Source organism: Carlito syrichta, unplaced genomic scaffold (assembly GCF_000164805.1).
Source record: "Carlito syrichta isolate Samal-C Ts95f unplaced genomic scaffold, Tarsius_syrichta-2.0.1 Scaffold314765, whole genome shotgun sequence".
Taxonomy (NCBI): Eukaryota; Metazoa; Chordata; class Mammalia; order Primates; family Tarsiidae; genus Carlito; species Carlito syrichta.
In genome coordinates, this window is record NW_007258861.1 from 166,083 (window position 1) to 218,980 (window position 52,898).

General features: G+C 42.5%; 2 protein-coding genes and 2 pseudogenes across 2 annotated transcripts; all 4 read left to right on the forward strand.

Moving 5' to 3' along the window:
- The first annotated feature begins 6,278 nt into the window (after window positions 1-6,278).
- LOC103274394 (olfactory receptor 4D11) lies at window positions 6,279-7,214 on the forward strand. Its single transcript, XM_008071850.1, has one exon. It carries the CDS (start codon window positions 6,279-6,281, stop codon window positions 7,212-7,214), a length of 936 nt encoding a protein of 311 aa, XP_008070041.1.
- An 11,255-nt stretch (window positions 7,215-18,469) lies between these two features.
- LOC103274400 (olfactory receptor 4D9-like) lies at window positions 18,470-19,385 on the forward strand. The gene is given in 3 exon segments (XM_008071854.1): window positions 18,470-19,187; window positions 19,190-19,302; window positions 19,305-19,385. Coding segments are annotated over 3 exon segments (912 nt in total).
- Window positions 19,386-41,167: 21,782 nt separating this feature from the next.
- Window positions 41,168-42,075, forward strand: LOC103274401 (annotated as a pseudogene).
- Window positions 42,076-49,330: 7,255 nt separating this feature from the next.
- LOC103274402 overlaps window positions 49,331-52,898 on the forward strand; it is a 4,947-nt pseudogene continuing 1,379 nt past the window's right edge.

A 52,898-nucleotide genomic window follows, 5' to 3' on the forward strand; every position in this document is an offset into this window, starting at 1 on the left:
GTATTACGGTGGATGTTCAAGGTCCGCTATATGAGTGAGAACATGTGATACTCAGATCTTTATTTCTGTGAGAGGTCACTCAGTATTATTGACTCTGGTTCCATCCAAGTTGCTGCAAAGTTCATGATTTTTTTTTAAAGTTCATGGTTCTTTTTTATGGCTGCGTAGTATTCCATCATGTATGTACCACATTTTTTTAATCCAGTCCTCTTTGAATGGACAGTATGGTTGAGCCTTTATGGTTTTATATCAGCATTCTACAAACAAAATTTTATTCAGTCAAGTGTTACATACTCAGATTAAGAAGGAAAAGGAAGATATACTTGGGAACCCTCTGTTATCTCAGGTACCATCTTCTAGCGCTCATTGGGGCACCATGGACTGAGGAGGAGAATCAGCCACAGGACCCTAAATATATGAAAATACAAAATCCATATGTTTTTCCTTCTTTATGGCTACATAATATTCCATTGTGTATATGTACCACTTTTTTTATCCAGTCCAATGTCAATGGGCAGCAAAGTTGCTTCCATGTTTTGCTATTGTGAATAGAGCTGCAATAAACATGCATGTGCAGGCACATTTGATTGATGGAAGCCTTCCATCATATTAAGGCAGTAGGATGTACCATTTGAATGATACCTGGTCATATTTTTTTTTTAATTTTGATTATAAAGACATTTCAGGGTTAGGTATATAAACATTGATCATGCAGATACCCTTGTTGATGAGGTATGCCCCTCCCTCCCCTAGCAGTTTCCCTCAACTGCCAATCCCCAACAGGTAGACGCTGCGGTGGCTGTGAGTGTACCACTGTCCTCCAGCCTGGGTGACAGAGTGAGAACTCCAACTCAAAAAAACAAAAAAGAAAGAAAGGGATTGGCAGTAGTGGGAAATTTCCAGGGGAGTGGGTTCAGGTGTGTCAGTTGATTGAAACTGCTGGAGGGTGGGAGGGACAAACCTCATCAAGGGTACCTTCATATGAACATTTGTATACCTAACCCTGAATCGTACCCCACATCTTTAAAAAATAAAAGAATTTAAACATTTTTTAAAAATACATGAAAATAAAGATTTTTAAAATTAAGCATTGAGATCTAGAGAAGGGATAGGCCCTTCCCAAACTTTCATGCTGACATTGCCAGGTCTCTGTATAAGTTATTAGGCTTGGAAACAGAATAGGATAAAAGAACTGGGCAGTGGGTCCAGTCCCCTTGTCAGCTGCAAGTCTATCCACACCACATGCACTCATAGGCAAGGTGTCCTCTGATCACTGAGAACAGTTCTTTCTAAGGAATACAACTTGACATGTTTCAACACAACCTCTCTCCCTATTGAAGCCAGAGGGTGAGAGGGTTCACTGTTTCAGTAGGCCCTAGAAAAAAATGTTAAGCCCTAGACTAATTGTGTATTCCAAAGCATATGTGCCTGAGTGACTTAATTACTCCCACTGAAACAACACCACCATCAGCAGAATTTTTCCACAGCCACCTCTAACTATAATCCCTCTGATAATTCTCACACTAGTTCTGGGATCAAGGAAGTGGTAAATGTGATGGGCCACTGTGAATCAGTGTGGAAGGGTCGAGAAAATATTATTTCCTGAGTCCTTTCCACATCATAAGAGACGCCACTTAAATTACTGGTCATCACAGGGATGTTTAACAGAATTTTCTGAAGCTGTGTGATTCCCAAGGTTCATGTGAACATTATTTAAGATGTTGGAGTTCTTGAAAACAAGTTGGAGATCTTAGGTAAGAGTATGTGTGCTGGGGTTGTCTGGGTGTCTTAAGTACAGGAGAAAATAAGAATGAGAAAAATTAAAATCTAGATGGTATAAGATTCTCAAACACATCCTGACTACACATAATGTAATATGCATACAAAATGCTGCACTCCAGGGATAATCTTCAGTAACAGACAACAGAAGTTAGAAATATTAACAAAGAGGACATTGTGAAGTGAAATGAGGTCAGTTGAGAATGCAGGAAAAGGCAGCTTTTGTTTCCTGGGACCTCTTGAATTGTAGAGATGAGATTTTTCTCAGATTTCCTTCCTCTAGATGGATCTACTCAGAATGAAATCATCAGTGGTCATTCTGTTACTGGCATTGGGATCTTGACCCTTAGTAAATAGAAATAAACTGAAAGTCTGCTAAACTTGAGCACAGTTGTTTACTGGAACTTTTAGCTTGGGCAGAAAGGGAGACCACAACCGAAAGAAGTCTGTTGCACCTTCTCTGAAAAGCAAGTAACTTTTGGCTTTCATCTTCCCCTGGCTCTTTTCCAGATGTCATCATGGCATGCTCAGGGTGGTCCGAGGGTTGTGTTTGCTTCATGCCATACTTTTACGTGCATCGCATGTTTCATTAGCATTTTAAATCTCCACCCAGGAGTGCAATTTTATTCTATTATAATGAAGAAGTGTTTACTTTTGCACAAGCTAAAATAGTTTCACTCTCATAAAAGTTTAAAAACTAGTGCAATAAACACCTACATTCTCTTCTTTAGATTCACCAAAAAATAAAATGTTTACACTGTAGGAGCCAAGGAAAAATTTCCCCTTTATCCTCTGGATGTTTGCTGAAAATCAATGGAGAAAGGCAGTTTAATAGGAGAAAAGCAAACAAATGTCTCTTATCACAATTTTATGTGACATGGGAGTCTTCAAACTGAAGATCCAAAGATTCAGAGGAAACTTTATTTTTATGCTCATGCTCAACAAAACATAAACAGCCGTGTATAAATATGACTGAACAAAAAGGCTATGAACTGGCTGGGCATGGTAGCTCATGCCTGTAACCTCAGCACTTTGGGAAGTGGAGAGGTGGGGAGGTGGAGGGAGATTTCTTGAGTCCAGCCTGGAGTTTGAGTTTGAGACTAACATAGCGAGACCTCATCTCTACAAAAATTTTTTAAAAATTAGCCAGTCATGGTGGCACGCACCTATAGTCCCAGCTACTCTGGAGGCTGAGACAGGATCACCTGAGCCCAGGAGATTGAGGCTGTGGTGAGCCATGATCATGCCACTGCACTCCAGCCTAGGCAACACAGTGAGACTCTGACAAAAAAAAAAAAGGATATGATCTAATGCTAGTAGACTGAGTGGGGAAACTCAGTTAGGCCTATCTGTTTAGATTCTTTTTTACCTCTCTGTGCAGCAGAGTTCCTGGGTATGGAACAGGATCCTCTCTGAAAGGGCATCTCATGACATACAATCAAATAAAGAAGGTCAGCTAATGTCTTATGGCCAGCTCTTACACAGAAAGGGAGACAGGAGTTAAAGTAATATTTGTAGACTTTGTGACTGGATTTAGGGGAGAGGGATTCTGGTTTCTGTAATCCATCTTGGGAAATAAGGAACCTAAGGAAAAATGAAGGGTCAGAGACAGGGCAGAAGATCAAGCTCCTGGTAGTTTCCATACCCAGGAGGCCTTCATTTTGGGCTGTCATTTTCCTCAGTTATGTTGTAGTGAAGTCGTGTGAGGATTCATGTTGAGAGAAACATACAGCTCCTCTAAAAGATTGTATATTGGAAGAAGCTGTGTGTCTATGAGGGTTATTAACCCAGAGATTTTCCTTTACAGTTAACACACATATAATTATACTAATTATGGATTAAGCAATGTTCTAAGTAATGATGCTCTACACCGATTAATTCATTTAATCTTCACCAAAAAAACTGTATAAGGGATGCTATTGTCTCCAAATTACCCATGAGGTCAAGGGAGAATTACAGTCATGTTAAAGTACTCAGGAAGTGTTCAGCTGAAGTTTGAATGAGCTATGTGGTGCCAGAATTCACCAGGCATCTGCCTCTAACCTAGGATACCTTGTTTATTAGTTTTCCACAAAATTTCATAGAGAAGAAAGAAAACTTGAAGGGAATCTGAGCTAGGTTAGAAAAAATATCTTCAGCCAGGCTTGGTGGCACAGCCTGTAATCCTGCGCCTTTGGGAGGCTGAGGTGAGTGTATTGCCTGAGCCCGCGGGTTCGAGACCCGCCTGGGCAGGCGAGACCTCATCTCTACAATAAATCAAAAAATTAGCCAGGTGTGGTAGCGCGCCTGTAGTTCCAGCTACTTGGAAAGCTGAGGCGGAAGGATCGCCGGAACCCAGCAGGTCAAGGCTGCGCCAGTCTGGGCAACAGTGAGACTCCAACTCAACAAAAAAAAAGAAAAAAATATCTTCATTTGAACTGGAAAACATACCCAAAAAATGAGAGGAAAGGAAATTTTGTCCCTCTTTTGTTTCTGATTATGGAAAGAAAATGGAGATAAACTGGGAAGAAAGAAATTAAGTCCCATTTCAAGGATTTACACACACATTAAAATAAGAGAAAAGAATTCAAAGGCAAATGATTATATAGCAAAAATATGTGTAGCATTTTAAGAAATTGCCAAAACGCTTTTTCACTCCAACCAGAGTGTCAGTTCCTCAATGTCTTTGAACACTCTTAATATGTCTATCAGTCTTTTTTATTTAAGTCATTCTAATGTATACTGTTTTTTAATTTACAATGTGATTTCAATTTATATTTTCCCAGTGCTAAATGATGTTGAGCATCTTTTCATATATTTATTTGCACTCTCTATTTCTTCTTGTTAAAGCATTTGTTCAAATCATCAGAACTTTTTTTAAAATGAGTCGTTTGTTCTCTTATTATTGAATTTTAAGAGTCACAGCTGGCCAGGTTCAGTGGCTCAGCCTGTAATCCCAGCACTTTATGAGGCCAAGGCAAGTGAATTGCCTGATTCACAGGTTTGCAACCACCTCGGGCAACTTGGTGAGACCTCATCTCTACAATAAATTTTAAAAATTAGCCAGACATGGTAGTATGCACCTGTAGTTCTGGCTACCTGGAAAGCTGAGGAGAAGGATCGCTGGAGAGCAGGTCAACACTGGGGTGGCTGTGAGCGTGCTACTTCACTCCAGCCTGGGTGACAGAGTGAGACTCCAACTCAAAAAAAAAGAGTTGCATCCATTCCATGCCTAGCTACTTATCCAAAAGAAATGAAAACATATGCCCACACAAAGACCTGACACAAAATGCTCACAGCTGATTTCTGTATAATAGTTGAAAACCAGAAACAATGAAAATATTCATTAACAAGTGAATGAATAAACAAACTGTGTTATATCCATACAATAAAAAAGAACAAAATAGTAGTATACAAAAAACCATGGGTGAATTTTATGACTGACTGAAGCCAGACAAAAAGAAAATACATTGTGATAAGGTTCCATTTTTTTTAATTCTAGAAAACACAAACTAATGTATCATGACAGAAAGCAGATCAGGGTTTCCTGAAGAAGAAAGGAAGGAAGGGACAGATTACAAAGTGTCAAAGAGACTTTTTCTGGGTGATAGATATGTTTACTGTCTTAACCATAATGGCAGTGTCATGGGTATATACTTATATCAAAACTTATCAAACTGTACACTTCAAATATGTGCAGTTTATTGTACATCAATAATAGCTCAATAAAGTATAATTTTAAGAAATAAATTAAAACATGAACAGAAGAGAAGCTCTAAGAAATATTTTCATTTCCATCGATTAGGGTCTATCTGCCACCCAGGAATTTTGGTACCTAAAGTCAGTTAAAGTAAAGGTAGAAACTAAGAAATCTCTGTAAAGAGGAATAGAGCAACAGAGAAGAATTTTGTGGCTTTAAATTTTTCTAATTTTTTATGGAACTAAATTTGTGATTTTTGTAAGAAGAATGCTTCTGTGAAATTTACTTCAAAGGGGACAATTTTGCAGATGGACTCTTGGAACCATTTAAGTAGAGTATCCAGTCTGGGGAAAAAAATTAAAAAGCAAACACACACACACACACACACACACACATACACACACACACAGCCAAAGTGTTCTAGCCACACAAAGTAGTAACTATCTTATTCATACACCTAAACTACTCCACTTTTATATTTCCTATGCTATAATAGTCCCTTTCTAAATATTTAATATCCACTTCTGTTTATCTTGAATACTTAGAATTTACACACATTAGAACATTATTTTGATACATTTTCTAAAATATTTGTATTTACAAAAGAAAGATTAACTGAATGCATGCTTGTGTCATAAGATGTCATTTTGGACACATTAGCAATAACTCCAAATAGTAATTCAGGTGGTGATAAGACCTCATGAGTTTTCAAATGTAATACCTGAATCTACGAACTGAATCTGTCGAGAGAGAGCAAACATTTTCTGAAATAACACTATTTTTTTTTCCAAGATATACAAGGGAAAGAAAATATGATTCAATGGAGCTGGGAAATGGCACCAGAATGAAAAAATTTGTATTTCTGGGACTTACTCAGTCCCAAGAACTAAGCTTCGTCTTGTTTATGTTTCTGTGTTTTGTGTATGTGACTACCTTGATAGGAAATCTCCTCATCATGATCACTGTGACCTGTGAGTCCCGCCTCCACACCCCCATGTACTTCCTGCTCCGCAATCTAGCCATCCTTGACATCTGTTTCTCCTCCATCACTTCTCCTAAAGTCTTGGTGGATCTCCTATCAAAGAAAAAGACCATATCTTATACAAACTGCATGGCACAGATATTTTTCTTCCACCTCCTCGGCGGGGCAGACATTTTTTCTCTCTCTGTGATGGCGTTCGACCGTTACATAGCCATCTCCAAGCCCCTGCACTATGTGACCATCATGAGTAGGGAGCGATGCACTGCCCTCATTTCAGCCTCCTGGGTGGGGGGCTTTGTCCATTCCATCGTGCAGATTTCTATGTTGCTCCCTCTCCCTTTCTGTGGACCCAATGTACTTGACACTTTCTACTGTGACGTTCCCCAGGTCCTCAAACTCGCCTGCACTGACACCTTCACTCTGGAGCTGTTGATGATTTCCAACAATGGCCTGGTCACTACCCTGTGGTTTATCTTCCTGCTTGTGTCTTATATACTCATCTTAAAGATGCTGCAATCTCAAGCAAGGGAGGGCAGGAGTAAAGCTATCTCCACCTGCACCTCCCACATCACTGTGGTAACCCTGCATTTTGTGCCCTGCATCTATGTCTATGCTCGGCCCTTCACTGCTCTCCCCACAGATAAGGCCATCGCTGTCACCTTCACTGTCATCTCCCCTCTGCTGAACCCCTTGATCTACACTCTGAGGAACCATGAGATGAAGTCAGCCATGAGGAGACTGAAGAGAAGATTTCTGCCTTCTGAAAGGGAATAGAAAATGAATCCCCAGCTCTTTATCACCAAGGACACCTTGTGTTGTTTTTTTCATAGATTCATATTTACATTTTCATACATTGCCAACTACACTTACCATGTAACAACTTATTTTCCTATTTAAGTTGATAGGTAACTGATAAGTCAAGCTTCTGTTCAGTATGAGCAATGATTGTTATAGGATTGAGCTAATTGATATTTTTCCACTCAAAGACCAAAGTAGCAACATGTCAATCAAGACACCTATATGGCAGGCAGGATAATTAACCATTTTTTTCAGAAGATAAGGAAATAAGACCCCAGAGGATAAAGTGATTTGTTCAAGGTCTTAAGTTAATTACAGAGACATCTTCAAATAACCAACTCATTGTTCTTCCATGTGAATATAACTTACTACATTGTTGAACTTGTATATACCAAACTGTAATCCTGTTCTGGAAGGATCTCATGATGAACTACACATATATGGGTATGACATGTATGATCTATCGCAGATTGAGAAATTTGCCTCTGCTTAGTTAAACTCCATGTAGACTCATGAGCTACCAAGAACTTCATAGGTACATAATGGTTGTCTTCCTGGATTTCTACCAGGAAAGCAGCAGCCTAGGAAGATTGCTAATGATGGCTTAAAGGTATTTATCTTTTTTTTTTTTTTTTAGTTGGGGTCTCACTCTGTCACCTAGACTGGAGTGTAGTGGCCGCTGCCAGCCACCGCAGCCTCCCCTGCTGGGCTCCGGCAATCCTTCCGCCTCAGCCTTCCAAGTAGCTGGAACTACAGGCGCACTACCATGCGCAGCTAATTTTTTGATTTATTGTAGAGATGAGGTCTCGCTGCCCAGGTGGGTCTCGAACCCGCGGGCTCAGGCAATCCACTCACCTCAGACTCCCAAAGGTACGGGATTACAGGCTGAGCCACCGAGCCCGGCTGGTATTTATCTTAATGCATAGCCAGACATGCGAGATTCACATTCTCATGATGAGTTTAGACAAAAGCCTCAGGGACCCCACACAGGAAGCATCCACTCATACAATGCAAGGACTGATTTTCCAGTTGCAGCCTTATTAAAGGTCAATCTCTGCTTGACTTCACCATTGTGAATTCACATTTTTTTCCATTGGAGAGAGATAAGGAGGAAGTGTTAAAGAAGTTAAAACTCTTACTGGTCTGATTTTCAAACTGCTGGTATTTGTGAAGAGGCAGTATAGACCAGAGATATTGCCTGGAAAGGCAATAAAGCATCATGGACGAAAGTTCTAACTTCAGAGTCATGCAGAACTGTGTCCAAATCCTATCTCTGCCACCTGCCACTTGAGAAAGTTATTTCATCTCTCCAAAGGTCACAGTTCACCTATACAAAGATATTTAGTAAGCCGGGCTCGGTGGCTCAGCCTGTAATCCCGCACCTTTGGGAGGCTGAGGTGAGTGGATTGCCTGAGCCCACGGGTTCGAGACCCACCTGGGCAGCGAGACCTCATCTCTACAATAAATCAAAAAATCAGCCGGGCGTGGTAGCGCATGCCTGTAATTCCGGCTACCCGGAAGGCTGAGGCGGAAGGATCGCCAGAGCCCAGCAGGCGAGGTTGCAGTGACCGGGAACGGCCACTGAACTCCAGTCTGGGCGACAGAGTGAGACTCCAACTCAAAAAAAAAAAAAAAAAGATATTTAGTATAACGTTCATCTCACGGAGTCATCATGAAGGTTAAAATGAGATGGTATATGTGGAACATATGGTACTCTGTAGATAATCAATGTTCAGTGAATTAAAAAATCATTTTTAATATTACCTTTATTGTTCTGCCTAACACACTTTCTGTCTCCTATCAGTCTGTTACAGTCTTCTCCTATATGGCCCATACTCCTCATTATTAGAAAAAAAATTGATGGAGTAGAAAACATGGAAATGTACATTGAATTCAAAACATCCATTATTTTATAGCTTTCTGTCACTTAAGCATGGTAACAGATTTGCTTGTTAATATAAAGCTTAAAGAGTTACCCTGAAGTTTATGAGAGATACAGCACAAAGGAGCTGTGTGTATGTATGTATGCATGTATGTATTTGTTTTTTTATTTTTTTTATTTTTTATTTTTTTGAGTTGGAGTCTCACTCGGTCATCCAGACTGGAGTGCAGTGGCTGCTCCCGGCCACCGCAGCCTCGCCTGCTGGGTTTCAGTGATCCTTCCCCCTCAGCCTTCCCAGTAGCCGGAATTACAGGCCTGCGCTACCACGCCCAGCTGATTTTTTGATTTATGGTAGAGATGAGGTCTCGCTGCCCAGGCGGGTCTCGAACCCGCGGGCTCAGGCCATCCACTCACCTCAGCCTCCCAAAGGCGCGGGATGACAGGCTGAGCCACCGAGCCCGGCTTGTATTTGTTTATTAGTTTATTTATTTGTTGTGGGGTATGAGTGAGGATTTGCCATATAAGTAGGCTGCACACAGGTGAAGTTTGGACTTCTAGGCGGCCCTCTTTCCTCTTGGTAGTGGACCAAGTACGCCTGGTGTTGCCATGTACCCCTATCTTTTCTACCTCCTTCCCTCCCCTAGCGGTGCCCAGCATCTGCCAATCCCACTCCACAACCCAAGAGAATTTTTCATCAAAAGAAGATAATGGGTCAAAGAGAAAGTCAGGCTTTGAGAGTATCTCTAAGGGATTAGACCAGGAAGAAAGTCCAGTGGGCTAGATCAGAGAGCCCAAGGAGAGCCAGCCAAAAGACAGTGGGTGTTGAAGACAAACTTCATTTATGTCCCTCATTGGATCTGGTCAGGCCGCATAAGCATTCATCAACTACCTTGCCATTTTATGCCACCTGATCAACCAATTCTAACTTTTTACAATACTAACTTACTTTCCCAATCATGCAAATTCTAAGAACAATTCACACTTGACTGCTCACAGGACCCTGCCCAAGTAGCTGTGGTCTCAAGAATCCTACGGCTTTTCTTTACGAAATTGCCCATAAAAAATGTATACCACAGGCTGGGTATGGTGGTTCACACCTATAATCCCAGCACTTTGGGAGGCTGAGGAGAGAGGATTGCCTAAGCCCACAGGTTCAAGACCAGCCTGGGAAACTTGGTGAGACCTCATCTCTACAATAAATCAAAAAATTAGCCAGGCATAGTGGCACGTGACTATAATTCCAGTTACATGGAAGGCTAAGGCTGAAGGATCACCTGAGTCCAGCAGGTTGAGGCTGCGGTGGCCATGAGCATACCACTGCACTCCAACCTGGGTGACAAAGTGAGACTCCAACTCAAAAAAAAATACACACACATACACAAACACACACACACCACACACCATATAATAGCCCATTTAATATAAATATGTCCTTTTCCTTTTTTTCTATCTTTTGTGACTCAAATTGGGTTTTTAATCTCTCTATCAGAATCAGATGGTACCAAAGATCTGTGGGGTCTACATTGCTGTATCTCAGAAACATAATCTTAAGGGGGCAAGAACACAGGAACCCCTGCCATATCACTATCCCTGATGACTTTCTCAAATGATGTCTAAACACACAACATAACATGATTCAATAACTTTGTGAGAGAAAAGCAATTATATCTGATCACACAAATATTTTCTGGGTAACATAAATTCATAAATGGGAGCCAGATGGGGTGGTTTGTACCTGTAATCCCAGCTACTTAGGAGGCGAGGCAGGAGGATTGCTTGAGCTCAGATGTTTGAGACTAGTTTGGGCAACATAGCAAGACCCTGTCTCAAAAAAAGAAAAAAGTATAAGCCGAGCCATATTTTCCCCATTTAAATCAGTCTTTACCAACTTTATTAAGGTCTAATTGACAAAACTAATATATTTACAGTGTACTGTACAACATGATGTTTAAATACATGTATACATTGTGAAATTATGTATCTTCTGATTAATTTTTAACCTCTGCGACTAAGAACCACAGAAAAGTCAACTGACTCTGGGCACACACATGACTTTCAAACTACCCATTCATATATATGCTCCCTGAGTAAAATGTTTTCATTATAAACATCTCTGAGTACCCATGAAAAGGTAGCATAAAATAATTATGAAGTAACTCAGTTGATGATTATCAAGAGCTGTCCCTAGGTTCTGAGTGAGCTACAGATCTCAGAGATATAGGTTAAAATAATTGCATGGGGCAATGTTCCTGTTGCTTTAAACATAAATTGCACATATGAATCTGTACAATTCCAGTCTCTGAGAGCTGCTCTGACAGTAGCCATAGAGCTTTGAATTTTTCATTGCTACCGTTTCATTTCCCAACTGATTGCAGACAAAATGACTTTGATCTAGAAGAAGACTGCACAGTCATTGGTGTGGTTTAACACAACGTTTTCTTCCTGAGTCAAAGGGAAAAATGCACGCTGTCCCGTGTGTTTTCTCTAGAGGGAAGAATGTTTCCTGGATGTGCACTGGTACCTCTGCATGTATGTGTAAGATGGGGCAGAGTGGAAAAAAGAGAGGGAAAGAAAGCAAGAGAGAATGTGCTTGGTGACATTTTAATGACTCCCACGGGAACTCCATTGTATTGGTCACAGGCTTCCACATTCATTTCGAACGATAGTCCCCTTGCTAATTCCTATATTGGGCTTGTGACTGAGGGACTAATACAGGTTGCCAAGACACTATAAAGCAGAATAGAAGAGTCAGAACAATGTGATTTCCTGAGGTTGCATTTTCCCATCTGAAAAAAGAAGATAACAAAATCACTAGCCTTGAGGTAGGCTTCACATTAAATTTTCCCCGTACCTGCTTCTCCTAGGATACAATTGGGGCATCATAAGAGGATTAATTTCCCACTTGGAGATTAAACCAACGGTTAGCATTAGTGTGAGCGAAATTTTGAAACTGAAAAACTGTTAGTGTTAAATTTTCAGAAACGCTGCAAATGTGTAGACTGTTCTTACAGAAGCCAAAACTCTTTAATGAAGCAAAGAAAAGAGATCGTTTTTCACTATTAGGAAGAGGAAAAGTGTGCCTTACAATATATAGAAAGAAAGTCAGTTGGGTCTAGGGGAGGTGTCTGCATTTTACTCGGCAGGATGTTGAAGTTAAAAGTGTACTGATTGTTCTTGAGAAGGTGCTGACATCTTCATCTTTCAGGAGGGTGACTTCCTTGGAAAAACAGCATTTAAGGATAGCAGTTCCTGAACTCAGTATATGTAGTCTGGCCAGCTTTGCTTCTTGGGTGGGAATGGAAGTTTGGAGGCTTTGAGCGAGGTGTTTTAATGACCAGATTATTATCCACGCCCTCATATGCCACTGAATATGATCAATGCTTCTAAAACTTGTCGGGATTCAATCGAGAATAAGAGATTTTCAAAGCTGGAAAAGAGAAAACCATGACATGAGGGGCATCCTGGAAAGTCAACTCAATGTGGAGAAGGAGGCAACCTTCGCTCAGTGGGATGCAGGGGTGTGGGGGAATCCCTCAGTCTGCAGTCTCTATCCAAGATGTTTGAAATGCTTGTTTCCAAAGCATGGTCCCCTTAGGGGTGATTTCAAAGAAATCATCATGATCCTTACTCTGCCCTTGCAAAGACACATGAAATTGTAGTTTATTTATTCATTTCCCTACTCCCTCGCTACTGTGCATGTGTTTCAATGCAATGTGCATATTTCTATACTTTGAAAATATTCTTCCCACTCTGTAAAAAGACATCATCCTTAGGAACCTATAAGAGCCATTATTTTCTTTCCTTCTTCTCCTTCTCCTCCTCCTCCTCCTTCTTCTTGTTAAGGTCACACTCTGTCATCCAGAGTGGAATGCAGTAGCACAGTCCTAGCTACTGCAGTGTCACAACCATGGCTCACTGCAGTCTTGACTTCCTGAGCTCCTGAGTAGCTGGGGCTACAAGCACAAGCCACCACACCAGGCTAATTTTTTTTTAACTGTAGAGACAAGGTCTCTCCATGTTGCCCAGGCTAGTCTTGAACTCCAGGTTCAAGTCATCGTCTTGCCTTGGCCTCCCAAAGTGCTGGGCTTACAGGCATGAGCCACCATGCCAAGCCAGGGCCATTATTTTTAAGGGGATTTTTGAGGTAACGTTTCTCAGAACTCATTTCTGCACCTTGTTGTTGGATTGCTGCACGATTATTTCAGGTTTTTTTGTGAAAAAGCCTCTAAAGACTGCAAAGTCAGGCAACCCCTTCCGGTCCCTTCCCACTGTGGAAGCTTCTCTGTCCTCTCAATAAATCCTGATTTCTCATTAAAAATAAAAAATGAAACACTGCAAATTCTAGTTTTTCAAACTCTGCCTTTTTTTTCTGAGTCACTTAGGACATCCTTTCATGCTAAGTGACTCCTAGTCATACCTTTCGCTTGCCATATGCAGGAATCTGACACCCCCATCTTACATCACATACTACTTTTTTTTTTTTGAGTAGGAATCTCACTCTGTCACCCAGGCTGGAGTACAGTGGCACATTCATGGCCACTCAACCTGCTGGGCTTAGGTGATCCTTCTGCCTCAGTCTTCTTTTTTTTTTTTTGAGTCGGAGTCTCACTCTCTCGCCCAGACCGGAGTGCAGTGGCCACTGCCGGCCACCGCTACCTTGGCATGCTGGGCTCCGGTGATCCGTCCGCCTCAGCCTTCCAAGCAGCCGGAATTACAGGCATGCGCTACCACGCCCGGCTGATTTTTTGATTTATTGTAGATATGAGGTCTCGCCAAGTTGCCCAGGCGGGTCTCAAACCCGCGGGCTCAGGCAATCCACTCACCTCAGCCTCCCAAAGGCGCGGGATTACAGGCTGAGCCACCAAGCCCGGCTCTGCCTCAGCCTTCTAAGTAGCTAGAACTACAGGTGCATGCCACCACACCTGGCTAATTTTTTTTTTTCTGAGTTGGAGTCTCACTGTCGCCCAGACTGGAGTGCAGTGGCTGTTCCCGGCCACCACAGCCTCGACCTGCTGGGCTCTGGCGGTCCTTCTGCCTCAGCCTTCCAAGTAGCTGGAACTACAGGCACGCGCTACCACGCCCGGCTAATTTTTTTAATTTATTGTAGAGATGAGGTCTCGCCTGCCCAGGCGGGTCTCGAACCCACCGGCTCAGGAAATCCACTCATCTCAGCCTCCCGAAGGCGCGGGATTACAGGCTGAGCCACCGAGCCCGGCTAATTTTTTTTATTTATTGTACAGACAAGGTCTCGCCAAGTTGCCCAAACTAGTCTCAAACACCTGGACTTGGGCAATCCTCTTGCCTCTGCCTCCCAAAGCACTGGGATTACAGACGTGAGCCACAGCACCTAGTTTGCTACTTTCATTTGATTTGCACAGGATTTTCTTGAACTTTTCCTCTACACCATTTCCTGGGAAGGACTGATCAACACACAAGGAAGATGTGTAGTTGTCTGTAGTTAAGAGCATGTGTCTTTGGAATAAGACAGATCTTGGTTTCAGACAAAATTCTACCAGCAGTGAGACCTTGAGAAAGTTACTTATTCTTTCTCGGTCTCCTCATCTGTAAAATCATAGTAATAACATCTTTTTCACATGGATAGACTAGGTTCTGAAAGAGATAAAATGAAGCAGTTGAAGCACATAAGAATCACTTTATAAATGTTCTCTAAAAGAAAGCAAAAAGTTAGCAAAGCAGGGCTTCATTATTCTGCCCACATTTCTATAATGCTGACACCTTGAAAACTGCATGAAACCCCTTACCCCTGGGGCCTGATCTTCTGATGACTGGATTTTTTATTGAGGATTATAGTTTATTTTCTTTCTATAAAGGTTTATTATATAAATATCTATATTTACAACTGCATACAAAAATAAGTATATTTAATGTATGTATATCAGCAAGAGTGAGTACAAATATCTAAATTTTTGGACATATGCCTTAGCTCAAATCCTCAAGTAGAAAAGAAATATATACCCAGCGAAGAGATGGCATTTTCCATTTACCCTAAAGTACTAGGAAGAGGACTTTGAACCACAGGGTCGGTAGCAAAATAAGCCACACTCAGACAAGCTCCCACAGAGGGACCTAGCTTGTGTAAAGAAGGAAGCACCCACCTGGGGCTAGTGGAACTGGACGGTTGCTGGTAAAATCAGACTCCTCTGCTGCCTTAAGTTTCTGAAACAGATAAACAATTTCACCTACTCCTTATAAGCACCCTTGTGTCTGAAAAGGTCTTATTTTTATGATACCCTAGATAAATTACTATAGTGCGTGTTGAGGTCAGGTTCTAAGCCATGCCCTGTGGAATTAGCAAGTGTTTCTCGGTATTGTTATTGAGTAACATGCCCAAGGTCACACCAGTTAGGAAGTGGTAAAACCCAAACTGCATAAATGATCCAGATGATCCACAGATGTGTATCCAAAATGCAAATGTGGATCACGATATTGTTCAACAGCACTCCCAGGTAGCACGGGGTTTACCAACATAAAGTGCCCAAATGGGACTGTTTTTCACATACATCACCATGATTTTGTTCAATCTCACCTTCTTTTCTACTAATTCCACAAGACAAAGCACTCATAGCCATCTTAACTATAAGTCTTTTAAAGGAAGGACATATTAGCCGGGCTCAGTGGCTCAGCCTGTAATCCAGTGCTTTGGGAGGCTGAGGTGAGTGAATTGCCTGAGCCCGCAGGTTTGAGCTCCACCTGGGCAACTTGGTGAGACCCCATTCTACAATAAATCAAAAAAAATTAGCCGGGCGTGGTAGCGCGTGCCTGTAGTTCCAGCTACTTGGAAGGCTGAGGCGGGAGGATCGCCGGAGCCAGGTCGAGGCTGCGGTGGCCAGGAGCGGTCACTGCACTCCAGTCTGGGCGACAGAGTGAGACTCCAACTCAAAAAAAAAAAAAGAAAAAAAAAGGAAGGACATATATGAACCATCTTTCCTTCAAAAAGACCATCTTAGTGTCATGAAAATCATTTATAGAGGAAAGAATATAGGGAAAAAAGTGAAGACGAGCAGGAGAAAGGAAGAGGGGAGAGAAGGAAAGAACAGGTGATACAAGAAATCCTGAAGCTTGTCACAGTGATTTCCTGAGCAGAAGATCTGAAAACCATTGACTTATTATTCCAATATCTGAAAGAGTATAGAGTGGAATGCTATCATTAATTAAAACATGTCTGCTTTCCAGAGTACCCGAAGATTCCTTCTGGGTTGGTTCTTCCACTTTCCTGCCATGGTACGTAGAGTGTGGGGATTACTTACTTCGGGGATTCTGAAGACCTGAAATCTGCAATCATTATTCTAAGCACTTATTGTTGCCACCCCATGTTGTTGGCATAAACATTACCAAGGAGACTGAAATGATTGTAAACTAATGCCTATGCAACGAGAAAAGGGATGTTAACAATTTTTTTCAGTGTGAGTGACTGGGAGAGTGTTGCTTGGGGAAGTGTGATATTTTAAGGATATTTTTCACTAAGATTAGAAAAGCAAAATGAAAAAAAAATTTAAAAAAACCAGAATCAGGGAAAGAACTATGTGTGGACAGCAGGATCACCTAGTGAGTTGAAAATAACAAAGGTAATTCTCAGATTATAGCTGGTGAAGACTGTAACTACATAACTACATAACTATGAAAGTGGATGGTTCATAAAATTTTTCTTTAAATAAAATTTATTCTTTAGATACAAAATTAAAATGTTATAAAGGAATTACCATACATGTCTTATTTATAACTTTTTTTTAATTTTTAATTTTAATTTTTATTTTTTTGAGTTGGAGTCTCACTCTGTCACCCAGACTGGAGTGCAGTGGCCGCTCCCGGCCACCGCAGCCTCGACCTGCTGGGCTCTGGCAATCCTTCCGCCTCCGCCTTCCGAGTAACGGAATTACAGGCGCGCGCTACCACGCCCGGCTAATTTTTTTGATTTATTGTAGAGATGAGGTCTTGCCTGCCCAGGCGGGTCTCGAACCCGCGGGCTCAGGCAGTTCACTCACCTCAGCCTCCCAAAGGCGCGGGATTACAGACTGAGCCACCGAGCCCAGCTATTTATAACTTTTTACTGAAATATAATACAGAAAAATGCAAACAGGAGTACAATTCAATAAATTCTTACACATGCAGAATACACTTTTGTAACAAGCACACAGATCAAGAAACAGAACATTATCAGTCATTCCAGAAACCTTCCTCAGACCTTCTTCAGCTCTGTACATGTAAATAAAATAAGCGAATGTGTACTCTTTGATGCCTGGATTATTTTAAGCACGACATTATGTTTGTGAGATTCACTTATATTGTTACATACAGAGAAATCATTCTCATTGCTATATATTATTGTGTGAACTTAACAAAATGTGTTTATATTTTCCACTTTTGAAGGGTTTTATGTCATTTTCCAATTTGAAAAAATTACAAACAGTACTGATATAAATATTCTAGAACATGTCTTTTGGTGGACATATGTACATATATCTCCTAAGCGTAGAAATATATATTCTTAGGAGATATATAGATATAGATGTAGATCCTTAAGAAATGTGTATTTGTATATAATATAGTTATATTAGCATATGTATAGATATATAAATATTCTATATCTCTAACTACATAGTTTTAATAGATATTGTCAATCACCAAAGTGGGGTTATACCAATTTTACACATCCACCAAGAGTGTGTGAGAGTTCCAGTTGTTCCATATCTTCATCACTTGGTATTTTTTATCATTTCCAATTTACCCATTCTGGTGTGTGTATTGTGTCTTATTCTGTAATCTTAATTTGCTGATAACTCATAAAGTTGAATTGGCATTTGGACATCCTCTTTTATGAAGTATTGGTCTCTATCTTTTGTCATTTTTTATTGGCTTATCTGGGTTTTTTTACTGATTTTTAGAAACTCTTTACATGTTCTAGACATGAGTCTTTTCTCAGATAAATGTTTGGTAAATATCTTCTCCCATTTGTGGGTTATTCTTGTAATGATGCCTTTATGAAGAAAAATTCTAATGTAATCAAAAGTTTTTGTTTATTATTTTAGGTGTCAGATTTTATAGTAAAAGTACAATTGAATAGGTTCACAGATGTGTAACCTTTGTTTCAGCGACTGCAGTGATAGACAAACTGTCTGCTTGGATGACAGAATCAAAAACCCGGTAATCTTTCACCTAATAGTGGCATACTGAATTGTAGGTACAGTGCATACAGAGAAAAAGGACTTCTTCCTAACTCTAAACCAAAACTTAAATGAAAAAATAACACTAGATTTCAGGACACATTACTTATACTTAATTGTACTGTTGCTTCTTCCAGAGATGTACTTGAAAAAGAATCTGTGATTCAATGGATCAGGGAAATGACACCAGAGTGAAAGAATTGATCTTTCTGGGAATTACTCAGTCCAAAGAGTTGAGCTGGGTCTTATTTATCTTCCTGTTTCTTGTGTACATTACAACTCTGATGGGAGACCTCTTTATCATGGTTGCAGTTACCTGCGAATCGCGCCTTCACATTCCCACGTACTTCCTGCTCCGCAATCTATCTATCCTTGACATCTGTTTTTTCTCCATCACAGCTCCTAAGGTCCTAGTTGATCTTCTGTCAGAGAGAAAGATCATCTCCTTCAATGGTTGTGTCACTCAGATGTTCTTCTTTCACCTTCTGGGGGGAGCAGATGTTTTTTCTCTCTCTGTGATGGCGTTTGACTGTTACATAGCCAAGTCCCTACACTACGTGACCATCATGAGTAAGGGGCGGTGCACTGCCCTCATTTCAGCCTCCTGCATGGGGGGCTTCGTCTACTCCATCGCGCAGATTTCTCTGTTGCTGCCCCTCCCTTTCTGTGGACCCAATGTTCTTGACACTTTCTATTGCGATGTCTCCCAGGTCCTCAAACTCTCCTGTACTGACACCTTCACCCTGGAGCTGCTGATGATTTCCAACAATAGATTACTCAGTTGGTTTATATTCTTCTTTCTCCTCATATCTTACACAGTCATCTTGACAATGCTGAGTTCTCACACTGAAGAGGGCAGGAGGAAAGTCATCTCCACCTGCACCTCCCACATTTTGTGCCCTGCATCTATGTCTATGCCCGGCCCTTCACTGCCCTCCCCAGGGATACTGCCATCTCTGTCACCTTCACTGTCATTTCCCCTCTGCTCAATCCTATGATCCATACTATACCCTGACAAATCAGGAAATGAAGTCAGCCATGAGGAAGCTAAAGAAACAACAAGAGCGTTCAGAAGGGTTTTAAATTCAGTGAGGACAAAATAGTACCAAAATTTAAAGATAGACATTAAATTTCACTTTCTTAAAATGAGAAGAGATCACCTCAATGCCCAAAACAAAGATACACCTATGGCTACCATGGAGTCCTAAAAGAGGTTGGTCCTATATTATATGGTGGGGACCATGTGAGTGATAATGCTTTGAAGCAAGATCTGTTCATGTCTCTCACTGCTTAGTTTCAGTTAGTCATTTCACAGATATTTACAGAACACATGCTATTTGCCTGACAATACTAGGATTCAGGTTGCCGAAAAAGATTACATGTAGTCACTGCATTAGACATGCCCCAAAATGCTTTAATAAAAATATAAACATTCGAGACCCGCCTGGGCAACTTGGCAAGAACTCATCTCTACAATAAATCAAAAAAATTATCTGGGCGTGGTAGCACGCGCCTGTAGTTCCAGCTACTTGGAAGGCTGAGGCGAAGGGATCACTGGAGCCCAGCAGGTCGAGGCTGCAGTGGCCGGGAGCAGCCATTGCACTCCAGTCTGGGCTCCAACTCAAAAAAAAACTAAAAAAAAAAAAAGATATAAACAAAGTCCTGGGAAAACACTGAACACTGTAGGCAATTTACTTGAGAGCGTCCAAAGACATTTGACCATGACCAGATCTTCCCAAGGGTAAAAAGGCAAAGAAGGGCCGGGCTCAGTGGCTTAGCCTGTAATTCCATCACTTTTGGAGGCTGAGGTGAGTGAATTACCTGAGCCTGCGGGTTCGAGACCCACCCGGGCAACTTGGCGATACGTCGTCTCTACAATAAATCAAAAACTAGCCAGGCATGGTAGCATGCGCCTATAGTTTCAGCTAATTGGAAGGCTGAGGCGGAAGGATCGCTGGAGCCCAGCAGGTCAAGGCTACGTTGGCCGGGAGCATGCCACTGCACTGCAGTTGCGGCGACAGAGTGAGACTCCGACTCAAAAATAAAAGGCAAAGAAGAACAATCCAAGAAAAGAAAACAGTATGTGCAGAGGAGGAGAACAGGGCAAGAGTGTGCCACATTTGCACAACAATGAATTCAGTGTAACCATGGAGTAATACACTCATGGGGTGAATACTAATAGTTCACATTCAAAAGGAAAACTGAGAAGAATAACTCCTTTTGTGGTCCCTTGACCAATGCAAATCTATTATTTCTGCTGGGGAGAGTGTGGCAAATGCTCAAATATATATTTCTTGTATGATTGAGTGAATGAACACAGAAACACATGAGTAACTGCTTTAGGGTCAGCAGTTGGCCCCATGGCAATCACCCGGGATAACAAATTGTCTCCCACTAACCCTGTGGCAGAAAGAGGGGTTGGTAGCAGTTAAAGGTATTTCCTTTTGAAAGGCAAGCTGCAAGCTTTAAAGACCACCAAGCCGGTTTTGTTTGAAAAAGCTGCCAGGCTCGGTGGCTCAGCCTGTAATACCGCACCTTTGGGAGGCTGAGGTGAGTGGATTGCCTGAGCCTGCGGGTTCCAGACCTGCCTGGGAAGCAAGACCTCATCTCTACAATAAATCAAAAAAATCAGCCGGGCGTGGTAGTGCATGCCTGTAATTCTGGCTACTTGGAAGGCTGAGGCGGAAAGATCGCCGGAGTCCAGCAGGTCGAGGCTGCTGTCTGGGCTACAGAGTGAGACTTCAACTCAGAAAAAAAAAGAAAGAAAAGAAAAAGCCAAATGGTCAAAGACTGATGGCTCTCATGGAAATGCAAAAGAGTAACTAATTCACAGACTTATCCAAAACCCCTCTTTTGAAGTTGATGGTTTACAACCCTGTAGTTCCTGGAGACCATTTGTTCTTTGAAAGACCTGATTTTAGCCAGGCTCGGTGCCTCAGTCTGTAATCTCGCACCTTTGGGAGGCTGAGGTGAGTGGATTGCCTGAACCTGCGGGTTCGAGACCCGCCTGGGCAGTGAGACCTCATCTCTACAATAAATCAAAAAAATCAGCCAGGCGTGATAGCACATTCCTGTAATTCCAGCTACTTGGCAGGCTGAGGCGGAAGGACCGCCGGAGCCCAGCAGGTCGAGGCTGCGGTGGCCGGGAGTGGCCACTGCACTCCAGTCTGAGTGACAGAGTGAGACTCCAACTCAAAAAAAAAAAGAAAGACCTGATTTTTCTGAACACCACCTTATAAATTCCCAAAAAAATGTGTAATCGCTCAACACGACCCCCTCTATCTAAACAAAAGTATAAAATCCCTCTTCTTCCGTTCTGCGGTGCTTGACCTGGATGCATTAGCCTGTCAAATCCGCCAAGCCCTCCGGCGTAATAAAATTGCCACTTCCTATAATAGTCTCGGTGTCACGGCCTCTCTATTTCCCGCTATAAGAGAAGACCCCCAAATCATTCAAGGTCATGATTTCCTCCCGAGAAAAAGAGGTAATACTGTAAGCATGAGTTTTCATAAAGAGATATCACTGATGGATGGAGACTGACTTTTTGAAAGATTTGAGCAAATGCAGATGCCATGCAACTGACTCCCTTTTATATAGCAGAATTATCCCATTCACAGAGTAGCCAGGCCCAAATTTCCCATTTTCTCTGCACATGGGGATCTCACCACTCCTTTGCACATTCCATGCAATCCATTAGAAGGTGAAGAGAGGGTAGTGAAAAGCATGGGTGTTTAATCAGCATCTCTGAGAATGTACTGGTCTTTGTAGAGCAAGGAATGGAGATGGTGCACAGAGGAGATTTATCAGCTAACATTCAGTTAATATTTTGCTGGAATCTATTGACTTCACTGTGCTGTTTTCCTTGATTGTAAAACTCTCAAGTAAATTGCCTACAATGTTTTCCCAGGACTTTGTTTATATCTTTATTAAAGCATTTTGGGGTGTGTCTCTAAGCCACAGCAGCTGGCACACATGTATCAGTCAGAGTAGACCAACCAAATGTCCATCTAGGTAGTTAACCACAACAAAATTTATTTCCTGCTCATATCACAGCTCAATGCCAGTCTTCAGGAAAAGGGCACTCTGATGCCATGCCATCATTCAGATACACAGGTTTCTTCCATCTTGGGCTCCATATTTTTCTAGACTCTCAGAATCCCATCCATGGATCCCACAGATGGAGAAAAGGAGAGAGGATTAGGAACTTTAGAATTTTAGAGAGGGGTGTGTGTCTTGATGGGCCAGTCCTAGAAATGGTGTGGACCACTACTAACCACATTCATTGGCCAGCTCTTGGTCGCATAGCCTCACCTCACTGGAAGGGGGAGGGACTGGAGAGTGTAATCAAGCTCTACTTCCAGAAAGAAGAGAGTATGAAGAATGGTGAGCTCTAGTGATATCTTCCACATGTGTGAGTCACTGCTAAGAAATCACAACTGAGTTAGATCACAAGGACTAAGATGTTGTCTCTAAAATGACTTTTTCTTAATTTTTAAATTGTGGGGTACAATTAAGGCTTAGGTATACAAATATTCATTGTGCAATTACCCTTGTTGATGAGGTGTGGCCCCCCCCAGGCAGATATCGACTACCTTTAATCCCACTTCCCTGTCCCCCCTCCCTCCCATAGTTTCCCGCTACTGTCAATAAAGGACTTTCTTAATACAGAAAAATGTTTGCTGGAATGACTACCGGACCTTTGGAACACAGAGAGAATCAAACTGAAATGAAGAAGATAAGGGGAAAAGAAATTGAAAGGAAGGGAAAAGTGATCAAGGTAAGCCTGGGAATTAGGCTGACAGTAGACTAGAAGGTACGGTCTCATGAGATAGAACACTTGAGTACAACCCAGCTTGGTAGCTCATGCTGGTAATCTCAGCACTTTGGGAGGCCAAGGCAGGAGGATTGCTTGAGGCCAGGAGTTCGAGACCAGCCTGAGCAACATAGTGAGGCCTCATCTCTACAAAAAAAATCAAAAAATTATCTGGACATGGTGGCTTACACCCGTACTCTCAGCTACGCAGAAGGTTGAGATGGAAGTATCATCTGAACCCAGGAGGTCGAGGCTGCAGTGAGCTGTGATCATGCTACTGGACTCTAGCCTGGGTGACAGAGTAAGATCCCAACTCAAAAAATTTAAAAAGTCAAAATATTAGCTGGATGTGATGGCACACATCTGTAGTCCTAGCTACTGGGGAGGCTGAGATGGGAGGATCGCTTAAGCCCAGGAATTTGAGGCTGCAGTGGGCTATGATTGCACCACTGCACTCCAGTCTGGACAACAGAGCAAGGTCCTATCTCAAAAGAAAGAGAGACAATTTTCTTCTCCATTGATTGATCTTTCTTGTGTTCTATTCTACTTCCACCACTCAAAAATGTTCTACATTATTTTCCAATATTAGACAATTTTTCCCAAGCATTAAAATTCTAATGAGACTGGGCATAGTGGCTTAAGCCTGTAATCCCAGCACTTCAGGAGGCTGAGGCAAAAGGATTGCCTGAGCCCGCAGGTTCAAGATAAGCCTGGGCAACTTGGTGAGACCTCGTCTCTACAATAAATAAAAAAATAAGCCGGGCGTGCTAGCACGCACCTATAGTTCCAGCTACTTGGAAGGCTGAGGCGGAAGGATCTCCTGAGCCCAGCTGGTTGAGGCTGCAGTGGCCATGAGCATGCCATTGCACTCCAGCCTGAGCAACAGAGTGAGAAAAAAAAAATCTAATGAAGACATAAATTTGTCTTCAGCTGTATCCATTTGTGGCTATGGAGCCCCCATTTACTGGCTGGCTCCATTCTTGCTCTAGTCTCATTTTTCCCCCATACTCTCTTTACTTTTGCAGTGATGCCTGTTTTCCTACCTCTCTGGTGGTTTTACCTCAAGCAAGACTTTTGTGACTGGGAAGAATTTTGAGTGACCAAAAATCTACACAATCATAGCTTGTGTTCCCAAGCGTAGAACCTCACAATGACAGCAACCCAGGAAAAGCTACCCATGCAACTGCAATGAACTGCGTTGGGAGAGTGAGGGGGAGTGACAGAAGGAATTCAGAGGTACAGAATCCTTCTGAGAAGGACAAGGAGAATGATAGTGCCAGCTACAAAAAGGGAAGTGTTCGTTCTTGATCATAATGTCAGATCAACTTTAGACATTTTAAGTTAGAGGTGTGTGCAGTATGTATAAGTGAGAGTCTCCATTGATCTACGATGAGAGACAAGATTTCAAACACACAAAACAACTTGCTCAAATACAGTGAGGAAAAGTGATTGAATTCAAAAGAACACCATTAAATGTACTTCTCTTTCAATATAACATCAAATAATTACTTGGATTAGTCTCTGTATTTTGCTTCAGGTAGAGACATCTTCTTAGGAAACGATTAGATATTAAACTGATTCTGACTGAAAGAGGGTGCTCAAGCTTGTAATCCCAACACTTTGGGAGGCCAAGGCAGGAGGATTGCTTGAGTCTAGGAGTTCAAGACCAGTCTTGGTAACATAGCGAGACCTCATCTCTACAAAAATAAAAAAATAAGCCGGACGTGGTAGCATGTGCCTGGAACCCCAGCTACTTGGGAGGCTGAGGCAGAAGGATCACCTGAGCCCAGGAGGTCAAGGCTGCAGTTGGCTATGATTGCTCCACTGCACTGTAGCCTAGGCAACAAAATGAGATCCCAACAACAACAAAAAATCTGATTCTGACTTAACCTACCAAGGTCACAAATACTTAGTCCCACCATCTTTGATTTTTATTTTTCTACATAAGAAAAAGTTTATTTTAAATTTTCATAGTATTTTTCATAAACAAATAGATGCAACTATATACACAAACTTGACTGGTTTAGGAGAATCCTGACATTCTGAACTTCCTTAAGTAATTCAAGGAGGATTCAGGTTTCTTCAACTCAATATCTAAGATGCTAGTATAGTCAGCACCACAGGAATCATGAAATTTCCATCACAGAGCATTAGTCTGGAAGGATTTAGAGAGTTCTGTTGTCATTGTAGTTGTATTACTTGCCTTTTAATCCTGGAAGATAATGTTGTCAAAAAGGCTCCTATTAAATAAGACAAACTGTTAGTTCAGTACTATATTAGGAATCTATTGCTGCATAACATATTACCCTCAAAAATGTGTGGCTTAAAAGAACACATTTTTAGCCAGACTCAGTGGCTCAGCCTGTAATCCCGTGCTTTGGGAGGCTGAGGTGAGTGGATTGCCTGAGCCCGCGGGTTCGAGACCCACCTGGGCAACTTGGTGAGACCTCATCTCTACAATAAATCAAAAAAAAATTAGCCGGGCATGGTAGTGCACGCCTGTAATTCCAGCTACTTGGAAAGCTGAGATGGAAGGATCACCGGAGTCCAGCAGGTCGAGGCTGCAGTGGCCGCTCCCAGCCAGTCTGGGTGACAGAGTAAGACTCCAACTCAAAAATAAAAATAAAAATAAAAGAACACACTGTTTTACATCATAGTGTCTGCAGGTCATGAATCTGGGCACAGCTTAGCTGAGTTATATGTTTTAAGGTCTTTCACAAGGTTACCATTAAGGTGTCAACTGGGAGCTGCAGTCTCATCTCAGGGTCAGCTGGGGAAGGATCTATTTCCAAGTTCATGCATACAATTGTTGGCCAGAGCTGTTGTTCTAGGGGCTTCCGTTCCTTAGTAGCTGTTGGAAGGAGGTTGCTCTCAGTTCCTTGCCATGTGGGTCTCTCCAACATGGCAGCTTGCTTGCTTTATTAGAGCCAGCATGCAAGAGGGCAAAAGACAGTGTGCCAACAAGACTTATATGATCTAAAGCTGGAAGTGACACCTCCCCACTTTTGCTGTATTCTATTCATCAGAAGCTATTCACTATGTCCAATTCACTCAAAAGAGAAAGGGATTATACAAGGGTGTAAATATCACAACAGGGACTGGCAAGTTCTAGAAGTAAATTATGAAACACCATTGCAAATTATAAAATAAATATAAAAGCAATTTTACAGGAAGGGTTACAAAAGACCAAAAAGTGTGTGGGGGAAGGGATTAGGGACAGTAGCAGAGGTAATTCAGAGATACTGAATCCTTCTGACAAGGAGAATGATAGTGCCAGTTACAGAAAGGGAAGTGTTAGTTCTTGTTCATAACAATCAAGTCAGGTCCATTTTAGACATGTTAAGTTGGAGGTGTGCTGTATATCCAAGTGAGAGTCTCCACAGATCCATAGTGAGAGATGAAGTTTCAAAAATGACATTGGGGGTGAGCTGAGAACAAGAGATATTTTAGGGAAAAAAATGAGAATGGAATTCTTTGCTTTTAGAACCTCTGGAACCATCAGGCCTGGAGCATGATAGAAGCTCCATAAATATTTCACAATTAAATATTTGGTGAATGAAAGATACCAACACATTCTTTGTTTACAAGTATCTCCTCTTCACTCTAAGACGTTTGTTGGAAAACAAGGAGAAAACATGTTTCCCAGTTTTTATGATGCTTCTGGTTATGTACATTAACAGCACAAGCAAATCATCTGCCTAAGAAAAAAGTGGATGAAATGAAACACATCATGTTGGGGGTTCTATTTATTTTTTCCAGATTCCTACCTCTTGAGGAGACAGATTCTTGTTTGTCGCCTATGAGCTCTGTATGCAAAGCTTTGAGTTCTAAGCACAAAGTCTGTAAGAATTCCTCCCTTCCCCTACATTAGGAGAATTTCAAAACCAGAATGTGTTTTCACACACCTCCCATTACATGTGTGACTTCTTAATAACTCTTAGTGGAGCTTCATCCCAATAGGAAAATCCGACCACTCAACTTCAACAATCAAAGCCAAAAACATTCCCTTTGGTGATTCTTCTCTTGATTCTGAGGCTGAAGGACTGGTGCTCATGGCAGTGACACTGTGGGGCAGGGTAGTAGAGCCATGCAGAGGTGACTCTTGGAGCCTTCAGGAGAGAAGATACTTACCCAACCAACCCTCAGATGCATGGCTGCCTTAAAAGGGAATTGTCCTTGACAATGAATGACTCCTAAGGTTAGTGTACAAAATCAAATGACCAGTTCTGCTTCTTGGGTAGGAATTAGAAGTTGAGGGCTCCAAATAGGGACACTGAGTTTAGTTAGGACTTTTTTGTTGTATGCTTATATGTCTGACTATATGTCTTTGCAGATGTCTCTATGCGTGACCAATTTTGAAATATTATTTGAACTATTTAGAAATGCTCTGGATGTTAATGAACTCCTTATAGGTGTAGAATAATGTACATTAAAGCTAAACAGTAATGGTGCAGAGCAGAATAATTAGTTGTTCAATATTATGAAGGTGGCTGGAAGGGCACGGAAAGGACAGCTTGTTGAGAGATGGAGCAGCATATGCTTTGTGGACAATGGATTTGAGGGTTTCCTCTGGTTGAGGACTCTGTGAAATGCAATTGTCTGTTTTATTAGAATGGATTTACATGAGCATATTTCTAAAGAAGTACTTGGGATTCTCAGTTTGTTCTTGAAAAAAAAAAGAAAGACAAAAAAAATACTTGCAAACAATGCTTCTCTGTTTTCTCGTCGTCTTTCCTGTTCCAAACAGACACATGCATAGGCAGGGATTTATCCTCCCACTCTCCATATTTCACTTTCTTAGTTGTGTATGTTGTACATGGAAAAGCACCATTTGGGCATTTTTCAATTGCATTAGTGATTTGATCACTTTCACAACCAATTTTATTTACAGAACCTCATGCAATTGATCTTGTTCCATTTTTAAGACAGAAAGCAAAGACAGTACTTTTAGATTAACCTCATATTTTTCTTTCATTTGCATTTACTTAACCACGCAAATCCTACAATGCAAGTTTTATCTGCTTCCCAGTGTATCGGTTTTCCCTTTGTGGGCCCCAAGGAACACCAAATACTTCTCTTTGCAATTCTTCCTGATCTTACACAGTGCCCTTGGACTGTCCCAAGCACCTAACACAGACAGAGGTTGCAGGAAACTTAAGAATCTCTGTTCAGCTCTTCTGTAGATTGAATTCTGAATAATATCCATCCATATGACTCTATTATCTGTATAGTCTTGGCCAAGTAACTTGTCTTCTCCTGGCCTCAATTTACCTCAAAGTGTTGCTGTCAGAATCAGGTGAATCATAGTAAGTAAAGCAACCAGAAAAATCCCTCCATTCAGGCTTGCTGACTCCCCTTCCCTACATGCATGCAGAGACCCTAAGTATGATAACTTACATAGCCCTCAGTTTTTAAATATGCTCTGGCTTTGAGTTTAACACTGATCCTAGAATTGTCTTCTATTGCCTGCATGGATTTCTTCAATGATAGCTTATACACCTGACCATGTGCAGTATAACAAAATAATTAGAATTATACAAATAATCTAGATATTTTATATATATATATATATATATATATATATATATATATATATACACATCTATAGTGGTTTGGATACTGCACAGTGAATATATTCTAGAGCCAAATGGAGACTGGTTAGCCCTCAACCACCAGTTGAAGGGAGAAAGGCAATGAAATCTAATTTTTTAATATTTTTATTTTTTCTTTTTCTGATTGTACATGGCTATTATAAGTATACATATATTCCAAAAGCTGGATATTTTTTATATATACAGTTGCTATGTATTCAGGCAATAGGATATATTATCTATATAAAGGACCCAAAATAAACTGGAATTTATTAATTAAAAATTGTATGTTTGGCCCGGGCTTGGTGGCTCAGCTTGTGATCCCAGCACATTGGGAGGCCGAGGCGAGTGGATTGACTGAGCCTGTGAGTTCGAGACCAGCCTGGGCAACTTGGCAATACCTTGTCTCTACAATACATCAAAAATTAGCCAGGCGTGGTAGCGGGCACCTACAGTTCTGGCTACTTGGAAGGCTGAAGCAGAAGGATTGCCGGAGCCCAGCAGGTCAACTCTGGGGTGACCGTGAGCATGCTACTGCACTCCAGCCTGGGCAACAGAGTGAGACTCCAACTCAAAATAAATAAATAAATAAGCCGGGCTTGGTGGCTCAGCCTGTAATCCCACGCCTTGGGAGGCTGAGGTGAGTGAATTGCCTGAGCTCATGGGTTCAAGACCCGCCTGGGCAACTTGGTGAGCCCTCATCTCTACAATAAATCAAAAAACTAGCCGGGTATGGTAGTGCGCGCCTGTAGTTCCAGCTACTTGGAAGGCTGAGGCAGAAGGATCGCCGGAGCCCAGCAGGTCGAGGCTGCGGTGGCCAAGAGCGGCCACTACACTCCAGTCTGGGCGACAGAGTGAGACTCCAACTCAAAAATAAAAATAAAAATAAAAAACAAATAATAAATAAAAATTGTGTGTTTATTTTAAACTCTGGTCACCTTCAAACTACACTCCATTTGATGCAATACACCTGTCGAGACACTTTTTCCACTGCTCAAAACAGTTTTTGAACTTGTCAATTCTGATACCTTTTAGTGTTTCTGCCAATTTTTGTTTCACCTCTTCTACATTAGCAAAATGGTTCCCTTTAAGGACTTTTCATCCAGAGAAACAAAAAAAATGTCACTCGGGGCGAGATTGGGTGAATAAGGTGGGGCATGGAAATCATGCTGTTTTGGCTTCAAAACTGCTGAACACTCAGCATGGTGCTCATCATGAAATGGGCAAATGCACTGAAAGAATCCTAAAAAAAAAAAAATTCACTGTAGCCAAATGCAGCCTCTTACAACAACACTAGCTGGTACACTGATGCCAATGGGTTCCTAGAACACAAGCCTAGCAAGGGAAGCTTGTACTACAAGGGACCCACACTCCCAAAAACAGTTCCAGTTTTTATTTTCAGTGGAGGGGGTTCCCCCTCAAATTTATATAAATAATATGGAAATCTCTATCAACATTTAATTCATTTCTAAGAGATATGCTAACTGCTAACATCTTGGGTCAACTGCTTTGAAACTTTTTATAAACAATTAAACTTTTTGTTCCATAAATAAATCCTACTATACATGCATAGAAAGATGGAAAGATAAAACAGTTTTTCTTCTAGTTGATCTAATTTTTTCATTATTAATGATATAGAAAAGATCCCTTCAACTTCATAAGTAGTTAGTTGTAATGTCATGTAAATTTGGGAGATTATTATTAAATTGGGAGGACTCACTATCCATTTTCTTTCATATGTGAGCTGTAAGATTTTAGGACATTTCAAATTTCTGGGAGCAGTGAATAATCTTTTTTTTTTTTTTTTTTTGAGTTGGAGTCTCAGTCTTTCACCCAGGCTGGAGTGCAGTGGCACGTACGCTCACGGTCACCCCAGCGTTTTTATTTTATTGTAGAGACGAGATCTCGTCAAGTTGCCTGGGCTGGTCTTAAACCCGTGGACTCAGGCAATCCACTTGCCTTGACCTCCTGTAAACAGCTGGGATTACAGGCTGAGCCACTGAGCACGGCCAGTGAATAATCTTAAACACACCATGAACTGATATTCATCAGCCTGTTTGTCATCAGTGTCTTTCTTGTGAGTACTTTGCCATTGATGATGCCAGTATTTCCATTAATTTGAATAAGGACCAGCATAGATGCAATTGGATGATGCCGTTTCATGCCGAGGGAAGAGCATGGGCACACGTGTGGTCCAATGGTCCAGCAAAGTCAGTCTGGAGAGAGAGCACTGTACAGGCAGGAGTGTAGCAGGTCAAAAAAAGGAAAAGAAAGAAAAGAAAAATATGTCAGAGCCAGGTGGGGACAGGGGTCACATGCTGGAAGTTGGCTGGGAAACCATGAGCACACCTTGAGGCAAAGCCATCCAAGGCCCATTGATGAATTATTAAGAACATAAATGTCAAACTCAGTTTGACTCCTACTTCTATAATTTACTAACCTATAAAGCCTCAGCCGTTAATACATCGAAGTGACCACAAATCATATAAATACATGCTATTGGACCCCAAAAAACTGTATCTCAACTCAACCTCACCTCAGCAAGATCCCCCAAATGCCTGTGACCTCTCCAAAGTCACCCCAAATAAGAAGTGTGACAGAAGAGAGGTCAGAGTAGAGAGACATGGGAGTCTTAACTGATTGTGGTTGTAACAGTTTACCGGTATAAACACTCCAAAAACATGTAACCTTGTGAATATATTGCTAGGGCTCCTCCCAGGGCCTTGGAAGAGACCCATGCAAGTGAGGGGTCCTGAGGTTTAAGCCCCATTAACCTCATGATAAATAAATCCACTTTTTTTTTTTTTGAGTCAGACTCTCACTCTGTTACCCAAGCCAGAGTGCTGTGGCACCATCACATCCCACAACAGCCTTCACCTCCCGGACTCAGGAGATATTTCTGCCTCAGTCTCCAGAGTAATTGAGGTTATAGGCGCAGGCCACCACACTCAACTTATTTTTTTTTCATTTTTGTAGAGACAAGGTCTCACTATGTTGCACAAGTTGGTCTCAAACTCCTGGCCTCAAGCAATCCTCTCACCTCAGCCTCTTAAAATGCTGGGATTACAGGCATGAGCCACTGTGCCCAGTAGAAATCCACTTTTAATTCTCCCACCAGACCAAGGCAACCTCAGAACTAGAAATCCTGAGACCCAGGTCAAATTCACTAATATGGGTTTATCAGTTTGGATGCATGCAACTGGATGATGCTGTTTCGTGCCGAAAGAACATGAGCACAGGTGTGGTACAATGGTCCGCCAAAGTCAGTTTGGAGGGAGAGGACTATACAGGTAAGCGTGTAGCAGCCCCCCAAAAGACCAGCTCCCAGTGACTCCCATCTCTATAGATTTCATCTTTTTTAGCATTTGTCAACATAGATATCAATGAAGCACTGCATTAAACCACACTTAACAGTAAGGTGGTTTACTTCTAGACAATCCTGACCTGTGAATATAGTGGTGCCAAGTAATCTCTCTAACAAACAAACCACATTCACATTCAAAACAGCATCTGCAGGAGTGAGATGGAATTTTCCACTTGACTCTAAAATGACAAGAAGAGAGGACCTTGAGTCTCAGGGGCACTAAGAGACTGCTTCCCTCTAACAGAAGTCCCTGAAGAAGAGAATCCTCAGCTGCGAATTAAGGTGTTGAAAGCTGACAGTGTTTCAACCTACTCTTTTACATGTAGGGATTTCCAATTCTCTGGATGAGAATATAGCTAGCCCTAAGCTACCAGAGGATTCCTTCTTTCCTGTTCAAAATCTTTCCTAAGCGTGTTCTTTTTATTTTCTTCTTTAATATATACAGCATAGTAACAATAATAGCAATAGCTAACAGGCTGGGCTCAATGACTCACTCCTGTAATTCCAGCATTTGGGAGTCCGAGACAGGAGGATTACTTGAGCCCAGGAGTTCAAGACCAGTCTGGGAAACATAACAAGACCTCATCTGTACAAGAAATCAAAAAATTATCTGGGCTTGGTAGCATGCACCTGTAATCCCAGCTACTCAATAGGTTGAGGGCAGAAGGATCGCCTAAGCCCAGGAGGTTGAGGCTGCAGTGAGCCATGACCGTGCCACTGCACAACAGCTTGGGTGACAAACAAATAAGCAGAAACAATAGCTCACATTTTTTGAGAACTTATTTACGTCAAGCCCTAGATTATTTACTTTATATCCACTAACTTATGTTATCTTCAAACAGTCCTGGAAAGCAGGTGTAATTGTGATTCTCATCCACAAATGAATAAAAGTCAGATCAAACCAAATTTTAACTTGCCCAGGACCACACAACAATAAATAGTAAGACCAGGATTCAGCCTCAAGGTCTGGTTCCAGAGCCTGTGCGTCAGGAGTTTATTTTGGATATTTAAGTATTTGGGGTATTTGGCGGGGAGAGAGGGTTTGGAGTTTCACTCTGTCTCCCAGGCTGGAGTGCAGTGGCATGCTCGTGGCCACTACAGCCTCTACCTGCTGGACTCAGGTGATCCTTCCACCTCAGCCTTCCAAATAACTGGAACCACAGGCATGTGCCACCAAGTGCAGCTAATTTTTTTTATTTATTATAGAGATGAGGTCTCGCCAAGTTGCCCAGGTTAGTCTTGAACCCCAGGGCTGAGGTGATCCTCTCACCTCTACCTCCCCAAATGTTGGGATCACAGGCATGAGCTACTATGCCCAGCTTATTTGGGATATTTTTGAGAGCCAGTTCTCAGAGACTTTATTGACAATCTTTATTGTCACACCATGATGTGGTTCTCTCCCACAGTGAACCAGGTTTACTATGTGCAACCAGTAGGATACCACACAAGTGGCCGGGCACAGTGGTTCACACCTATAATCCCAGCACTTTGGGAGGTCAAGGTGAGAGGACTGTTTGAGCCCAGGAATTCCAGACCAGTCTAGGCAACATAGCTAAATCTTGTCTCAACAGGAAAAAAAAAATGGGTGTGGTGGCATGCCCCTGTAGTCCCAGTTACTCAGGAGGCTGAGGCAGAAGGATCATCTGAGCCCAGGAGGTCAAGCCTGAGGTAAACCATGATTGTGCCACTGTACTCCAGCCTGGGTAACAGAGTGAGATCCAACTCAAAAAACAAAAACCCGTACAAGTGATGGTGCATCATTTCTGAGATTAGGTTATAAAGGACACTGAGGCTTCTGTCTTGGGTGCTTTCTCTCTCTTCAGATCATTTGCTCCAGGGAAAGCCAGTTGTGAAGAGTCCTGTGAAATGGAGACCTGTCACCAAGACCCACATCATCAGTGAGTTTGCGAGTGGATCCCTCAGTACTGGTCAACCTTCAAGATGACTGTAGGCTTGGCTGACATTTTGACTGCAATCTCATAAGATATCCTGAGCCAGAACCAACCAACTCAACTGTTCCCATGTCCCTGACCTTCAAAAACTGTGAGAAAACAAATTTTTGTTGTTTTAAGCCACTAAGCTTGGGGTAATTTATTACGCAGCAATAGAGAATGTACACAAGATTCCTGCAAGGCCTCTGGATAATTGTTCTAAATGTCAATGCTGGCTGGGTGTGGTGGCTCACGTCTGTAATCCCAGCAATTTGTGAGGCCGAGGCGGGAGTGTTGCTTTAGCCCAGGAGGTCAAATCTGTGGTGAGCCATAATTGTGCTGCTGCACTCCAGCTTGGGTGACAGAGTGAGACACCAACTCAAATATATATATATATATATATATATATATATCAGTGCTTGCTACCTAGTACTAAAGAGGTAGACTCAGAAAATATGAGATAATTTATGTCAGAGTTCTGCCTAAAATAATTTTTAAAAGCTAACATTTACTGAAGGATATTCAGCACATTTCTAGGCTCACTACGTAAACTCTCTTATTTAATCCTCACATTATTAGACTCATTTTTCACATGAGTAAGCATAGAAACAGTCAATAACTGACCAAAGTTTAAACAGCTAGAAAGTGGCAGAACTAAGATCTAAAAGTGACCAGTCTGGGTTGTAAAGTTCATTCTCTTAACCACTACCCTAAACTGCTCTTGGAAATTCTTGATCGCAGATATTTTTCTCAAAGTTACCAATCAGTTTAAAGTTCAATCTCAGGAAACAAAGCCTGACTGATTGAGGTTTAACTGCCGGTAGGCAATGGACAGAACACAATCTTAGCAAAGTCAGAAGGTAATTGAGGACATTATTGATAACAAGTGAGTGTTCAAGCTCCAAAGGCACAGAAATCACCTAGATCGATGAATCCATTTAGTATTGTTTATGTGAAGTACAGACCTTGCCTACTTTTAAAAGGACTTGAAGTAGCAAATGCTCCCGTTTCTCTGATGAAAGACTGAGCCTCCTGGAGTTTAGGTGCCTTCAAAGATTCCACTATTGCTGAGGCGGAAGGATCGCCTGAGCCCAGCAGATCGAGGCTGCAGTGGCCATGAGCGTGCCACAGCACTCCAGCCAGGGCGACAAGAGTGAGACTACAACTCAAAAAAAAAAAAAGTTCCACTATTGCTCCATGAAGGTAGAAAGGTTGGCATCAAAGTAAAGCAGGGTAGTCAGTGTAGGCTAGACATAGATAAGTTTCTTGTAAGCAGTTTTAGAATAGAGGAAGCGTTCAGACATTTTTCCTTATCACATCAGACCAGAGCATGCTCAGGGCTGAAATGTGAGCTTGCTAGTACACTCCAACACCCCAACCCCTCAGCTCATCCAAGTAAAGCCCACCAAGGTGTACAAATGGTGCAGGACCATTGCTTTGTTAAGCTATGGTCTGACCACGTGGCTCCTTGAACCACGGTCACCATGTTTCCTAGCCTCAGCCCCCTCCCCTGCCTTGGGGAGGTGAATCTTCTCTCTTTCTTCTCTCTAATTTACTTTCTAAATAAACTATGCTTTCTTTTCTTTTTTTTCTTTTTTTTTTTGAGTCGGAGTCTCACTGTCACCCAGGCTGGAGTGCGGTGGCACGCTCATGGCCACCCTAGCGTTGACCTGCTGGGCTCCAGCAATCCTTTGCCTCAGTCTTCCAAGTAGCCAGAACTACAGGTGCCCGTTAGCATGCCCTCCTAATTTTTATTTATTGTATAGACGAGGTATCGCCAAGTTGCCCAGGCTGGTCTCGAACCCATGGGCTCAGGCAATCCACTCACCTCAGCCTTCCAACATGCTGGGATTACAGGCTGAGCCACCGAGTGTGGCCAGATTTTTTTTTTTTTAATCTTCAAAAAATATTTACTCTGGGCCAGATGCAGTGGCTCATTCCTGTAATCTAAGCACTTTGGGAGGTTAAGGCAGGAGGACTGCTTGAGGCCAGGAGTTTGAGACCAGCCGGCTAACACAGTGGGACACATATCTCTACAAAATAAAAATAAAAATGGTGTGTGCCTGTAGTTCCAGCTACTCAGCAGGCTGAAGCCGGAGGGTCACTTGAGCCCAAAAGTTCAAGGTTACAGTAAATTATGACTGTGCCACTTCACTCCAGCCTAGACAACAGAGCATGACCCTGTCTCAAAAAATAAAATAAAATATTTACTCTGAAGAAAATACCTGGCCATTTTAAAAACTAAAAATGTTTCAAAATGATGAAATTCTCTGAGTTATTGATGGTTTAATTAATAACTAGGAGTAAGCCTAGAAAATTCACTTTGTGTTGCTTGGCCTTCAAAGGAAAGAACATAGGAGGAAAGTTAGTTAAGTAGATGTGTTCTGATGAGAAAATGAAAGGTAAAATGTAGCAAAATAAAGAGAGCTCAGTGGCAGCAGGACCAGAGGTTGGTCTCCGTATTAACAGACTATGGGAGGCAGAACTACAAAGGCGTGTAAAATGTACACACAGCTGGACATTAGTTAAAGCAGTGAAAATAGATTTTATTCAGTAACTACTGTCCGTAGGGGAAAGAGCTGAGCTCATTGCCGTTTGTGCAGAGGTGATTTGGGCATTTTAAAGAGAGAGTAAGCCAGGCTTGGTGGCTCAGCCTGTAATCCCACAATTGGGGAGGCTGAGGTGAGTGGACTGCCTGAGCCCGCGGGTTCAAGACCCGCCTGGGCAACTTGGTGAGACCTCATCTCTACAATAAATCAAAAAAGTAACCGGGTGTGGTAGCGCGCCTGTAGTTCCAGCTACTTGGAAGGCTGAGGTGGAAGGATCGCCAGAGCCCAGCAGGTCGAGGCTGCGGCGGCCGGGAGCCTGCCACTGCACTCCAACCTGGGCAAGAGTGAGACTCCAACTCAAAAAATAAAAAAATAAAAAAAATAAAGAGAGAGTGAATGAAGAATAAGGGAGTGCTGGGACCCAGCAGAGTCAAGGACGTGATAAATTGCAGTGTGGGGAGACCAGTATGTCTGCTAGCTGGCAATCATCAAACTTAGGAGCCTACCCTCCCACAGAGACTAGCAGACAGAGGGGGACAGAAGCTCTATCGTTTTTGATGATTACATTTCAAAGGAATGGCTCTCGGGTCCTTGAGAAAGACAGTTCTGAGTTCTAAGAGATACATATTCACAATCAGAAGCCCTTTTTTGTAAATGCTATAAGAAAGGGATGTTGGGACCTATCCTCAGGGTTCGAGTAGAAAAACAGTAAATTTTCCTGGCAGTGCTGAGCTTTCTCAGGCAGGCATTTTAATGGAAGGCTGGGGTCATCCTGGGGACACGGCTTTATGCTGCTAGAAGTCATGTGAGAATTTGTTCTAGTGCTGGGGTTTGGATGATGTTGTTATGTGCCAAGACTGCTGCAGTTCTCAGGAGCATGAGGAGGTTTGTGGAGAGGAAAGGTGACAGAGATGTTCTTTAACCTAATTGTGGGACAGTTTTAGTGTGTGTGTGTGTGTGTGTGTGTGTGTGTGTGTGTGTGTGTGTGTGTGTGTGAAAACTCATCAAATTGTACCCTTTTTAAAATTTTTATTTTTTGAGTCAGGATCACACTCTGTCACCCATGCTGAAGTGCAGTGGCACAATCACAGCTCACCACAGCCTAGACTTCCTGGGCTCAAGCAATCCTCTCACCTCAGTCACCAAGTAGCTGGGCCCGGCTTAATTTTAGTCTGTTTGTAGAGGCGAGGTATCCCTATGTTGTCTAGGCTGGTCTCGAACTCCTGAGCTCAAGCAATCTCCTTCCTCAGCCTCCCCTCCCAAAGTGCTAGGATTACAGGTGTGAGCCATCACACCTGGCCTGTACCCTTTTATTTATTTTTTTTTTTGAGTTGGAATCTCACTGTGTCACCCAGTCTGGAGTGCAGTGGCATGCTCCCGGCCACCACAGCCTCGACTTGCTGGGCTCCGGCGATCCTTCCGCCTCAGCCTTCCAAGTTGCTGGAACTACAGGCACACGCTACCACGCCCAGCTAGCTAATTTTTTATTTACTGTAGAGATGAGGTCTCACCAAGTTGCCCAGGCGGGTCTCGAACCCACGGTCTCAGGCAATCCACTCACCTCAGCCTCCCAAAGGCACGGGATTACAGGCTGAGCCACCGAACCCGGCAGCCTGTACCCTTTTAATATGTGCAGTTTACTGCATGTAAGTTACACCTCAACAAAACTGGTTTTAAAAAAGAAAACTGCCAGAAGCAATTTCATTTTAAGCAAGTAACAAAACGCAAAAGATATCCAAATGCCCGCCAACAAACGAAGTGGTATTTATTTTAAATGTTCTTTTTAAATCAGAGTAGAAAGTTGAGTTAGGGTTTACAGGAAGTGGACCAGGTGTAGTGACTCATGCCTGTAATCCCGGCACTTTGGGAAGCTGAGGCAAGGGGATTGCTTGAATCCAGGAATTGGAGATCAACCTGGGCAACATGGCAAGACCTTGTCTCTACAAAAAATTAATTAATTTTTTTTTTGAGTTGGAGTCTCACTCTGTCACCCAGGCTGGAATGCCATGGCATACTCACAACCACCCCAGTGTCAACCTGTTGGGCTCCAGCGAGCCTTCCACCTCAGCCTTCCAAGTAGCCAGAATTACAGGTGCCCGCTACCATGCCTGGCTAATTTTTTAAATTTATTGTAGAGCCAAAGTCTTGCCAAGTTGCCCAGGCTGGTCTCGAACCCCCAGGCTCAGGCAATCATCTCGCTTCAGCCTCCCAAAGTGCTGGGATTACAGGCTGAGCCACCAAGACCGGCTGTTAATTAAATTTTTTAAAAAGGATTTACAGGGAGTGAAGTTTGATGGCAAAAGTTTTTTTTAAGTCTTTATTTACATTATGCTCTAAACTGTTTTTTTCTTTGGCATATCTGGGTTTTTTTAATGAACAGATTTTATTTCTTAGATAAGTTTTAGGTTCCACAAAAAAATTAGATAGAAAATACAGCTAGCATATACTCTCTCTTCTCCTCCCATATCCCAGTTTCCTCTGTTATTAATGTATTTTTTTTTTAAAGATGTGGGGTACAATTCAGGGTTAGGTATACATTGATCATGCAGGTACCCTTGTTGATGAGATATGCCCCTCCCTCCCGTAACAGTTTCCCTCAACTGCCAATCCCACTCCCCCTCCCCTGACAGTTTCCTACTACTGCCAATTGCTTTCTTATAGCATTATAATTGTTCAAGGCCCACTTATGAGTGAGAACATATGATACACTGTTCTTTGTTTCTGTGATAGATCACTAAGTATGATCGACTCCCAATCCATCCAAGTTGCTGCGAAGTCCATATATTTGTCCTTCTTTATGGCTGCATAATATTCCATTGTGTATATGTGCCACATTTTTTTTATCCAGTCCAGCTTCGATGGGCAACACGGTTGGTTCCATGTTTTTGCTATTGTGAATAGAGCTGCAACAAACATATATGTGCAGGTATCATTTTTGTAAAATAATTTGATATCCTCCAGGTATATTCCCAATAGGGGAATTGCTGGGTCATATGGAAGGTCAATTTCTAGCTCTTTCAGAAATCGCCACACTGTCTTCCAAAGAGGCTGTACTAGTTTGCATTCTCACCAGCAGTGTAAAAGTGAAAGTATTTCATCAGTGAACAATTGATGAACTGATATTGCTACATTATTTTTTATTACTAATGTACAGAGTTTAAATTAGGGTTTATACTTTGTGTTGTATACTCCTACAGGGTTGTTTTTGTTTTTGTTTTTAGAGAAGGGGGTCTCACTATGTTGCCCAAGCTGGACTTGAACTCCTGGACTTGAATGAGTCTCCTGCCTCAACCTCCTACAGTTTTTGACAAATGCATAATGGCCATGGTTATAGTACCATACAGGATAGTTTCACTACCTAAAAATCCTGTGTATGCCACCTATTCACTCCCACCCCTCCTCACGCCAGCACCTAGAAGCCACTCGTCTCTACTTGTTCCTATAACTTTGCCTTTTCCAGAATGTCATTGAATTGTAATCACACAGTACTCACCTTTTCAGATTGGCTACTCTCACTTAGAAATGTGCATTTGAGGTTCATTCATGTCTTTTCATGACTTGATAGCTCATTTGTTTTTCTCATTGAATAATATTCCATTGTATGGAAAGTAGCTACTTTGTAAATGCTACATTTGATAATAGTTGCAATTATTTCCAAGAATTAAATTTTACACAGAAAGTATAACATGCCAGGCATGATGATTCATGCCTATAATCCCAGCACTCTGTGAGGCCAGAGTGGAAGACTGCTTGAGGCCAGATGTTCAAGACCAGTCTAAGCAACATAGTGATATACCATTCTATTTTTTAAAAATAGATAAATATATATATATATTTAAGTATAACAGAGTTCATTTTTATCAGCATTTCCCAAATAACAGTGTTCAGACAATTAGTTCTGTGAAATGTTAATTAGTGCTCTTTGAGTAGAGGAAACGGGTCTGTAGTAAAATCACTTTAAATAAAGTAAGCAAGTTTTTTTTTTACTTCTCAAGTAATTTAGCAAATTTTCAAGAGGGACATAAAATATGTAAAGTTAGTCGGGCTCGGTGGCTCAGCCTGTAATCCCGCGCCTTGGGAGGCTGAGGTGAGTGGATTGCCTGAGCCCACGGGTTCGAGACCCGCCTGGACAACTTGGCAAGACCTCATCTCTACAATAAATCAAAAAATGAGCTGGGCGTGGTAGCGCGTGCCTGTAATTCCAGCTACTTGGAAGGCTGAGGTGGAAGGATCACCGGAGCCCCAGCAGGTTGAGGCTGCAGTGGCTAGGAGTGGCCACTGCACTCCAGTCTGGGCGACAGAGTGAGACTCCAACTCAAAAAAAAAAAAAAAAAGTAAAGTTTTGCAACTACAAAATTATTAATTGAAATTTTATGAACCTACTTGTATATGAGCTTCAACTAATTAAACTATAGGAAGCCCACTTTTACACTCTTTGGTGATGTTTCTTGAGTCACTGAAATGTAAGCATCCTGGCCCAAAAGGGAAATGACCTTTAAAAAAAATCCCCAAAGCATATAACTCACATTCCTTCTGTTTTTGTTTTAAATTATATACCCTCTAAAATAAATGTATTTTCTCCCCAGGTAGATAAAGAACAAGAAGAAATATGATCTAATGGAGCAGAGAAACTACACCAGGGTGAATGAATTTATTTTTCAAGGACTGACCCAGTCCCAAGAGCTGAGCTTAATCTTATTTCTTTTCTTATTTTTGGTGTACACAGCCACTGCGATGGGAAATCTCCTCATCATGATCACTGTGACCTGTGAGTCCTGCCTTCACACCCCCATGTACTTCCTACTCCGCAATCTGTCTTAGACATCTGCTTCTTCTCCATCACTGCTCCAAAGGTCCTAGTAGACCTTCTTTCAAGGAGAAAGATCATCTCCTTCAATGGTTGCATCACACAGATGTTTTTCTTCCTCCTCGGTGGGGCAGACATTTTCTCTCTCTCCGTGATGGCTTTTGATCGCTACATGGCCATCTCCAAGCCCCTGCACTATGTGACCATCATGAAGAGGGGACGATGCACTGCCCTCATTGTGGCCTCCTGGGTGGCGGGCTTTGTTCATTCCATAGTGCAGATTTCTCTGTTGCTCCCACTCCCCTTCTGTAGGCCTAATATTGTTGATGGTTTTTACTGTGATGTCCCCCAGGTCCTCAAACTTGACTGTACCAACACCTTTGCTCTTGAGGTCTTAATGATTTCCAACAATGGCTTGATCTCCACACTGTGGTTCGTCTTTCTCCTTGTGTCCTACACGATTATCTTGACAATGCTGAGGTCTCACACTGGGGAAGGCCGTGCAGGTGGAGGAAAGCCATCTTCACTGTGGTGACCCTGCAATTTGTGCCCTGCATCTATGTCTATGCCCGGCCCTTCACTGCCCTCCCCATGGACAGAGCTGTCTCTTATCACCTTCACTGTCATCATTCCCATGATCTACACCCTGAGGAACCAGGAGATAAAGTCTGCCATGGCAAGACCGTGGAAAAGACTTGGACCTTCCAAGAAGGGATAGTTGCTGTGATGTCTAGATTGAAAAGTCAGAACTGAAAAATATTTCCTCATAACGCAAGAGAAGGTTCCAATCAGCAGACCATCTTGAGGCCAAGGTTTTACCTTTGTCCTACCGGAAAGTTCTCTAATGAGACTGTTCTGAGACAACCATCTCCTTAGGGTTTTATCATGCTAAGGTGATCAGCAACTCGGAGTCTCAGATCCATAAACTGTCAGCTCTTAAAGGAACTCTAATGCTTCTATACCCCAAAACTTCATTTTACAGGTGAAAAATGCAATTTGAGAGGAAATTATCTCTCATTTCTTGAGTTGTGGCTGTAGTATGTGTTGTCCAGGCAATAACTAGTAAAATAACCCCTAAGGAGTCAAGGTTATAAAGTCCAGCCACCTCTCCCTATAAAAAAAACCTCATTTTCCATTGCTAACCGTGGGAGATTTAGGTTCTGTTCTTTTAAGGAATCCTCTGGATTCCTCTTGCAGAAGCTTAGAAATTTCACATTATCAAAGATATCCTAGCTAGTTAACACAGGGGCAAGACTAGATCTCTGACCCCCAGCTAAGTACACGTTTAACTACTCTTACTGCCTTATGTAGAGTTTGATGCAGTCTGAAATAAGGTCATTTACCAAAATGTCTCCTCTGTTGTAGTGTCATGGGAGGTACTTGGTTGTCCTTGTTGTCTGACCAGACTGTAGTGCACGATTTCAGGTCCCTCTAAGAATTTAGGCGTCATCTTACAACCATTCATTCCTGGCCAGCCCTCCAGTAAGAAAGGAATCCTCTCCTGCCTATGTCTCTAGAATAAGCCTAATTCACATATCCACAGAAAGCAAAAACTTAGAAAAACAATTTTTAAAAATTATTCAGGGACTGATTAGCTAGAAGATTACAAATCGGCCCGTTTCAAACTTCTCCTCATTCTTTCTTCTATCTAGTCTTTAGCATCTCCTTTTTTTTTTTTTGAATTGAAGTCTCACTCTTTCACCCAGGCTGGAGTGCAGTTGCACAATCATGGCTCACTGCAGCCTCGATCTCCTGGGCTCAAGTGATAGCTGGGACTACAGGTACATGCCACCATATCCGGCTAATTTTTTGACTGTTTATAGAGACAACATCTCGTTATGTTGCCCAGGCTGATCTCAAACTCCTGGGCTCAGACGATCCTTCATTCTTGGCCTTCCAAAGTGCGAGGGTTACAGATGTGCACCACCACACCCAGCCTAGCATCTCCTCTTAAATTTAAGGGAACAGAAAACAATATTAAATTCCAGTTGGTCTCCTGGCAACCTATTTATTTGTCAAGCAAATAGTTGAAACTGGAAATCAACTAAAATTTGGACTGGATGTATTGATTGACCTGTAACATCCCAAGTATATCTCCCAGGCAATCCCTGATGTCCATGTGGCTTGGAATAATGTAAGGGAAATAAAAAAGTCATTTTCATGGTGAGATTTGAAAGGAAACACGAGCAAGGGGAAACCTGCTCTAAAATGTAACCCATCCCAACCAGCTACATTACTACCTACTGTTTCTCCCTTAGTGCTGGCCTGAAATTCCTGTTCTTAAAATATTTCATAAATTAAAAAGAGTTCATAATGTGCTAGCTACAATGTCACAGCTTCACAAATTAGATACAGCTCCAGAAGGTGACAGCAATCTGCGTATATGTCATGGTAGTGATAGGATTTGAGGAGGAAGGACATCTCTAATTCCACTCTCTGTAGTACCCCTCAAGGGATTCATTTCACGTGGTCTGGGTAACTTGGGGACAGTCCCCAGTGACATCCAGAGTAAAGGAGAAGTGGAACAGGAAAGCTTCAGTGGATGGAACTGAGGGGGATAAATCTAAGCCCAGGGTGCCCAAGGTAGCCTGAGGGACCCAATTATAGAAAGTGAAACACTTCAGCGTGGTGGCAAAGCAAGGCAGACACTCTTGCCAAAATTCACATTTACTTATGTCTGATCCTGGATACGTGGTTGCATCACTAAATCTGCATTTGGAACCAGGAGCAGTTCATGTCTGTAATCCCAGCACTTTGGGAGGCCGAGGAGGGACAACTGCTTGAGCCTAGGAGTTTGAGACCAGCCTAGGCAATATACCGAGACTTTGTCTCTACAAAAAATCCAAAAGCTATTAGCTGGACATAGTGGCATGTTCCTGTAGTTCTGGCTACTCGGGAGGCTGAGGCAGGAGGATTACTTGAGTCCAGGAGGTCGAGGCTACAGTGAGCCAGGATGGCACCACTGAACTTTAGCCTGGGCAAAAGAGTGAGACCCTGTTTCAAAAAACTAATAAATTAAATGAAATAAAAATCTACATTTGTTTCTTTTGAGTGGCTGTTAATTCCTGCCTAGAATTAAAACCATTCACTACACATCTGACTTCTTTCTTGAATTCTGTATCTAATTACCCATGTAATAAAAATTTCAAGAACAATTTAAACTTCCCTTTAAACCAAAGAATACAGAATCACATTCAAGCACATCCAGTGTGTTCCTTTATCTACCAACAGTAGCAGTAATTCTCTTTCTTGTAAGTCATATTTATTTTTTAAAAGTCATGCTTTTGGCCAGGTGCGGTGGCTCACGCCTATAATCCCAGCACTTTCGGAGCCTGAAGTGAGAGAATTGCCTGAGCTCATGGGTTGGAGACTAGCCTGGGCAACTTGGCAAGACCCCGTCTCTACAATAAATCAAAAATTAGCCAGGTGAGGTGGCTCATGCCTGTAGTTGCAGCTACTTGGAAGTCTGGGAAGAAGGATTGCCTGAGCCCAGCAGGTCGAGGCTGCAATGGCCATGAGCATGCCACTGCACTCCAGCCTGGGCAACAGAGTGAGACTCCAACTCAAAAAAAAAAAAAAAGTTGTGCTTTTCATAAAAATTGAACTGCCCTTCCTCATACTTTTTGCTGAGCTTATTCTAACATGAAGGCTTTACTTTCCAGAGGGAAATAATGAATTGAGAATTCACAAGAGACTCTTCAGTTCCATATATATATGTGTGTACACATAAAATATTCAGGTATGTGTATGTAAATTGTGTGTTCTGTGTATATGCATGTGTGTAAATACACTTCTTAACATGAGAAAAAATATATAGCATGTATTTATTTTTTACATAAAATATTCAGGTATGTGTATGTAAATTGTGTGTTCTGTGTATATGCATGTGTGTAAATACACTTCTTTTTTTTTTTTTGAGTTGGAGTCTCACTCTGTCTCCCAGACTGGAGTACAGTGGCTGCTCCTGGCCACCGCAGCCTCGACCTGCTGGGCCCCGGTGATCCTTCTGCCTCAGCCTTCCGAGTAGCTGGAACTACAGGCGCACGCTACCACTCCCGGCTAATTTTTTTTTTTTTTTTTTTATTGTAGAGATGGGGTCTCGCCAAGTTGCCCAGGCGGGTCTCGAACCCGCGGGTTCAGGCAGTCCACTCACCTCAGCCTCCCAAAGGCGCGGGATTACAGGCTGAGCCACCGAGCCTGGCTGTAAATATACTTCTTAACGTGAGAAAAAATATATAGCATGTATTTATTTTTTACATAAAATATTCAGGTATGTGTATGTAAATTGTGTGTGCTGTGTATATGCATGTGTGTAATATACTTCTTAACATGAGAAAAAATATATAGCATATATTTATTTTTTACATAAAATATTCAGGTATGTGTATGTAAATTGTGTGTTCTGTGTATATGTATGTGTGTAAATACACTTCTTAACATGAGAAAAAATATATAGCATGTATTTATTTATTTATTTTTTTTTTTCATTAATCAGTATTTTTTATTATGGTTTTGTGGGGTACAGTTAAGGGTTAGGTGTACAATGAAGTTTCATTCAGGCACCCTGTAGATAAGAAGTGTTTTCCCATCCCCCGACAGATATTTGCTACTGTTAATCCCATCCCCCTCCCCCCCATATTTTCCCAGTACCGTCAGTCATTTTCTTATAGTATTGCATTGGATGTTCAAGGTCCATTATATGAGTGAGAACACGTGATATTCGGATCTTTGTTTTTGTGAGAGGTCACTCAGTGTTATAGACTCTAGTTCCATCCAGGTTGCAGCGAAATTCATGATTTTGTTCTTTTTTATGGCTGCGTAGTATTCCATCGTGTATATGTACCACATTTTTTAAATTAAGTCCTCTTTTGATGGCAGCATGGTTGTTTCCAGGTTCTTGCTATTGTGAACAATGCTGCGATAAACATACGTGTGCAGGTATCTTTTTTATAGAGTGATTTGTGTTCTTCAGGGTATATTCCCAGTAGGGGGATTGCAGGGTCATATGGAAGGTCAATTTTTAGAGCTTTTAGGAATCGCCACACTGCTTTCAACAGAGGTTGCACTAGTTTACACTCCCACCAACAGTGTAGTGTATTTATTTTTTAAATGCATGCACACATATATACACTTTTTACTTTGAGGCTATATCCCAGGATACACAAACACACTCTGTGTTTCCTAACACTACAGCAGTTTGACTATAAGTAGTATAAAATCCCATAAAAATGTATTCCTTATCCTTCAAAGTAATGAGAATGTGCCTCTTGATAAATTATTTTAACTTGGATATTCTAATACAAGATAATTTAAACTCGCACTGAATTGTTCAACACACACTGGGAAGCTGAATTTCTAAAGATCCTTTTCCCCTAGAATTAGGATAGGAGCTGGGCCTACTGAGTGACATGTTTTTGTAATGTTTCCTCACCACTAGAGGGAACCATTTATTTTCTGTGTTTTTCCTTTTGGGGCTCGTTTAAAAACTTGTGAGATTTTTATTTCCGGAGATGAAACTTCAAAGCCCAAATCAATACTTACCAGGCAGGGGAGATGCCTGTGATCATGCAGTTAGTTTTCCCAGAGTGAGGCTTATTCACTGGACTCCGGATGTACTAACCCCTGCAATTTCCCAAATAAGGGCAACTCGACTGCATAATTTGTGGTAGTGGGGGACTGCGTTTGCCCTCTCTCCTTTAAAAAAAAAGACCCACATTTGTTTTCACTCCCTAAAATGTCAGATCTGCACATGAACTCTGAACTCTGATAGGGCTTGGCGGGGACACCATTGTTGAAATGACTCATTGTGCTAACCTCACATTGCTTAAGTGACATCTTGTTTTCACTGCTGGCACCTGCTTCTTCAAGGCCACATCTCCAGGCTGCATTACCACCAGCACCAGCCTGCTTCCTCAAGGCCACGTCTGGAGGCTGCGTGACCACCAGCACCTGCATTCTCAGGGCTACGTGACTGACAAACTCCAGCTACAGGGTGTAAAAGGGACCCACAAAAAGAACAAGGGGCTGGTTCTTCTCTAGGACCAGTCTCCCTCTCGTCTCCCTTTAATAAATTTTCTTTTCTCTGCCTAACTACCTGACTCATTCTCTTTTTCTCCACACTTACCTTACAAACTCTTACACAGATCTAGAGGAACACCTCTATAGATATTTCCCTGAGGTACTTCTGGTGCAGTCCCCTAGGGTTCCACAGAGAGTTGAAAGTTTCTGCTTGGGCATTCTCTATACACTACATCACCAATAGTTAAATGAAAAGGCAAAACCCTGGGCACCAGATCCAAGAGTTCTCTCCTGGCTACCGGGAATCTCCATCTTTAACCGGCACATCCTCTGCCTGCAACCCACCCCCTGTCATTCTGATGCAAATGACTTGTGTATCACAAGTCATTTTTGAGAAACACCACTCCAGGTCAATGCTTTTCAAACTGCAGGTACTGAAACTCTAGGGGATATGATGTCATTTTAGTGGGTCTGAACATGCATTGTTTTACCAAAATAGAATAGTGTAGGGCAGAATAGAAAAATTACAGAATAAACTTGGCGGACCTCATCTCTACAATAAATAAAAAAATCAGCCGGGCGTGGTAGCGCGCGCCTGTAGTTCCAGCTACTTGGAAGGCTGAGGCGGAGGGATGACCGGAGCCCAGCAAGTGGAGGCTACAGTGGCCGGGAGCGGCCACTGCACTCCAGTCTGGGTGACAGAGTGAGACTTCAACTCAAAAAAAGAAAAAGAAAAATCACAGAATATATATATATGTATTCTATGATTCTATATATATTATATTATATATATATAATATTAAGAGATGATCCGTGGAATAGGAAAAAATATTTGCAAACTATACATCTGATAAAGGGTTAATATCCAAAATATATGTTTTTAAAAGCTCAAACAGTTCAATAGCAAAATATATATATATTATTAAATAAATAAATAAACTCATTTTTAAATGAACAAACATTTATCAAAAGAAAACATACAAATGACCAACAGATATACAGGGAAATGCTGTACATCACTAATCATCAAAGATATGCAAATTAAAACCATAATTTAACATCATTTTATATATATATATATATATATATATATATATATATATATATACACACACATATAGGTCTTTGTGAAAATTTGTGCTTGCATTTCCCTTGGGTGAATATCTACAAGTGGGATTGCTGGGTCATACAGTGTTTTCACTTTTATACAAAATTCCAAAACTCTTTTCTTAAGTGGCTGTATCATTTGCATCCCCACAAGCAACACATGAGAGTTCTAGCTGCACCTCATTCCTGCTAGCACTTGATACTGTTAGGTTTATGTTTTTGCTTTCATGTTTTAACTAATTCTAACAAGTGTGCAGTGGCATTTTATGGTAATTTTAATGCGCATTTTTCTCATGACAAATACTGTTGAGCATCTTTTTATGCCTTTGTTATCTACGTATTTTCTTTGGTGAAATGTCTGGATTTGTGCCCATATTTTAATTTGGTTGTTTGTTTTCTTGTTATTACATTGTAAGAAGGTTTTTTTAACATTCTGAATAACATGCTTTCATCAGATAGGTCTTTTGAAAATATTTTTTCTCCAATCTGTGCTTTGTCTTTTTTCTTGAACAGTGGTTTTAGAGGAGCAGATTTTTTAACTTTGTTGAAGTCAAATGTATTAAATGTGCATACTTACTGTGTCTAATTTAAGAAATTCTAGCCAATGATTATAAGATTTTCCTCCTATATCTTCTGCTGCTGGAAATACCTGATAGTTTCAGGTTTTACACTTTGTTCTGTGATGAATCCTGCCTTTCTGAAGCTTAAGAGTGATTTCTGATCTCTGTCTAGACATTCCCCTGCAAAGTGTGTGCTATGTTTGAAAATCTTCAGAAACGGTGGCGGAGGAGTGGGATCTGTGCTGGGAGCCAGAAGTGATTGTGGACCACGTCTGTGCGGCTGCATGGAGCTCAGCTGTGCAGACGGAAGGAGACTGAAGGCCCTTGGATGCAGAACCTGTAGGCCACATCGTGGACTTATTCTTAACCGAGGCAGTGCTGGGGGGACCCTGATGCGGTACCAAATGAAATGAACAAAGCTCCACAGTCCACAGGTCCCCCACCCGTCCCATTCCCCAGACTCCCACAGCTAGCGTTTTCCCCGGGACAGACAGTCCTGGTGGTGTTCAGTAGGCCACAAGGGACACAAATGAGCATGCCTTCTCAGCCCCGACAGCACTTCTACCCTGGCCAGGCCCAGCCCCCGAGCAGTGTAGCCTCCCAAGTAAAGAGTGCAGCTCCCACCCGTCCGGGCTCAGCTGCTCGCGTCTACCCTGCAGGATCCCAAGTAATGATGATCCCATCCCAGATCTCCTACCCAACTTCCCTGGACAGGGGCATTCTGCATATGTTGTCCCAATACAGCAGTACCCTGTGCAGCCAAGAGCCCCAGGCTTCTATCCAGGTGCAAGCCCTACAGAATTTGGGGCCTACGCTGGCGCCTGCTATCCAGCTCAAGGGGTGTGGCAGTTTCATGCTGGTGTGGCCCCCCGGCCCAGTTTTGATGAACCAGCCAACACAAGAGGGAACATAAGAGGATCTAAAGTCGAGATCCAAACCAAGGCGGAAAGCATATCATGGAGGAGATCATGTCTGGGGTCCGCACTGCCTCTACAACCACCCCTCCCCAGACAGGAGGCAGTCCGGAGCCTCAGGCTAATGGAGAGACACCCCAGGTTGCTGTCATTGACCGGACAGATGGCCCGTTGCAGGGAGCAATCATGGGTGGAGGAGCAGAGCTGCCTGACCCGGAGCAGAGCCCTACAGAATCCCAGCCTTCATTGACCCCATCGCCACCTCCAATCGTGGAACCGGGATCTACGCCTAATCTCACAGTCCTCTCTATGCCTGGGGACATATGACAACATGGATGATACAAATGTCTGTGGAAAAACCAGCCCCCCTCCCCCATGAGACTGAGGAGCCATGTTGCCTCTTTCCAGAGCACACCCACACTGGAAGTAGAAGTGACACTCAGCAAACCAGTTCCAGAATCCAAGTTCTCTTCCGGTCCTCTCCAGATTCCCACCTCCCTGGTGTCTCACACAGTGGAAATTCATGAGCCTAATGGCATGAACCCATCTGAGGATCTGGAATCAAGGTGGAATCAAGCCCAGAGCTTGCCCCTCTCCCTCCCCTGGCTTGCCCCTCGGAATCCCCTGTGCCCATCGCTCCAACTGCCCAACATGAGGAACTGCTCAACAGACACCTCGCAACCAGCTGTGGACTTAAGCCCAGTCAGTGAGTCAAAGGAACAGGCCAAGGAGGTCACAGCGTCAGCCCCTCCCAGAGTCCTCTCTGCCACTCCAGCTATGGCTCCTTCAGCGACTCCTCCTGCTCAGGAGGAGGAAATGGAGGAAGAGGAAGAAGAGGAGGAAGGAGGAGAAGCAGACGAAGCTGAGAGTGACAAGGGAGGAGAGCACCTCTGTCTCCGCCCACTTGTTCCAGAATTTGGAGGCAGCAGCAGCCACCCAAGTGGCAGTATCTGTGCCAAAGGGGAATCAGAGAATTAAGGAGTTAAGTAAGAAGGAGGCTGTGGGAGACCTTCTAGATGCCTTTAAGGAGGTGAATCCCACAGTACAGAGGTGGAAAATCAGCCTCCTGCAGACAACAACCCAGGCCCAGAATCTGAGGGCAGCAGCATGCCCGTATGGCCTGAGGAAGCAGATGAGACCTGGGACCCAAAGGAAGACAAAGTTCACAATGCTGAGAACATCCAGCCTGGAGAACAGAAGTATGAATATAAGACCAGTGGGAAGCTGCCCCAAGGGCTGCAGGTGGCCCTGGTGTTCCCAGCAAGGGCCCTGGGAGGAACCACACAAAATTATTGCCATTGTTCATGATTGAAGATATAAAACTGGACAAAGCAGAGAAGGCCTGGAAATCCTGCAGCAAGTGGATGGCGGCTGATAAAGACCGAGGGGAAAAGGATGCTGATGGCAGCAAAGCTCAGGACTTGTTCCACAGAGAGCGCTCCATCCTGAATAAGCTGACACCCCAGATGTTCCAGCAGCTCATGAAGCAAGTGATGCAGCTGGCCATCGACAATGAAGAATGCCTCGAAGGGGTCATTGACCTCACCTTTGAGAAGTTCATTTCAGAGCCCAACTTCTCTGTGGCCTACACCAACATGTGCCACTGCCTCATGGCACTGAAAGTGCCCACTACAGAAAAGCCAACAGTGACTGTGAACTTCCGAAACTGTTGTTCAACCAATGTCAGAAGGAGTTTGAGAAAGACAAAGATGATGAGGTTTTTGAGAAGAAGCAAAAAGAGGTGGATGAAACTGCCACGGCAGAGGAACGGGGTTGCCTGAAGGAAGAGCAGGAAGAGGCTTGGGACACAGTCTGGTGGCGCTCTTTAGGGAACATTAAGTTTCTTGGGGAGTTCTTCAAGCTGGAGATGTTAACAGAGGCAATAATGCATGACTGTGTGGTCCAACTGCTTAAGAAACACGATGAAGAGTACCTCGAATGCCTTTGCCATCTACTCACCACCTATTGGCAAAAACCTGGACTTTGCAAAAACCAAGTCCCGAATGGATCAGTATTTCAACCAGATGGAAAAAAATTATTTAAAAAAAAGACTTCCTCTCGCATCCGCTTCATGCTGCAAGATGTGCTGGATCTGCAGAGGAGCAATTGGGTGCCACGCCGAGGCGATCAGGATCCCAAGACCATCGGCCAGATCCTCAAGGAGACAGAGATGGAGGAGCATTGGGAGAATATCATCAAAAGTGTACAGCAGCTCATGGTCAAGGGCAGTGAGAAGAGTCAGGGTGGCCCTCCAGGTCCACCTATTAGCCGTGGTCTGGCCTCCTCCAGGTCTTTCTCAAACTCCTCCAGGTCCACCTATCAGCCGTGGCCTTCCACTTGTGGACGTTGGTGACCAGAAAACAGTACCCATCAGCAAAGGCAGTCACCCCATTGACACATCACAACTCACCAAGATCACCAAGCCTGGTTCCATTGATTCTGATACCCAACTCTTTGCACCTGAAGGTCAACTGAGCTGGGGCAAGGGCAGCAGTGGAAACTCAGGAGCCAAGTCCTCAGATGCAGCATCAGAAGGTACCTTGAATCGCTTCTCAGCCCTTCAACAAGTAGTACCCACAGAAAGCACAGCTAATAGACGTATGATACAGAGCAATAGCTTGAGTCAGGAATGAGGCGAGAAAGCTGGGGACCGAGGAGACCACCTAGAGCGGAGTGAACAAGGGAAGTGACTATGGGGATCAGCTTGAATGTGCACGGACACCTGCCACCAAGTGGAGCTTCAGCAAGGAAGTAGAAAAGCGGAGTAGGCCGGGCTCAGTGGCTCTGCCTGCAATCCCAGCACTTTGGGAGGCCGAGGCGAGTGGATTGCCTGAGCCCACGGGCTCAAGACCCATCCAGGCAACTTGGCAAGACCTCATCTCTACAATAAATCAAAAATTAGCCAGGCATGGTAGTGCGCACCTGTAGTTCCAGCTACTTGG

Excerpts from the sequence above, each read along its gene's own strand:
- LOC103274394 (XM_008071850.1), top strand. The coding sequence starts at position 6,279 with ATGGAGCTGGGAAATGGCACCAGAATGAAAAAATTTGTATTTCTGGGA.